The sequence below is a fragment of the Schistosoma haematobium genome, chromosome 2 (genome assembly GCF_000699445.3).
Source record: "Schistosoma haematobium chromosome 2, whole genome shotgun sequence".
Lineage (NCBI taxonomy): Eukaryota > Metazoa > Platyhelminthes > Trematoda > Strigeidida > Schistosomatidae > Schistosoma > Schistosoma haematobium.
Window position 1 is genome coordinate 9,287,885 of NC_067197.1, and position 72,089 is coordinate 9,359,973.

The window sequence follows — 72,089 nt, forward strand, 5'->3', positions numbered from 1 at the left end:
GGTCATTAGCTTAGGTGACTCGACATTGCGTGCTGTCGTACTGTTAAATCTATCGAAGCGTCTAATTCACAAAATTGAGATACGCGGGAAATCGGAGTTCACAAAACAACGATTTGTTTAAAAAACTATTCTTTATTGAGTAATATACATAAATCAGATACAAACTTCAACTTGTGAGGTATGTGTAGTTCCTTGTAACTCTAAAATAAAAAAGTCTTCCTGCAATAATAACATAAGAAATAATTATGACATATGATAATGTGACAGCTAATAGTTGTGTCTAATCTTGATAACATTTTATCAACAAGCTAAAAACGGAATCAAGAGCAAACAATATGGAAACCGTTGCGTTGAAACAAGGATTAAACGACTATACAAAATTGAGAATAACTGCTAAAAGGATTGAAAGTGACTATCATGATAAATACAATAAATGTTATAAGCGTATGTAAATATTTTGGAATAATACACGATAAACTCGCGTTACAACAGACGCGTAGAAATTGCTAGGAAAACAGCTGTTTACTGAATATAGTATAAAGCAATACACAAGAGTCGAAGGGAAGTGAATAAGAATGGAGAAAATAAAACAGACATAATATCTACTTTCCTGTATAATGGTTTTACGTAACCAAAGATTAATTAATGTTTTAAAATACCATTCTACATTAACATAAAAGAAATAATTTCACTAATGCAAGTAAGCATTTTTACCTAGAAAAGTTGTTCGCAATTCAAAGTTAAATTTCACATGTTCATGTGAGCTACATAAAAAAATGTAAGTTGGGGACATCTTCAAAAAGGAAGGCCATGAACGTTATGATATAAAAATTCCATGTTTTTTCTTCCTTAGATCTCTGGGAGAATGAGCAAGCGATCATTTTAGTCTTAGAATTTATGTTTAGTTGGTAGATAGTTTGGATCATAGACTGCTAGTGAAAACTAGAGGACACTGGTCAGCTGTTTTATCCTAGCAATGTACACCCATGACTCTTATACCTATTTTGTGGTCATTGATTTTGAATGGCTATCTAGCTAAAATCAATCAGTTTGTGATGTAAACGATCTCCAATCCTCTTATCTCAATTATTCAGAAAATTTGTGAATATGATACTGTAGCCGATATGTTGTGCGAACAGTTTTGGTGGGCGGAGCGTTGAAATTATTCAAACTGCTGTAGTTATTTGGAACATTATGTTTACATATGGTATCTTTTACATACTTGGTTCCCGATTCCTGTCAAACTGAGAGTTCTAATTGTGATGAATGTTCATATATAAGCATAAGTTATTGTTATAAGGGAAGAATTACTGTATGATTTATGTAAGAATATGAATGTCCAAAGAACTATCTGAAATGATCTGAAGTTTATTTATAGGACAATTAATCCCAAGATTTCAACTGTTAACCTAAGGACTTTAGTTGACCAAACCTTTGATTGTTGAATTGAGCCATGTTGACAAGTGTAAACTATTTGGTTGAGGTCCTTGTGATAACCTAACTGGTAGTTGAAGGCATTGAGTGATATGTCTCAGAATCGATTACAATGGCAAAGATGTATTCACTTTTTATCTTCTAGACCATGGGTTGTAAACTCAAAATGTACTTTTTATCCTAAGAGTGTATTTTTCTCTCGAATTATATTGTTTATGCCTCATTTTGTCCTACTATCACTGGTACTATTACTATTTGTATTTGTATCATTCGTCATGATAATTTTTTGTCGTTGTCCTAACATTGCATTTCAACGTGTATTATTTAGTAAATGTGCTACGTTTAATATTACTTATCAGTAACACCTGCATAAATGGCTTATTTCTGAATTCATGCTTCCGTTATTGAAAATAAAAATTATAATTTATAACAATTTTTTGAGAGATTTGAACTAGATTTTCGTTGCGACCCGTTCGATGATTAAAAAAAACACAAACTCAGCTTTTATTGGAAAATCATGACAAACTAAATTCATGACTCCTTCAAATTGAGGTCAAAAATCAGTTTGTTTTAACAATACGTATAGATTTCTGGCGGCCTGCTTAAATATCTGGGCTACCTATTCCTGCCATCCAAATATTTCAACAACCGATTCAGACGCGTTTTTGAAAAGTTCATGACTTTTCACTGTACAAGTCACGAAAGAGCCCAATCAGAGACATCGTGATTCCTAGCAATATGCATTGAAAAGAGTGAACATTATTCAGATATCGACTCCTGAACTGTTAACATTTGACTGGTGATCACTTAATATTTGTCGCAACGATCGATCAAGAAATAAGAAACGGAAACTTGTTGAAATACTTTATGCTGAGAATTCTATATTGTACCAAAAATATAATAATGAATAAAACAATTATTATTATTATCAATATATATCACCACAGTAGTACCGAATAGTTAAATATCTTTCAATGAATAAATCAACATGACAAACAAAATATGTATACAAGATGACTAGAAATTAACCAGATACAATTAAAGAGATATAAAGACAGATATTCCAATCACAGAAGATATTCTGAAATCTGAATAATCATATCTTCTTTTAATTAATCCTTATAACTAAAATGATACCTAATATAGTAAAAGAGCATTTGAAAAAAAAAAAAGAAATATTAACAGAATCTAAGTATAGATGAAAAAATGATGACAGTTTAAAAAAATGTATCTCTAGTTGATGATCTAACCGTTATCCTTTTCATCATCATAATATTGATAAATCATAACAAACGCATAATCATGTTTATTTTTGATAGATGAATACGGAAATATCATTTTATCATAAATATTGAAGTAGGATATTCAATGGAAGTTATTGAACAGTACACGTTATATATATTCTAACTCAAATAATCTAGAACTACCTTTTTTTCTTTTCAACAACGATAAAAACAGTAAAAAGAAAAATCGGAGATAAATAAAATCGGTAGGGTGATTGTGGCATTTGAACAATAATGACAGGAAATGAAAGAAAAACAACAAAATAAATGGAGAATCAACTCTACAATACATAAATAAATCAAAGAATATAGTCAATTATTAAAAACATAGCTGCGATGACATTTTTATCTTGAATAAAAAGAAAGTTTACGGGTTGTTTTTCTTCGAAAAAATAAACAGCGAAACTAACGAATGACAACACTAGTTAAAAAAACCCCAGATAATGTGAGTGTATGTATGTGTGAGAGAGGGAGGACAGAGTGAGGGAATAGAACAGTAAAATGAAGTAGAACAAAATAAAAAAACAATCAATAGTTTTTATAGGGAAAAAGACTAAATATTTATATAAACATATATCTGAATATATTTAGTTTGCTAAAAGAAAAGTAAACATTAATTATGTGTTGAAACAGTAAAAATTATGATGGATGAAATGAATATTTTGCTATTTCTATTTGATGCATCTGAGAGAAAAAATATAGCGTTTCAAAATCCTAAGATAGCGTTTAATGTACTAACACAAACCTTATGTATATGTATATAAAGAGAGAGAGTACATGTGTGTGGGAGAGACGGGAGAGTGAGAGGCATCAGGAAGATCTACCGTTTAGGAATGTAAACATACATGATATATATATATATAATTCGATGTAAAAGTAATTAAGTAGTTTATCTATTTTATTTTCATAAGAAATGAGAAGTGACAAATAAAAATACAAATATAATCACATAGCAATATAAGTAAGAGAAATCAATTCACTGAAAGCATATTATTTTAATTCTAATGCAACAAGATTTGTTTCACATAATGCTTGATATAAATCATTTAATAAATTTTCATAATCACTTTTATCGAGCGCAGCAATAATAATCATTTGTTCCGGTTGTAAATTGCTATTGTTAAAACTACCAGGAATAGATTGATGATGTGATGTTCTTGTCTCGGGAAATTTCCATAATTCTATTCCATAACGATACACTATGATATCATCAAAAAATGTAAATTTTGTAGTCATTAGGAGTAAATATATATACATATTGGGCAAAATGTTGATATGTAAGAAAAAAATGAGGATAGTACACATGGTTTTATGTAATACAATAATTTCTACTAATGATCTTAAATTGTTGAATAAGTAGACTTAGACAGAGAACTTATCTTTATAAGCAGAGACAGATAGTGGATAGCAGTGGGATCGAGGACGCGCGTTTCGTCCTATCTGGAGCTCGTCAGCCAGTTGTACCTGCATCCGAGAGTTGATGTTCACCCCTAGACTCAGACCCGGTACCGTTTGCTTCAAACATCATCGCGTTATCTACTTAGATACTGAGTCTAGATAACCACTAGCTTGTGCAATGGGGTGGAGTTAAATTCATTTTTGCATTGTTTAATTGAATCTTCCCATTGATGTTTAAGACTGCGATTGGCCACGAACGGTACTTGGCTCAAGTGCTGGAGTGAACATCAACTCTGAGATGCAGGTACATCTAGCTGATCAGTCCTAAATAGGACGAAACGGGCGTCTTGGATTCCGCTACTATCCACCAACCATCTCTGCTTATAATGATTGAAGGCAATATCAAGGCAATCCACACAGGATGGAAATATGCCAATAAGAGACTGATTAATTGAAATCCTAAACATCAATGGGAAGATTAAAACAACCAATAGAAAAATGAATTAAACTTATTTTTAGATTAGTTTAGTGGATATATAGATAAAAAAATCCCAAGGTTAGACTATGAATCATTTGTAAAATTTTAAACATTATATATATATATATATATATATATATATATATATATATAATGTGTTTGTATCTTGTACATTGGTGAAGGAAACAAATTGTTTGGCTGGGTTATATAATTGATAGAGATGAAACTTTCAGGATAATTTTACAGAGAATTGTTGTTCATAGTTTTTGGTGTCAATATTAAGTACTTAGCTTATGGTAATTTTATAATAGTTTTATTGTCAGATCTCATTTTATTTATTAATTGTTGTCGTACGCTTTACTTTATCTAAATTGCCGTTAATCAAATATGGACTTAGTGTACAGATTTTATATCAAATATAACTCATAATAAATATATTTTTGTTATATCCCAATATGTAGAAATATTGTATTTCTGACATTTCGAGGTACTAATTAAATTTATTTTTTTGGTTGAGATCATGAATTAATTGATGTTAGACCACCGTTGGAAACCTGGAAGCACTGGACGGCCGTTTCGTCCTAGTATGGGACTCCTCAGCAGTGCGCATCCACGATCCCGCACCCCACGGGATTCGAACCCAGGACTTACTGGCTTTGCGGTTATTTATTTACTCTGAAGAAGTGAAGTACATTAGGTCACGAAGAGTCAAACATACAACTTTTCTACTCATTGGGATATAAAAAAATATATTTATTATTAACTATTTATTCGATGCTCAATTTAGTTGAAATCAAATATAACTCAGTTCTGTACAAGTTGTAATTACTTATTTGTGGTTATATAATGGATATATATAAAACTGGATTTTTGAATAAGGAGGACAAACACAGTACAATAATATAAGGTTAAATCCACTTGCTATCTTGAAATTCATTAGCTCCACGGCAATTTTTTTTAAAAACCCCCCACCCACCCTTTTTAAAAATGTTTTTTCAACCCAAAATTGCAATATTTTTCATCCCGTTTCGTCCAATGAAATGGCTAGTTTTAAAGTTCGTTTTTAATTTGTTAGTTATGTTTTGTCGGATTGTTATAAAACATCAGTACTTGTCGACGAAGTACATTTTAATCATCATTATGGAGGAGAGTAACGTGCCTAGTACAAACGCTGTTGTTTCTCACGTAACAGAAATGGAGGAAGTCTTTTTGACAACCTTGTCTCTTGTTGCGTTCCCATCGGTTGAAGCGTTGAAGTCCGCTATCACAAATTATGAAAGATCAACTTACTGTCATTATGTAGTTCGAGATTCGCATTTGTGCAGGAATGAAAACTCGTACATTAAATTTGTGTGCTGGAGACATGGCCGTATAACATCTAGCGGTTCGTCACAGCGGATCAGACGGAGGAGGTAATTTTATAAATGTTATTAACATTTTTTGTCATGAAGGGCTTCCATGAACACTCAATGTCCGGCCTTCATGTATTGTAAGATTATCGACGGCTACTGGACTGTTGTACGTGGGAATGTGCATCACAATCACGAGTGCAATTCCCTAAGGTACCAAGGAAATTCATGGGTGCGCAGGTTAACAGAGGCCCAGTTTGAAAATGTGCGACCGCTGCTAATATCTGGTACTGCTTCATTCCACATTAAGAATTATGCTTACCATGTGTTACTAAAAGAACTTATGCACACACTTCGGTAATAATTTGTTTACTAATTAGGTATTCAGCATTAGACAACCGACCGAATTCAGTAATCACTATTATCAAATATTCAAACCGAGTTTCAGTTCCTTTTTCACTCAACTTTCTTTTAATGTGATATATATAAGTACTCGTGACATTAAATCACTTGATCGGAAATCAAAAATTTATCCCAATACACATTCACTAACAGTAGGATTGCACTTAAGTTGGTGTTTTTTTCTTAAAATGTCTAAATTTCTTACAAGACTAAGATTGCACAAAAAGATTTATTCACTATCGTTTAATTTCAAATGTAAAAATCAAAATCCTGACATCCAATCACAGCACTTGATGCGACTTCGATTTCAACTAATCAGATCACAAAGATGAACAGTTTACGACCAATTACAAAATGATTAAAGGTGACAAAATGTTCATTCATTATCACTTGAGCACACACTTGCAAAACGAGTACACCAATCACCGATCGCTAAATTTTTCTTTCACACCATACAATTTTTTAGAAATGGGTGGTAGGGAATCTTAATTGCCGTGGGCTTAATGTCAACCTGCTATTTTTGTCTCCAGATTTGACATTGAAAGGATGAAAAAAGCTCGTGGACTAACAGGGATTGAAATTCATGATAATTGTATATTGATCAAAATGAGGATTGTTATTCTGACAGGTATGAAGCTCACTAGTAATTAATGGACAATCATAAGGAAGCTAAAATTTTCAACACTAATTTTAGTATTTTACTTTGATCACGTCAATAAACTTCATTGAAATAATCAAATTTCTTGGAAAATTGTCTACAAACACCATTAAACATGTTTCATAAAATGAGAAATCCCACTCATTCAAGCAGTGATTTTTTCATTGCAAAAAAAAGGAAATTGAAACAAAATATCACTGTTAATTAGCAAATGAATATCTTGAGATGCCTTAAATTTTCATATTGCAGATTAAAAACTTTTTGCTGACCACTTTTTTTTAAATCAACTGACATACATTACTGGTTAACTCAATGATTCTACAATTTTATCAATGAACTGTGTTCTAAAGAGACGAGTTTAATGAAGTTAGAACACTTGGAGCTATTATTCAGATTGATATTTTTATTACATAGTAGATAACTGTTTTATTGTATTTCTACATTCTGCTTAATGTTAGCTTCCTTCGAACCTACTATTCCCTAATTATTGTCAAGTAATTATGCACTGTTTACTTTGTTTTCTGCCACTTATGGCATGATTATGTTTAAAGTATGATGTTCTATTTGTTGTGCTGTGCGGCCTGCTAATTGGTGTATACAACCTGATGGATGTTCGAGATAGTGGCTGGCTGATTGAGATGTTATAATGGAAACTCTGCTGCTAACGTTTCTTTGAATATGAGGCTGTGATAGAGAAAGGCTTGTGTATAGACGGACTAATAGGGATGTAGCGTGTATTGGCTGAAGGTTGGCTTTGGAGGCCAGAACATATAACTGGTCAAGTCTAGTACGCCAATTTATAGACGGAATAGTAGATGTGAAATGGAGAAAGCATGAGTATAGTGCTGTGAACTTTTATTGAGATCACGAATCGATTAGTGTAAGACCACCATTGAAAACCTGACAGGCTAAGGGTTGGCGCGCGAGACTGAAGGTTCCTAGTTTGAACCTCACATATAGGACCGTCGGTGCGTACTGCTGAAAAGTCCCATACCCTGACAAAACAGCCGTCTAGTGCTTCCAGGTCCTCAATGGCGGTCTAACATTGATCGATCCATGATCTCATAGAAACATTATAATCGGAGTTTTGATTGATGGTTTCGGCACGTGCTATTGATTTGTTTCTGAAGGCATAACAAACTGTTTCATCATAACACTACTCGATTATGGGATAAAACTCAAGTAATACTGTAAATTTCAAAAGATGAAGTCGAACTATTAACGCTTATGTATGAATTTTTTACTTACCATCAGTTTTAAAAGGACGAATTTTACATCTATATAATGAAAAAACATATAAAGCAGTAAGACGTGTATAGGAATGTGAAGTAGGATTAGCTGCCTTTCGACTATAAAGTTCATTTTTTGATCTGCTTCTTCTTCCTCTTCCGCCTCCTACTCTATGAGGTACACAACCAACATTTGGTTGCATACAGTTAAGTGTATTCGATTCAGCATTCATTATTTTAAACTTTTTATCACAATCGGTATATAATAAATCTAATGGTGGACGAAGAAAACCATCACAGTGATCTGGTGATAATTTCTTATAATTTATTTTTGATTGATTTCTCCTTGACTTGTCGAAAACTAATCTTCTACCAGAAGTACGTTTTGAAGAGGTATCTTTTGCAATAATAATTAGGTCATTAAAAACAAACAAATGTCGTAGAATACTGGTTTCTTTATGAGGAGGTTGATTTTGATTAATCTTTAAATGAGAAAAAAACAACAGAAACAATAAGAAAAACAAATGGTGGGTGTTAGCGATTATCGATTATTGTGTTACTTTAGTTATTGATCCATAGTGAAACATTTATTATATAACAAATTATATTTTTGTTGGGATATTCACGAAAATATCCCAAAAATTATCCTGTTATGACTAATGCTATCCTTGGACATGAAATGGTATCATCTTATTGGTCAATATTTAGTTAACGTGTTATTTTCCTGTTGGCCATTATTGTACAATGTTATTTTCTATTTTATGGTACGTTGCGGTCTGCTTGACTGGTATATAAACAAAGTATGTTTGAAATATAATGATTCATATATCCGAGGCTGTGACTTGTGTTCTGGACTCAACTGGCTGGGCTAGACAGGGGAGCGAGACCAATCAGAACCCTAGGTCGTTCTACGTGTTTGCGCGTCTTTGGTCCGATCAATAATTCGCTACCCTTAATCCGCAGCAAATATTTTTCACGTTGTAACAATTTTTTCCGTAATAGAGGGCTTATGGAGAATGTTGAATTTTGTGGATTACAATACAGATTAATTTTGGCTAGACAACCATCGAAAACTAGGTTGAGGTGAAGCGCTTACCACGAGGCATGGAAATTGTAGTTTAATTCCTGGAGGGGTTGTGTATGCATACTGTTGATGAGGCATATTAGGACGAAATGACTATCCAATGCTTCCTAGACTTCAACGGTTGTCTAGCTTCAGTAAGTCTGCGGTTTTATCTTCCGATGATTGTTTGGTTGAAATTTACGAGTTATTTTCATAATTAATTAATTTAATTATCCATTTCTACTATTCAAATCAAACAGATTTTCACAAAAGAAAAAATTAGATTCCATTTAGAAAATCACACAAAATTTAATTCGATCAGGTGTGAATGCTAACTCACACTTGAAAAACGATAGCGGTTTAGTGGAAATCAGGTATGTAATCTATGTAAGTAAAACATTCCAAGCAGTGACATTACCACTGAAAAAGTAATGTAATTCAATGTTATATTTCTCGTATCAATCGTTTTTGTTAATTTACACGGTATTCTATGTGATTGTAGCTGTTATCTTGAAAATATAGACAAATTTCCGTGTCGTGGTAACTCAGGTGAGATATATTGTTTAAAAATCATATCTCTTGAGAGGAAGCCAGAATAGACATAAATCTAGACGTATTCATCTCCCGTTTCTTTCTAAAAATAGACGAAAACAGCGAAAACGTCAAGCTTTATTGTTATTTTCATCTGCATCTTATTGTTTGGAACATTGCAATGGATTGTGAACATTTCACAAAACCACGCAAGCATATTTTTCAGTCCACATACATAATTAATTCAGTAAAACAAATCTAAGATCTAAAAAATCATTTCAGTATTTGCATACTTCTAAAATAGATTAGGTTAAAAGGTTGAACGAATCTCATAAATGGTATATTCCAATTAATTGTAGTTGATTTGATAATTCAATACAATCTTGGTTATTCCATGTAAGCATAATTTGTAGTTCATCAAATCTGTACAACTGTGCACCATTAAAATGTTAACATTTTTTGTAATCTACCAGAGTGACATCTTATGATTTGGCTATTCGAAGCAAATATGTGAATTCTATTAACACTATTATATTCCATCTTATGATGAAGATGACGACAAATGAGTGATTATTTATCTATAATATGAACTAAAAATTTATGTTAAGCTTAACTAACCAAAAATGGTAACACAAGGTAAGAACGAAACTTACATATCTTAAATCGATAGAAGAAAAGATGAATTAAATCATACAATAAAAATATTACCAGTTGATTTGGAAGTAGCATAAGACTCTGAGAATTAATAATGCCGATAAGTATTCATGGTTGAAGTGAATTATACTGACAAGTACGAATAACTAAATAGCCAGTCAGAAAATAGTGTTTGGTTAAAAAGCAATTTATCATTCAATGAATAAAGTTTTGAAATGATTAATGAATATTTACATGTTGAATTATTCATTATAGAAAAGAAGAAAAAGGTTGAGGTAAGTAGTTGGAGTTAGAATGGGAGAATGCTTTTTATTTATAATGAAGGATAACCATGTAGATAGCTCTTGAAATTTGAATTCCAAGAACTTTTAAGCTGCATGCAAAAAGTCATAGATCATGTAAAAGTGTTATGGATATTTCAATTTTTCCTGTTTTCTATTATTTGACACTGAAGATACTGACAACTTTCTCGTTATCATGTGAGAAATCATTTTGATTCTTTAGTTTTTTGAAGTAATATTCATAACTCTTTTAGCAGGAATGGGTATCAACTAAGTTCATCAATAAACTTATGAATGAGATAAAAATAAGATCAAAGGTAACAACTGTTTCGAAGAAGTTACTGTCCTTGAAGTCACAGTTCCTAAATGACTCTACCGAGGAAATAATAACGCAGAGGTTAGAAAAAGCAATTCAGAAAACATTTAATGCAGCCAAGCCGAATACAGTCTTCCGATTATGAAAACCCCTAATAAAAATAAACTGAGTTCACCACATTTATGTATGTCTGTCAATTCAACTGCTCTTGTGGAGCCAGTTACTTGAGATGTATCGTTCGCTAAGTCCATCATCATATAGCAGAACACCATTCGTCTCATTCATGTGAAGAACAGGTAAGATGGATTAAGAGTTCTGATGTCTTTCAATCGGCTGGTACCGAACATCATGTTGACTTGAATAAAGCTCTTGAAATTATTCACCATATTCCATCAGATTTAAAGTATGTTTTAAGTCATTATCTTTTGCATACTGCTGAAGCTATCAGAATAGATATTACCAAGCCTAATATTTTCAATCAAAAGAATTTTAAACAACATCTCTATCTGTATTGGCGATAGATATGCCAGTGTGTTCAAGCTGGACACACACTAATTAACCGTATTCTTTCAAAAAGAAACATATTCAAACAGTTTTCTAATTTTCATAGTTGAAATTTTTACAAATCCCCCCATATTATTCATTTCCTAATTCCTTTCATTGTTTAATTTATATCTTTTTTTCAATCTTTACAAACAATTACTTTGATGATGATAAACTTTTTTTTCTTGCAATTATCCAATTAATCATTTGATAGTATTTTTGTAAACACTGTAAAATTATATAATTCGATCTGTTACCCCACTATTCGATTAGTATTATTTTATTTTTCCGTACATAGGTTGTGAAGATTGTTAAGTTTTAGTCGAGATCTTGAACCGTTCAACGTTAGACCACTATTGTTAATCACATATATATTAATATATATTCGTGTAGAACCTTAATGGATAACTAACTCAAGGGGGCATTTCTTTACACTATTTAACTTTTCATTAACCTATAAATGAAGATTTTCACTATAATGATTTTGCGAATGATTAAAAGTATGTAAATATGTATATACTTGTATTCATTTGTAGTAGATTAATTGAAAATATGAGAATAATGATAAAATCAAAACAAATGAATGGGAAAAATTAATGTGAGAAAATGGCTGATAACGTAATTAATCTTAATGAAAATTAATTCTTTAATGAAAGTCCACGTAATATATTTATCGAATCGTATGAAAGATGAATAAATGCCAAGTAAACATTTTATTATATTTATGGAAAATTAATAATAATAATAACAACGAAAAGAAAAAGAAAAAAAAGAGAGAATATGTACATTTGTCAAACTAGTACAACCTATGGACGAAATCATTATTAAATTAATGGGTTTTCGGATTCGATCAAGTTAGAATAAATGAATGAATATACTTGGTTTGAATAAACTGTTTATTACATGGAAAAGCAATCTAGTATTACATGCACACATAAAGATAATATTATGTTGTGATTGATATGCAAAACTTTCAACAGTTGAGTGATGATAAAATAATATAAGACTTGATAAGATCTCTGATATAATTTAATTCAAAGTTTAAGGGAAAATTCTCTTTGCGTTAATTTCAGAAACCTACTGGTTTTAATTTCAGTTCCAAGTTTAACTTTTGATATACCCCGGTGATTGATCATTTTCATATAAATGTATTGATTATGCCATCTATACAATTGAATTTAATTTGCTAAAAAAATTGTTACTATCGTATACACAGTTCATTATTTAATAATTGGTCGTGATTTGCTTAAGCCAAGTAAAAGTATAATTTATTTTTCTTAAATTGTATCACTAAAAGTAGATACCAAATTGTGTTTGAAATGGGACATCTTTGTTTTTTTTTTTTAAAAACAACTAAAAATATACAGCTTTTCATAAAAGCAATTCTGGCATTTATTACAGCAAACTTGATATAAAGTCGTTAAAACTTTCTTAGTTCTTTTACTATTCCTAATCTGTCCTATAATCTGACGTTTTCATGACTTTCAGTTTGTCTAATCTGTCAACTCTGATGAAGCAATACATGACGCTATTGTTGCATGTCAAGCTCAAAGAGAGTTTTATAGCACGTGTACACACTCTGTCTTGTTATTGTTTCCGATATAGAAGATGAGTTTCTTCCAGTAAACAGATTTGGTATGTGTCTAAAGTGTACTGGTAATGATTTACGTACTGTATGTTTGTATGGATGACAAAATGTGTTATTCTTCACTATCGTACACACTGATTTATAATAAACTGTATAATAAATAAAAAGCCAAAAAAAATTATAACCTACATGAATCACCGTACAATAACAAACCAATCGACGATGTGGTTCCACTAATTCAAATGGATTATTCGTGAATAAGAATTCATTATCAATGTCATCAGTGTTTAAAATTTTAACTTCTTGCAAATTTCTTATTGCATTAGATATATGTCGAACGATTGTTGTTTGATCTGTACCTGGTTCCAATGGTTTAACTTTAATACGATGAAATATTTCAGTTAATGTACGATTTGAGAATACATGTTTTATATCAAGAGATTTGTTATTATTAATATTCTTTTCATTGTCCAGAATGGATTCAGTATTAGTATTACCACTTCCATCAACCATATCGTTTTGATTAACATTTGAAATCTTTGACTTTGATTTAGCCGTGAAAGAAGATAGTGAAGATGATGATGAAGATGGTTGATTTAATAAAAGATCTAGAGAAAGCAGGAAAAAGAGACAAAACAAGAAGATCATTGAAGGTAACAAGGAAAATCAAAGATATAAATAAATCGAGAATACAGTTTGTCGAACAACATAAATTCATTATATTTTAAGGCTTTTTATCAGATATGAATGGCCCATAGTTACAACTAATTATGCCAAAGTAAACTAAGTATTACATAATGTAATTAATGAAATTCAGTTGGTAACAACGGAAATAAGAAGAAATAACATATTTTACATAGTTGAAATTGGTTATTACTTTTGATATGTTGAAAATAAAATCATGCAAGGAGTTGGCAGAAGCTATAGATGATAATAAAGAAACAAGAAACAAAAACAAATGAGTGATAATCAAGGCATCTAGATGATGTAAATTTAAAGTTAACGACGTGAGAGAATGTTAGTGGAATTATTTAAAGTTTATGTTGCATGTTTTTAAGTAATCTAAGTACATGTGAAAAAAGTTATATTGATATGTAAAACTTTACAACTTCGTACATAAAGAAATCTGGGGTTTGATCGATAGGTTCTTGAAGATCACAGGTACGTTATGCTGAAAAGGACCAACTTACAAGACACTTAGGTAGGACAGCGATTTTCAATGATTACCTTCAGTTAACTAAGATAAAATCTGTTTAATGTAGTGTAATAAATTACAACAGTTAATATATTGTATCTTAAATGCAGTATAAAAAGAATAAATCCCATTGTAGAACCAGTGATCTGTCACTGCGCGCTAGACAAATCATCCATCAAGCTGAATCGTTCCTTCGCTAGACAATAGATCAGGGAAGCTTGAATAGCTTGCCGAATATCTTTAAGGTCACAGATGACTAATGCAGACTAATCAATCGCATATCATAGACTAGTGAATGTAATGATGGCTCTACTATATAATTCTTTAGTCTTCTCCTATAATATATTCCTTTAATAAGGTTATGTTTGTTTTATTCAATCATCAGAGTAGTTACAGTAACTATTACAACGAAAGAGTAATTCAGGCTAGGTATTAACCTCGAAGTCTGACTTCGACATAAGCCAGGAGGTCACATCATTTCCATTCAACTCGAGTGCACCGACAATCAACACAGATCACTTAAATTATCACTAGGTAGATGAAACCAACGACTGACGTTATCTGAAACGTTTACAGTGTTCAGTAGGTGTGTTATATCCAAACGTTTTAGCTATTTGTAGTTTGTTTAATCAGTGACTGCTGTATACTGGAATGAACATTTCGCAAAAAATTTCACTTTGGGCGTCTTGAGTCATTCGTGACTGTGAGCTATCAATAAATGTGTAGACTTGATTAACGTGCTGGATGAAAAATATAAATATAATCAACTGTTGGGGTTTGAATTGAAATCTTGAATAAAAAATACTCTAATTTTCAGTCTTCATTCACTAAAAAGAGCAAAAAATGGATAAAATTCCTGGACACAACAAAGTTACTGGACAATGAAAATGTTGTCACTGACCTCAGTCGAGCTAACTTACAAATGTCATTTCTCAGCAATACCGAGTTATATGTGCTGACCGGTGATATATTTATCAAATTTACATTTTAGGAAATTTAGATAGACTCTTTTCATGCATTGTTAAAATAATTAAGTAGTATTCATACTCTGTTTGAATAGAACGATATGACAATTGGATGCACATAATAAGTTTATCGCTATCATAGACATTAGGTTGAAGACTAGACTAAAATAACATCGCTTATTACTTAGTAATCAAATTTGATTATACAGGAGGTCGGTCACTATCTAAATAACTCAATGGTAACGTATCAAACAGTAAAAATGTGTAACGTGGTTTCAGATAAAACAGGAAGCATCAGTTACCTTACAGATGACAGATACCTCTACTTGACGAGTGGTAATTATTAAGAAATCTAGGCTCAAAGTTTCCTTTTGAACAAACCTCTAGAATACAAATCAATAAAACTAGTTAAATAAATAAATAAATGATCCTGGTAAATAGTTCCATTTACAATCATGAATAATAGAATAAAAAAGAGAAGCCATATCTTCAAACAAATCTCAATATATCTTATTATGATAATTGCTTGTCCATTATTAAGTAAATACCGATTAGTTATTGATCTACAAAGAAATACATTAGCTGAATACAACTTAATCTATGGAAATAATAAAAAGAAAACATTAAGCTTGAACAATAAACTTAATTGCCAAAACATTTTTCTACGTTTCTTGCTAAAATTAATTACTTCCCATATAAAAAAAGTGATGGTTATAAATTTTTTCATACAATAAACGTTAGAAAACGTTTTGGAAAGTCCATTATTCTTACAATAAATTTGTAGGTGATTTGTTTCGGATGCAAATAAAATAATAACCGATGACAAGGCAGTGGAATGAACTAAATTTCATTTCGTGTAGAAATACTGATATAATTCTGTTTTCTATATACATGTTTTCAAAGCAATCAACTTTTTTAGTTTTACACCACGGATTGACTCAATCATGTATCTGATGAAAACTAGAAAGTTTTCGACAGATGGGTCGTTCTGATATTGGACGTCTTAGAATAGGTGTCTAAAACAATACTGGTATTTAAACGTAGGACCTTCAAGTCTCACGCAGAGCGCTTGACTTTGAAACTACGGAGTTAAAATAGCCCTTTCTTCTCAAAACATTCTCGAAGTTGAGCATTTATCACTGTAACGTCTACCACGATTCATCTGTTTAACTTAATCTCGTTGTGCTAACGTAGAACGACAAATTTAGCTGACGTAAATTTATGTCTGAGTACACTCAGAGGTTCGTCGGAGAGAATCTATCGTAAGAACACTTTCTTTTCGGTAAACTCATTTACTTAAGCTGTAAGTTCGTATTGAGATTTTTTTGGTAAATATATGAGTCCAAAGGAGAATAGGAAGAGATTGCGTCATAAAGTGACCCGAGATGTGATATTATCAAAATAAGGTTGCGTAATGATCGAGAAGATGAAGAGTAGGGGTATGGAAAAAGTTTATGGGTTAGAAATGTGGGAGGTAACTATTCACCTAATAAATCAGAAGAAAAAAAGATTAATGTTAAGGTTATAAAAATCATAAAAGACTGTTAGAGGATACTAATAACTGACAGCTTTTCGCAAAGATACATAAATCTACAGATAAATTATACTTACCATATACATTTTTTATAAATTGAGTGACAGTCTGTTTGCCTAAACTTGATTTTGCTGCATTTACATTATGAAGGCTGGTTTGTAGTAAAAGAATAGCATAAAATATTAATGATAACTGATCCAAAGTGATAGGAGGAGCTGGTAAAGACTTCAATTGATGGTCATTAGTACTGGAAAAAATATCTGATGAATTAACAGATGTTGAACACCATCGAACTGTATGATAATATTCAGTGATACATTGTAATAATCTGTCTATTTCTTGAGATTCCACCTATACAAGATTGGTAAAGGAAGACAATTAATTATTTTAGTTTCATATTTTTATTGATGTTCTCTATGAGAAAACTTAAGTTATGCGAGGATTAAAACAAACAAGGAAGTTACATAACAAGATCTGCAAATATTTTCTATTGTAATTGTAAGAATTGTTATGTTCTTTAAATAATACAAAATACGACTAATTTGAAAGTAAATACTTGACAAAAATGTGTTGAGCAGTTAACGTTTTAATGATTGCGAATTAGGGTATTCAAATGTTAAAAACGTAATGAGCAGAATGTTCATGTAAAAAGCCAACAATGGTGCTACATTGCATATTTAACTGTTTACTTCAAATGATAAATAGTTGCCAAAATTTGATTGTGATAAATGATTAAACCAATGGGATATAACTACTGACCAAAATAAAGTGTGTGAAATCTAGATAATATATCGGCTAATAAATTGGAAATGTACTTGACTAATCATGAAGTGTAATTAACATATATATATATATATATATATATATATATGGGGAGAGAGAGAGGTCACAAGTCAATAAGTACTTGAAGTTGAAAAAAAATTATGAAAACTCCAGATTTTTGACTAACAAAATATGATGCATTCAAACGTTAAATACATTTCCAACCAGCTAATACTTCAGTTTCTTTAAAAACAATACAAGTGACGTGTGACAAATAGTCATGATCAACAGTTATATATTTTCACAATTAAACCCACGAGTTGATATAAGCTAGACCACCATTGAAAGCCTGGATGCACTGGACGTCTGTTTCGCCTCAGTATGTAACTCCTCAGCAGTGCGCATCCACGGTCTCGGGAGAGAGACTTGAACCAAGGACCCTCAGTTTCGCGCGTGAAAGCTTAGCCTCTAGATCATTGACACGGTATCCAACAGAGTTAATGCCTAACTTTAATCAGTTCATGATCTTGCGCAACCGATCATCCATTGTCTGAGGTGGGTAACTGTCTCACAGATGAAACAGATAGTACTCCACTGGTCCAGGCTTTTCGCTTGAACTCCTGCAGTTACATCTTGAAGCTAGTCATTGGTGAACACATGATTGTTATCAGTACGGGGGTTTGTGGGGATTGCAGTATTTTAAAAGTTTTATATTTATTAAAATATACGATTAAGATCCTTTTTAATATGAAGAATGAAAGGAAGCGTTTTTGCTTGACAGTAACTGTATACATAATTGGTCAACACAGTCATAACGTAATGACTTTCAATAGAGAAAATTCTTGAGAGTCAGTTACAGTTAGATAATTAACTTTACAATTGGTTTATTATTGTGTAGAGGATCAATATCAAGCATGTCTAATCCTTTAGTGGTAATGAAATCATGTCAATGAAGCTATGTGATCACAATGTTTAGATGCTATGTAGTATCGCAAGGGTTTGGATCTTACTGAGAGCATGCGTTACCAAAAGATTCCAGGTAGGGCATATTGACAAGTGCCGACAATTATCTTCAAACACCTGACACAATTAAATACACTGTAGTTTCATACTTCTAATTTCTAAATAAAAGAAATAAACCTATAAAAAAGCACCCTATAGATGAGATAAAGAGTTCAGTAAAACTTTTTTTCCAATAAATTTCATACTGTTTTAATTACTTAATAATTAATTGTAGCTTTTGTGAATAATTAAACAAACCATGATACTCTGGAAATTACAAATGATCAAAAGAAAAACCAAAATAAAGGAACATTAGAAAAAACAGATTAAAAGAAATGGTGATATGGATGAGAGTAAATATATTCAGTAACTATGATTCACTAAGATAATATAATTACAAATTACTGTACATTATAGATAATAAAGATTAAAATTTTTTTCAGAAATATCATTTATTGTTCACAAACTTAATTGGATAACTAAAAATACCAAGTCCCACAATTTCGATTCATTATCATGATGAAACTTGTACTTAGATTAATTTAATGACGATAGTTACATTATGATAATATATATTTACATTAGTTTGTAGAGTTAGTGAGTAACAATTTACATGAAATAAATTTAAGTTGTTTTGTTAATAAAATTACTGTTCCTGGTTATCACAAAACTCTAATATCATATTTAAAAGCATAAATATCGCCGAAAACACGGATTTCGACGCAAATATGAGTAGTATTACCTAAATGTAATACCACATTGAACACGGTAAACATATTTACATTATATATATTACAAGCAACTAGAATCATTCATCCAAACAGATTACTACTGACATTATTCATTTATCTTTCGTGTGAATATAAGCCAGTAAATACTAGTGACGTTTGAATGTATATACCATTTGGTTGTAACCTTTCTGGTTATCGTTTTTTTAGAAAAGCTTTATTCTATAGGATGTGGTAGCTCACCCCATGTCTAACGATTATTCTTTATCCAGGCATGGGGCTGGCAGTAATCCTGGAAGGGGTCCAAGTGAAGTTGGTTGTAGCTATTAGTTTGTGAATAATATAACAATAAAAATCATACTTTCTTAGTATACCAGTAAATTATAAATATAAATAAGTAGGTAAATTATAAGTAAGCACTGATGCGTGATTTGGGTTTACTTCCGAATATTTCTACTTTCATTTTATCATTAGGCTGAATAATCCTCCAGTATATTTCCGATCGGTGTCTAGTGTCATTGAACTGATCATGGGTCATACGAAGACTTTCATTTCATAATGACAGTCAAAATACGTTTACTTTAAAATGATATGATTATTGATGGATTAGAACAACTAATTTACATGCTCTTCGACGTTATGCAAGCTAATTGCTTATACTAGATGTCGCTTATATGTCGTCTCGGTGCATCGCTAACAGACTCATAGGAGGATATCGATTTAAACAGGAATGAATTCAGTAAATAATAAATACAAGTTTTATGAGTTCAAGAACTAGGAAAAAAACTTAAGAATAACAGAAACGTTTATCGTTGAATACAAGTTATTGAACCCAACATTTCTTCTTCTGTGGTATTAATGAGGCCTTCTCTCCTACTAGGCAAACCATACATAATACCTTCATGACTTTAATCGATAGTAAATAATTTGCAGCTGAGCCAGATGAATGACGCAGTGGACGCCCAACTTCGAGATCAACACGCCGGATTCCACAAGGACTAGTCGTGCAAGACTAAATTGTGACACTACGGATCATCGTCGAACAGTTAGTCGAATGGAACTCGTCACTATACACCAAATTAATTGACTACAAGAAGGCATTTGACAGTGTAGACAGGAGAACATTATGGAAAATTCTTCGACACTATGGAGTTCCTGAGAAGATTGCCAACATTATCCAGAACTGATATGACAAACTACAGTGCAAAGTGGTGCATGGAGGACAGCTGACAGACTCATTCCAAGTAAGGACTGGAGTCAAACAAGGCTTCTCACTCTCCCCCTCCCTCTTTCTTCTGGTGATCGACTGGATTATGAAGACCTCGACATCTGAGGAAAAGCACGGAATACAATGAAGAGCTCAGAATCATTTAGATTTGAACTTCGCAGATGACCTGGCCTTTCTATCCCATACACACAAACAAATGCAGATAAAGACAACTAATGTAGCAGGAGCCTCTGCATCAGTAGGCCTCGACATACATAACGGAAAAGCAAGATCCTCAAATGCAACACAGATAACACCAACCCAATCACATTTGACGGAGAAACTCTGGGAGATATGGAATCTTTCACGTACCTGAGCATCATCATCGACGAACGTGGAGGATCCGATGCAGACGTAAAGGTGAGGGCTGGTAAAGCAATGGCAACATTCCTACAGTTGAAAAAAATTGGAACTCAAAACAACTGTCAACCGATTTCAATGTTAAAATCTTCAATATGAACGTCAAGACAGTTCCGCTGTATGGAGCTGAAACTTCGCGAATTAACACCATCATCAAAAAGGTATAAATATTTAAAAACAATTGTCTACAGAAGATACTGAATTTCCGTTGGCCGGATACCATCAGCAACAGCCTACTGTGGGAGAGAACAAATTAACTTCCAGCTGAGGAGGAAATTAGGAAAAGACTTTAGAAGTGGGTAGGACACATATTGAGGAAGTCATCAAACTGTATCACGAAGTAAGCGCTAACTTGGGATCCTGAAGGGGAACGTAAAAGAGGGAGTCCAAAGAACACATTGCGCCGAGAATTAGAAGCAGACATGTAAAGAGTAAACATCAACTGGAAAAGATTGTCCAGGACAGAGTTGGATTGAGAATTCTGGTGGATAGTCTACGCTCCTCTATGAGGGGTAACAGGAGTAATTAAGTTCTAGAGTGAGTGTCGTTCTCAACTCCCGATAAAGGATGAGAGTTGGGCATGGGGTTAGTAACTGCATCTCGTGGAAAAACTCTTGCTAAGAAAACGTTAGCCAGGAACAAAGTCTAAAAGGTAGTGAGAAATATCAGTTTTAATTTTTCCTAATTTTTCGCTGGCCTATTGCTCACCCTCACCTCAGTTATACATGGAAAACAATAAACAAAATGAATCAAATACAAACTATGTCCTCGGTTTTTTTATTTCAACACTATTTACTGCTATCTGAATGAACTAGAATTTATTATTGCAATGAGTTGTGTGGATTGTTCAAATCCATTTGAATTATGAACCGATCTAAGTTTGACCACCGTTAAAATTCCTCATCAGTGCGCATCCACGACCAAACAAAAATTGACCAGTGGAACTAATCTATTTCATGTGTGAGGAAATTACCTGCCAAAGACAATGGAAAATGGTCGCGCTGTCATAGGCTGATTGAGATTAGACCTTAGCACCGTTGGATGCCTAATTAGAGGTTCAGAAGTTAAGCGTTCGCATGCGAGACCAAAGGACCTGGGTTCGAATCCAGTGTGAGAGGTTGTGGGTGCTCACTGCTGAGGGACCCATACTCAAGAGGAATGACTGTCCAGTGCATCCAAGTTTCCAATGGATACCAAGCTTAGATCGGTTCGTAATTGTAATCAAATCTATTGATTGGCTAGCTAGCGATTTATCATCTCATATTTATCATACAAAGAGGAAATGATATTGATAAAACCATTACAAGGTTAACAATAATCATTTTCTTGTTTACCGTTTGAATAAATTCAATTCACACACAAGAATATCATAAACAATATGATAACCATTGAGCAGAAAAAAACTGATGGATCAAAGGTAAACAATCATGAGTTTAATGAAACAAGACAGTTTATTCGTAAAATTTAACAAGTTTACTGCATGGTCAACATATCTGCTTCTATACACACACACATAGATATAAATTTGCATTTTCATTAAAAAGTTGAGGAAGGGGTTGGGATGGAATATGAATCATCAACCTAATCTTTTCATACACAATACTGAGTTATAAATCAGGGAAAAAACGATTGATTGTTAACAGTAAAATGAGCGAGAACTAAATAATAACAGAAAAAAACTATGTACATATTGACAGTAGGATGAGTAAGTATTTGGGAGAAATTTTTTTCAGGTTATATAGTTCTTCCTCGAAATAATAACGTGATGAACGAATTATTCTTTTTTAAAATATTCATTTGGTATATAGCAAAACTAATGTAGAGAATTAGAAGATTACTTGTAAGTAGATGAAATAGATTAGAAATTAGGTCAAGAGAAAAAAGAGATTAACTCTTTTTTTTCTACATATATAATACAGTATTTTTATTTAATGAAGAAATTCTGAAAATGAAAAGCTTATTGGGTGATCTATGTCATTATTTAGATTTTGTAAAAAAATAATACATGGACGTTGAATAAGTTGATGAGATATAAACCAATGACTGATTTGATTGGTGATTTAGCGCTCTACAATTAAACGTATAGGAAAAGGATTTTTGTTGTTAATTTACTCGCCAATGAATGAATGAAACTAAATCCCGCGAGAGGGACCGTGGATGCGCACTGTTGAGGAGTCTCGCAATAGGAAGAAACGGCCGTTCAGTGCTTCCAGGTTTTCAATAGTGGTCCAACATCATTCGGTTCAAGATCTTAATCAAAAACTTAATCTCCACAACCCTATACTGTTAGTTCTTTATATTATCATCCTAATCCAGTAGAACTGAAAATACCAAGTAACTGTTCGCTGTCAGTTAAAGGATGGCGACTTAAAGATATTACAAAAATAATCTCAGATACTGAGAGAACTTGAAGGTTATCACTCATTCAAGATGATAAATTACTATTTCACATAAGAAAATTAATTTTTGCTGTTGAATTTTTCGACTTGGATGATGTAATTGTCAAACTGTCATTGTCTTTCAAGACATCATCACTGCCTACATTACGTTGACTTCTACAAACTGAGTAGCAAATCTTCTGCAGGATTTCACAATCAATAATTTATCATAACCTACAGTCTAGACACTTTGAAAGTAATGTTTAAGCTTGAAGCAAATTTTCACGTTTTAGTAAGACTTCAAGTTAAATTTAAATGAGATAAACTTGGTTGAAAAATTAAATAAATGATGGTCATGTTGTATAAGTGGGTTGAGTTAAAGTTTAGATGTCGACAAAAAAGCTAGTTAAATCACCGTCTACTTTTACAGAATTATTTATAGTCTTGAAATAAGTATAATGAGTTCAAGACATAAATCGAGAATATTTGGTATGAAATTTTATGAAACAGTGAAAAGGTTTATATTTATTAAATCCTATTAGTCATAAGGCTTTTAACTTTTTACATTCGTCCCTTAGTTAAAATTACACAGAACAAAGAAATGAACGTTAGCCAAACTGAAGAATTTTGGCGTTTCCTTCAAACATTATTTGAAGAATACTTTTTTCTTTAGTCAATTGAGAGTAATAATATCGTCTGGGAGGGTTATTTTAGAACAATTTTTCTCATAAAATACATTTAATTGGTATTTAAAGAAATATTTAAAAAAAATTAAAAGCTAAATTTAATTTTCTGCTAATAATCAACTTACAGGCATCCCATATCGGTGAACAACCAATCGCAAAGCTTCATCTACTTCCAAACCAGAAATGTTTAAAGATTTCAGAAGAATCCTATATTCAAAATAAGTACGAAATAAATCTTTTAAAGTAAATTTTAGTTAAGATTATTAGTTATAAATAATGATCTTCAGAGTTGAAGATTATGAAGATTCGAGACAAGCAGAATGATTATTGAAGCCCTACTACTAATCAGGTTACACTTTAAACTGAATCTCAGATTGAAAGAATGATCATAGTGCAATAGATGTACAGTTGACAACAGGTCAAAAACGTGAGACCAAGTATCCGAAACACTCCAAAGTCTAATTTTACTGTAAATTATGGTGTTTTTTATCAGTCAAATCAGTTCAACAGTGTACTTCATTATATCAGTGAGATATATAACCCCACAGCAATTACTCTTTAAGTGCACATGCATGTTACCAAATATAGGAAAGAACTTGAATCACTTCTAAAATAAAGTTATATGCATTAATCAGTTATTGAAGGGTAATCAACATCAATTGTTTAGTCTTTAGTATACGTCTAATTGTAGCTATTTCACAGACTTGAAATTAGGTTTCAGATCTCATCATATTAATCGTATAACAATGCTTAGTAACGTGGTCAATTTGTCTGTTAGTAACTTGCCTTTTGGATTTATATCATAAATAAGGGATCGACACGATAATAATAGTTGCTATCCACATTTATGAATGTTAAGCGTCAGTTCTGCTAAAATTATAGCTACCATCCTTATTGATAAGTGTTAATTAAAGCCACATTTAGACTGATAATTTTCAACTGAGTACCTTTAATTTACAACTTGTAATAAATGTGTAATTGTTATGCTCTGTTAAAAGCCTAAACTGTAAGTTTTCGACAAAGTATTGAAGTATGATAAATAAAAAATGAATAATACCAGGTTAACACAATATATTAAGTACATTTTATGCATATTGTACATCTATGATGTCATTGACACATTTCAACAATGATTAAAGGAAAGCGAATCGGTGGTCAGTTATCTTAAACTAGCCTCTTTGCCGAAACTATTTTTACTCGTTCATCTAAATGAGGATTATTGATAGTATTGAATCTTGTGTAGTATATGTATATATATTCTAGGAATACTTATAAGTATGATAAATCATATCGTGATAATATTTGTTTTTTTACTAACTTTTACGGGAAAAAGGGTGATGATCGAAAAAAAACAAGTTAAAGAGGCAAAAGAGAAGAAAGATTGTGAAGGAAAACAATTCGAAAACATATTTATCTATCATATTTCTGTTTCTAATATCTTTATGTCTTAAAACCAGTCCAAATGAGAAGCAATCAATTCTGTTTTATTTTGAGAAAAAGAAGCAAAATGATAGTCTACTACTAATACTATTAATTTTTTTCCCGAATAACTTATACTCATAATATTGAATAAGTAGAAAAATACGAAATAATGTAGTTAGTCAGTCGATCGTAATCAATGTAGAACCTGGTACAAATATGCATTGGCTTAAGTTGCTATATTACTCATTAAAGCAAGACGATATAATATTAATCGGGTGAATAACAAAGGAATAGGAATAATATAACAATAATGATAACAAGAAAGATCAAAAGATGAAAATATGGCTTAACAACAAGAAATGGAATGGTATATATGAACGAGTATTGGAAATCAACATCTGAAGTAAAATAAAGAATGAATACACCTGTTCCACTGTGACCGATTCTACCCAATGTTACCATTCAACTCCTCTAACTATTAACGTTGGTTATTGCCCTGTCCTTAACCAGGTAGTTTGCCTCTAGCGACATGGCTAAGACCCACAGTAAATGAAAAACGTCCATTTCTCTAAGATTTTAATTCAAAAAATACAATGATATGCAGTGTATTATTCTTGAGAAGTAAAATAAAACAATAGAACTCAGAGTTTGTTCTCTTTCTACAGTCATCGTGAAATTGTGTTATCCTCACCGGGACTGTAATCTGTCGTCAACTGTTTTAACAGATTACAAAGCTTTTAATTAAGTCATTGAACTATTGTGAGGTTGAGCGATACCGTGAATTAATTGGAGTCAAAAATGTACATTACTAGGTACCTGCTCAGTAGCCCAGAGGTTAAGCATTCGCAAGCCAGATAGAATTTTCTGAGTCTGGTTTACTAAAGCGAACTTGTTGATGCGCACTATTGAGAAGTCATACACCAGGGAAAAGCACTCGTTCACTACTCTATGATTTTTGACGGCAGTCCGGCTAAGATCAGTTCGTGATCAAAGCTATGGAAATTCTACGATCTACACAAATCCCTTGACACTCATAATTAAATTTTGTCAGTATAATCACTTATTGCAAAACATATAGACATATTCAACTGTCATTTCGTAAATGAAATGAAAAACACGTTCAGAATCCAATAATTAATCACAGTCTACTTACGTATTGCTGATCATTTCCAAACAAAACAAAAAAACCATTAACAGGATGAAAATGTTTTATGGAATGACAGCCTAAAATTTTTGAAATTTATGCTGTAGCTACACCAAAAAAAATACAGGAAGTTGTTATACAGATATACATATGAGCTCTTAGCATTTTACTGTTGACTAAGCCAATACATACACATACTACATTTTATAAGAAATCAGTGTAGTTAAGTAATCCGACGTGAATTATGAAATTAATTATACACTCTGTTGGATGTATACTTTAAAGAAAAATCAATGTAAAACTAGAAATGAAATAGAGAAAATTAATCACAGAAACTGTAGAACTAAACTAAATAATCACATGTATGCAATAATCAACATAAAAGAATGTTAGTTCATTTTTCACTAGTAAAACCAAATAATAAGCATATATTATGAAACATTTTTATATTTAAATGTTGGTATACATTAGAAGAAAAAACAAACCCAGATTGCTCAGCATGATATTGAACATTTTTAGTCTTTCAAAGTGTATGTTTTAAACAGTTGCTGACAAACTAATAGAAAGTTAATGTGATGTATCATATTTTTAGTTAAAAGATAGAACATTAACTAGTATTTAAACAAGTTACAAATAATGTTAATTAAATTGAAAACATAAAGAAAAATAATTATTTTAAATTATGTAACAGATTACATTTGTTATATTATTACTGAAGACTAAATGAATGGTAACTTTCAGCAGTAATTTATGGACTATTATCATTTTTTGGCTTGCACGTGCATAATTAGAATTTCTTTACTTCACGATGTGATATAGTTTGTACTCCTTGTATGTATGATTGGAATATAAGATTCGTTGGGGTAAATTATTGACTTCTGGACTCTAAGGCAGGTCAGAGAGAGAAGCTACAGTATCGTGAACCAGTAAAAACTTATCACTTGACTCAAGCTTACTAGTGCTGGTCGGACGTGTAATTGGTCAACTTTATTTATTTATTAATTAAACATAGACATGGGTACAAGGAGGCACAGAATATTTATGCGCCACACTTCGTCATTCGATTTGTGTGAGAGCTGGGATGCTGCCGGGGTGCCAAAACCAAAGCAGGTGGTTTTCTTAGGGGGGCCACACCTCGAGCCTTTGGCTTAGAAACCACAACAATGGAGCAACGTTAAAAGATTCAGGCCTATGGTAACCAGTGATCAACATTAGCTTCATAAGCCAACTTTCCACTCAGTAGCCTGGAGCTCATATGCACCATTGGTTTGGAATCACGGTTTTCTAACTCTTTTGGGTGGATCATCTATATCCACCAACCTTTCCGTCCTCTCAACTTCGTAAACAATACCCCGGCGCAGGAGGTCGGTGAGTAGAACTTCCTTGTCAGTGGCTGTATACGCGTGACCATGTGAGAGAATTTCGAGAGGGAAAGCCAATTCGCTCTACCCTCGGCTGTACCAGGGCATTTGGGGGCAAAGATATTAATTCATATCAATCGAGATTTTGATTAGTGGTTTTGTCAAGATATTAATCAGCCGCCATAACATATACCACATTTCTCACCGACCAATTATATATATATATATATATATATATATATATATATATATATATATATATATATATATGCACAATGAGTGTTGGATTTACTGTACCAGATAGAATATTTGGTGTTTAATCAAAACATTGAAAAGAACAATACACATGTATATAGGGTGTTGATAATTTAATTTTACACCAAATAACATAATAAAATTATTGCATAAAATTCTCTCGTATCAATAAAATTGTAGTTAAGAGAAACATCAGTGTTTGAAATGGTTATGTAGTATAAACTTCTAACAAATTAAATGTTTTTTAGCTAACTCTAAAGTCCCAATCAATCAGTCAGTCAGCCATATAAATAGTATGGGACACGGGACAAATGTACAGTAGTTTAAGTTATCACAGCTAATATCAATACAATAGAAGAGAAAATTAACAAAATGTAAAGCATGTGAATGTTGGTAATAAGACGCTTTAAGAGAAAGAATGAATTCAGAAAAAAATATGGAATAATACTAAAACTTATAATTTAGGAAAGAGTAAAGGGTAAAGAGAGGGTGGATCGGAAAAATGATCACTTTATGAGAAATATCTTTTAAGGTCTCCAACCATTGGTTACAGTTAGATTGAAAACTGTAATATGAAAATCTAAATTTCCTGATATTCCATTAACAGAAAACATTGATGTCTTTGTCTTTCAGCCCTTGACGTTCCCTCAATCTATTTGTATGCTTTTAGCTTGTTTAACACATTGTTTTTCATTACTGTAAGGGTGCTTCACAGATGGTTAAATATTATAGTATAATTTACGAACTGATCCTAAATATAAAACTATTTAAAAAGGGGAAACATACGACAGCTACTTTAATCTAGTATGGGACTCAGTAGTGCGCATTCAACGCCAAATTAGTGGCCTAGAGATGAGCAGCACGCTGAAAGATCTTAATGTCTTAGGTTCGATCCCTCGTCGGGTTGTGGATGTTCACTCCTAAAGAGCACTGTACTAAAATAAAATAGCTGCCCAATGCTTCTTGATTTTCAATGGTTATCTGGCTAATATTACTTCATGATGTGAACTATAACACATATTTTGAGTCTAAACATTACTTTCAGTCTTTGGAAGATGGAGTTCACTATGTACAAACAAATATAAAGCTTATTTATTCATAGATTTTAATATACAAATGTGTCCATCTACCTAGTACATTTTATTTGCTTTCCTTATTAAGGAAGTAATATAGGCGTATTCAGTAGTGGAAAGAGTTGTTGGATTAAGAAATAAGCATTCAGTTAGTAAGATAGCGTTTATGTCATGATTACATTTGTGATAGAGTTCCAAGTAACGAAATAATTGAAAAAAATATGAATGAACAAGTAATAAGGTAATTGATGGTAACCAAACTATTGATGAGATTCATGGAAGTAAATCATAAAAATCAATTTATCAATATCAATATTCTGCCAACTTTTCTATTGTAGTTACTTTGTAAAAAAATAATCTCAAGCCGACATCCGTAATCTTTGACATCAGATTTAAAAACAAAAGTGAACAAGTTAAATGAATATCACATTAGATACTATACTATATAATCAACATTTAGATAACGAATACTAATATGTCAACGTCTTCATACCATTTTGATCGATTATGACAATTAATAAGATAAATATTAAATATGAATGAATTTAAGGGATGTTATCCTGTATGAATGTATATTTTATATTCAAATATATTCACTGCCTGCATTATTGGCATACAAGGCAACTAAGGGACTCAATGAATTTTTTTCGAAGCGAGTGATAACTGACAGACAAGACGAAGAGATAAGCAAAACTTATTACTGAAAACACTGAACACTGGTCATGTTATGTCGTGAATTAACTAAACATCGGAGTTATAACCTAATCGCCAGTAGTATATTCAATGATTCTGGATTCAACTCCATATGGATGTTTTGGCACGCACTGTTGAGTATAGTTGTGCATACAGTGGGATTTAATTTCTTTAGCGGTTTTACCAGCTAATAGCAGCCATGATAAAACCTATCATTAAAAAATGAAAAGTCACCCTAAATCGTATTCTTGATGACATTAAATAAAAATTCAATTCAAAAGTTTGTTACAAATAGCATTATCAAAGATGAAAGATGATTTTGACTAACCATAATGGAATATAAAAGTAAGGAAGTTACCGGATTCTTTGAACTAAGCATCATTCTAGAAAAATTTAACATATTAATCTATCAAAAAGGTGAAAATATTCTATCCAAACTAGTGGTGTCAAATACAAGATTAAAATGTTTTTGTGAGTTTTCAAAAATACAACTCTGTTTTTTTCGGGGGGGGGATGAAGGGGAAGGAGAGCGAGGAGAGGAAAAAGTAGTATTCCTAAACGACTGTGAAACACTGAAAAATTATGTAAAATTGAAATTCATACCAACTAAATACATTTAAAAATCTTTAGAAGGAAAAACATACAAAAAAGCAATAAATATAGTTGACTATGGATTTTATCCATTTAACCTAGATGTAAGACATGAATTATTAGTTAACAGATATTATGTAATTATTGTATAAGATCATTAATAATTATTCATAAATCATATATGTCAAACAATATTTACTTAGTTAACACATTTTAAACAACTAATTGACAGTAAACATAGTGAATCTGGGTATTATTTTTGGCAACCAAAATAGTATTTTTTTGCATACAGACTAAGAAATGTTTCCCAAATTTCAATTTACCTCTGTTCGAAAATGTATATATTTACTTTTACCTGAAGTTTGTGTTAATGATTTTGTTCAGAAGAACAATGAAAGTTCCATGATAAAACCATCTAGTTGTTGTACTGTTCCTTCAAGAATAAAATCAACCCATGTTTAGTTTAGTTAAATTAAGATTAGTATATACCAGGAAAAACATGATAACAGTTTGATTGACGGAAAATATTGATTATTTCTTACTTTATTTAACAATGATCTTTTAAGGTTAGAAGAAGGATGTAATTGTAAATATTTCTTATGAAATTCTACATATATGTGGAAATGAACTTGGATAATACATAAAAAATATATGTTAACCAATAATGTAAAACGTCGAACGTTGTATTTATTTAAAATGTGAAATAAATATTAGTTCAAACAAAGATGAAAAAATATGGGGATAACTATCTTTTTTAAACGTTCAATTAAAGTACAATATAAAGCATTTCTTTGTTCATTTATTGTCATTGTTGTATATAAAAGTGTATTTTTTTACACTGAGGATATCATTTTAGTCATATAAAGCTATTCACATATGCTATCTGGGGACATACTACTGTAGTGTATATTAACTCGTCAGATGAAAGAAAAAAAAGCAAATAAATTGAAAGTTAGGGTTTGAAATGAGATCCTCACTGAAAATTATATTCTGTTATGCAGCATTCACTCATTAATTGAATAGAAAAAAAAATGCTAGAAATTGTACACGAATTAAAAATTCTGAAACAACAACGCTATAAATTCACCAACACGTACATAATTCCTATTCTATCCCGACAAGAATTATGAATGGTAACTTTTGAAAACTATTTATGGACCAATACTATGCGTATATTTTTATCGTATAATTGTTAAGTAACTAAACTATACATATTCATGTCCATCTTATTATGAGCCTTATTTTGACTCATAGACTATTGTTATACGATTTGCTGTTCTTGAGTTATGCCCAGTCTATTAACTACAGTCTCCCACATTCACAGCCACTTCCGGCTAGATCTTGTACAAATGTTGTTTTCTGTTTTATGGTACGATGTGGTCTGTTTGGTTTTTATATAAACCCAGTATGTTTGAAATACATGGTTCATATCACGGAGGCTGAGATTGGTGTTCTCGACTTAACTGACTGGGCTAGACAGGAAGAAGGACCGATAAAGACTCTAGGCTGTTCGTACGAGTTTATGAGTCATTGGTCCGGTCGATAACTCACTGTTCTTTAATTGGCAGTTTTATTACGTTATGTATCAGTAGGACAAAAGATCGCAAGTAATAACAATTCCTTAAAAAATAGTTAAAATTATAGTTTGTGTTTAATAGTAAATTTTTTGTGTTTTGTTTATTACTAAGCTATTTCTATTAATTAACTTTACATTCGAAATTGAGATAAATTTTATTTGTGGTTTTTGACGGAGCCATGGGAAAAGACTTTGAATCAGGATTTTCATCAATGTCATGTTAGTCTGTTTATTTTCTGTTTAACGTCAATCTTACGTATAAAACAATGTGTGGACAAAAACTTTCATGATGTAAATATCAAGTAACATGGCTTTACATATTCTTTTAACTAATATGAAAGCTTTAAAGTCCCAGTTGACAACTTTCGTGATTTATTGTTGCCTATTTCTAGTGTGTTCTTAATAAAAGACATCTTAGGAAATAAAACCTTTTAAATATATTACAGATTATAGATGGATAGGAATTTCATTTCTAAAAAGGCTTTCTATCATGGAAATAATACGAAGAAAAGTGTTCTCTTAATAATAATAATAATAAGAGAATAAGGAAATTTTAACATATATTGACACAGATAATCTAGCTAATCAAAATCAGATAGCTGTTTGATGTTGCTTACTTTTCGCTAACTCTTCCAGTTATGCTAACCTATATTGAAAATTACTTTCATATTATAGACAATTTAAAGAAACAAATGCTAATTGAATTCCATATAATATTGATAAAGTTCTAATGAAAATTCATCATTTATGAAATCAATTAATTTCAAGTGGGGCAATAACTTGTCGATTAAATCGCATAAGAATTATGCGTTTTTTACGAAATAATTAGGATTAAAAATACCGAATAAATGGTTTAAGTGTATCATGTTAACCGTAAAATTGTTGCTGCCCAATCAATTTATTTCGATACATAAAAACATCCTTGTTTAAATTTTGTCCTGTAGGTAGACTGTATACGCCGGAAACACTGACAAACATTCTCTGTAAATATGTAACTAATTATTCTATGAAAATTCAGTTTGATGACGAGAAACAACAAAATCGGGTTGTGGATTTTGTAACTGAAGTACAACTATTGAGAAGCTAAGAAGTCCTATATAATAATATTGATTATTCTAAGGGTAGATTAGTTTTAACATTATGCAAGTAAAATCACTTTGATATTCTACTTACCAAGTAGAAATTCCCACTAATGAAATTGTTAAAATATTTATTCACGGTACTGAAGAGCACTACACACTAATGATTAAAATAAGTGATCACATTCTAGTAACATTGGACATTAGTTATAATTTATCTTACTATGACCCATCTACTCTTATTGCTTAGTATTCTTAGACACTAATTCACTTGAGAAGTCCCCAAATCAAACACGATTGGACAGGAACGTCACTATATTCCAAATAAAATGGTAGGATGAAAGTAGAAATCACAATAAGAGAAACGTTAGTATGTTTATAGTTTTTACATAAGTAGATTCTAGAGTCATCCTCAAGTATCCATTAGCGCTGATTGGATAAAAATAGCCAACCAGCATGCCCAGTCCATAAAGTCATCCATATTGGTAGATGCAAACTACTTGATTGGGGTCTGTGCGACTATCTTAAACAATGGTTGGAGACTCGGGGTGACATGGCTTAAAATCGATCACAATGGCGTAAGTGTACACATTCTTTGTTTTCCCCTAAACTGTGAGATTAAAATTACTTTGTATCTTTATTTCTACGAACTAACTCTTTCTCCCTGCATCATATCCTAATATGAAATGTTTTTTTACTACGATGGAAGTAACTATTTCTATGAATTTGTTGTGCATCGTGTTGTGCTAATGAGGTATGGAAACTTGGACTGATGCATAAATGTGCCAGGTTCTAAGTTGCAGCTGACTGAATCAACGTGCTCTAACACAATCCTGCACGGAACATGCCTTAATCCCATCTACATCCCGATAACAACACTAATAATCACTAGCAGTATAAATTTAGTCTTGGGACTAGATAATAACACTGACTATTTATTAAAATTTCAATTGTCAAATTACCTGAACTAATTCGCATTGGTCAATTTGTAATGATCAAATTATTTAGCATATTCCGGTTCCTTTAAAACGGTTTTTCATACACAGACTGCCTATGTGAAAGCTGGTTATATTACATGTGAATAAATACCACTTCAAAAACCATTTGCTGTTCTCAGATTATTCATTATTTCATTTATTGACCAACAAACCTAAAGTGAATGCAATAGAATCAAAGAACTCAGCTAATATCCCTTATATACTAACAGACAAAAATGTTTTGATATTTGGGTTTGTTGAAATTCCTCAGATGAAAATAGTGATGAGATTAAATGCGATTTTCCTCCCATAATTACAGAAAACGAAAGACAATTTAAAAGACAACAATTAAGGAATCATTAAATACAATTCTAGAAAAAGGTATGCAGGATTTACGCATTTTCATTGTATAACAACCTTACATGATGCTCAAAATTAAAGAAGTCCCTTAGAAAAGAAAAAAATAGAGATAAAAATGTCCCATCCATCAAAAACAACAAAATCATTCAATGCAACATAAACACTACATATTGAAAAGTAACAATTCCACTATGAGTAATAAACAAATGATAAAAATGGGGTAAAATAAGATAGTCAATGGATATTAGTGTATTACTCTTTGTTTTTCTTACCTATGAGAATTAATTAGTTGGGTCGGTAGTGTCCTTAAAATTGTATGGTTTCTGTTATATATATATATATATATATATATATATATATATATATATATATATATATATAAACACATTCAACTCAGTTTAAACTGACTTAAACGTTACTATTATTTTAGAGGTAAATAAAGGATGGAATCAAAAAGAGAATCAGTCGCCAACATTAAACGTTATCTTTTCAACAACAAAGAAAACCCAACTAGTAGTCCGACCAACCCCTAGCCTTCTATTCATTATACAGTATATATATATATATACATAAAGGTCAATAGGATACTTTGTGCTTTAGAAAATGAGAAAGAGAACAAAGAGGAGTAAGCGTAGAGAATTTTGTGATTAAAATTAAATAACCTAAGGATGAAAATGATAAAATAATCTCGATAGAACAATGAGAAGACGGAGTTTATATGAAAAATGTGGTGTATTTGCGCTATGCATTTCGAACGATCTGGTCACACATATACTTGTCAGATAAAATAATCAATAGTTGATTAAATCGACTAATTAAAAGAGCACACACATGGAATAAGCTTCCAAATGCCATGGTACGGCTAAGAGTAAAGAGATTCCGCTTTCCTTCTCGAAATACTTTTGTATAGCGATATACCCATTGCTTTTGCAAGGGAAGTCCTATTCAACGTATTTACGTGTCAAGTTGTATATAAAAATGAGAGGAAAAAAAATGAGAACCTGGCACTTAAAGCAGGTTGATAGATACGAGGAGTCCCTTTGACGAGGTTGGTAAGCTCTGATTTCAAACTAATGGTGTGAATGATGTCCGAAATCCTGAGAGACCGAATGGCACATGAATTCATCTCGATCACCGGGTACCACATGACAGCATCCACGAACATTGCTCTACTGTCTTGTAGATCAGAACTCAAGGTCGATGACTCTGGAAATGGCCCTTAAGAAAATAACTTTTTTCAGTTCGAGGGCTCAAATATTTATCCCAGCTAACATGCAAATATTTTTCCTGTGGCTCATACTATCTTTTGTTCCAGGTTTTATGTGAATTAAATATTAATAATTTTTCCCAATTATACTCGAAGATTTGAAATTGGCGTTCAAAAGGTAGTTACAAAATGATATTGCCAACAAAATTCTAGACAATTCTAGACGTATAATTTCGAGTAATCTATAAAGCTTAATAGAAGCAATGAACCAAATCAGACGGTCAGATGAATAGTTTGATTTAATACTTTCCGTTTTAGTAATATAACTGCGATTTAATCGAAACTGTAATTGCTGTTTACAGATTACTGATAATAAATCAGAAGTTTCGGTTATTATGTTTTTTGAGTGCCGTTAATTAATCATTATTAGATTGCACAGTAAAGTTTAGCTTAATATTTATACGCCAAAGGTAGTAGATGCTGATAAATGAACATTATAACACATCGTTTCTTACAGTCAATAACTATAACATATTGAAGTCAGTACTTAAAAGTTAAATTATACTTGAACAATATTGAGTATACTATAAATACCTTATTTTTGGATATGAAGGGTAATAAGACGTAAATATTAACAGATGTTGAGATGGTGGAGAAGATTTGTAGCTCAGGTGGATGATTTTGGTGTTTATTCAACTACAAAGTTTCAAGTGGATCACAAGTGTAAGTGTTAAATATCACTTCATGATACAACAATACAAGTGGATGGATTGAGAAAAGGATAATCTGTTAAACTGAGGTGTATAAAAATTTGCCAGCTACATTTTGATCATACTAACATGTAACTTGACAAACATACTCCTGTCTTTAAGAAAATACATATTATTAAATTCTAAGTCCTATACAACATCTATCAGTTTCTTAGTACAGATATATTATTCTTACATTACCAACTAAGATAACTACCCCGTACTTATAAAACTAATGACTATTACGGTGTATACTATGATAACAATTAAAAGTTTACTAATCATAAAATTTCATTTACAGTTCACTTACTTACTTACTTACTTACGCCTGTTACTCCTCGTGAAGGAGCATAGGCCGCTCACCAGCATTCTCCATCCAACCCTGTCCTGGGCAATCCTTTCTAGCTCCTTCCAGTTGTAATTCATCCTTTTCATATCTGCTTCTATTATCCGACGCAATGTGTTCTTTGGCCTTCCTCTTTTCCGCTTCCCTTCAGGATTCCAAGTTAGGGCTTGCCTCGTGATGCAGTTTGACGATTTGCGTAATGTATGTCCTATCCATTTCCATCGTCTTTTCCTAATTTCTTCTTCAGCTGGAAGTTGGTTTGTTCTCTCCCACAGAAGGCTGTTGCTGATGGTATCCGGCCAATGGATGTTGAGTATCTTGCGAAGACAGCTATTTATAAATACTTGTACTTTCTTGATTGTGGTTGTTGTAGTTCTCCAAGTTTCAGCTCCATACAGTAGAACTGCCTTGACGTTCGTATTGAAGATTCTCACTTTGATATTGGTTGAAAGTTGTTTTGAGTTCCATATGTTCTTCAATTGTAGGAATGCGACCCTTGCTTTGCCGATCCTCGCCTTTACGTCTGCATCGGATCCTCCTTGTTTATCGATGATGCTTCCCAGGTATGTGAAGGACTCTACATCTTCCAGAGTTTCGCCATCAAGTGTGATTGGATTGCTGTTTTCCGCTTTGAATTTGAGGACCTTAGTTTTCCCTTTGTGTATGCTGAGGCCTACTGATGCAGAGACTGCTGCTACACTGGCTGTCTTCATCTGCATCTGTTCATGTGTACGTGATAGGAGGGCTAGGTCATCTGCGAAGTCCAAATCGTCTAATTGGTTCTGAGCTGTCCATTGTATTCCGTGTTCACTTACTTTAAAAAAATATTTTTATTGCTTTTCTAATCATACAAGTAAGCTGGTCCTTATTATATAATTATTTTCAGAATATATATATATATATATATATATATATATATATATATATATCAACTGACACATATCCACGTAGTAGATAATTTGAAAAGAATCCAGAAGTGTTTTTAAAATTTGGGACGAATTTTTATCAAATTACTCGAAGACGAAAGGTGTCAACTGCCAAAGGTTCTATAAGCTATTGATCATATCTGTGTTAATGCCTGGTAAATAGGTTATTTATTACTCAGTTAAGTTGATTGAAATTACGTAATAAACCTATCAGTTATATCTAGTTTTGTTTTGTCGAAACACTGTCTACCTAAGCTACAGTTTAGCTACCTGATTACAATCTAACACCAAAAATCAATAAAACTATCAGGAGTTCAGGAGACTTGTAAAACCAATTCTACAAATTTACTTCAAAAAGTATCAACTAATGAGGGATACGAATCCGATCACTTGTTTGGCATTCAAAAAATAAAACAAAAGGCTAATAGTAATAACGAAATGTTCGTCTATTTAATCAATCAGTCAGTCATAAGCAACGTGAAATCATATATCAGCATAGTTGGATGAATGCATCGAGAAGAATGTTACAGTGATGTAAGTATTAACGCTGTCAATAGTAGTAGAATAGACAAAGTATAGATTCTATGAATCGAGAAGAAAGAATGAATCCATGAGAAATAAAGTAAGACATGATTTTAAGGCTCAGTATCTAAAGGAAGTCAAATAGTAAGTACCAGTACAGTACCAGCCATGTCACTCCAATTATAAGTTGCGATAATTGCACTACAGCCATTATATTCAATAGTGACAAAATACCGTGTTTAGTAGAACACTACAAATGCATTCTCCCTTACTAGTTTTTAACTTCTAGTACATAAGCTGACTAGTCAAGGTCATTCTAATTAAATTTTCTTGAATAAAACTGACCAAGAATTTATTGGTAAATAAGAGTTGTTAATGAAGTGCTAATTTTTGATTAAATTATTTAACCACTAGCTCTTTTAATGTTTGAGTACAATAAAAACTTGGCATCAAAATTTGAAGAACTTACATTGTAACTTCCGTTGGGTTGATCTCATCTGTAGGAGGTAGACCAAGAAATGCTCCAATTTTCGAACGACATAAGTCAGCATTATTTTGAATAAATTTGGAAATTTGTTTACTAGAAGACAAGTTTAAGAAATTATGTCTTGCCAAATATTTTAGACCTCTCAGTGGATTTCTACAGAAAGAAATAACATGCATATATATAACGTGAAATTAATCTGTGAAACAGTTTGGAAAAGACTCTCTAAATTTAGAACAAAAAACATTATAATTTCACGACTTAAATAATTCATTGTTTGCAACCAAACATTAACACAACTACATTTGAGAGGTATAAATGAATGATTAACGATCAAGACTGCAGAAAAGTCAATGTTGAAGTCAGCCAAAAAACAAAATAGCCTGAGTTCATATTATGTACGTCGAAAGAGACCATAACAAAAACCGATAAGCGATACGTCTATCAAAGTTAACACCTTTCCTTGCAGACACAAAATCTATGCTCTTTGGCACGACGCCTTACGTAGATATGAGTGGAAGATATACTATAATCTTACGCTAGAAGGCTTCTAGAGTAGTCAAATATTTATCAGAGACCAGTAAAACAGTTTAGCACCGATGTAATCAACCGATGAAGGGCTCAAATAGTCGAAAAATAATTTAATGAAAGAACTATGAAACGGAAACCGAGTTTAAATCGTTTGGATTTTAATGATTAGATAACTGATTTTTAAAATTGTTATACTTAAGAGTAGATGACCAACCTTCAATGAGTTAAACGAGTTAGTCATTATTTGGTAAGTAATGTCTGCTGTTTTAAATTTTATTTGAATTACAGAAGTCCACAGCAACTCAAGTGCATATTATTGTAAACGAGGCGTATAATCATATGTCAGTGAAAAATAGATTTACGTTTTGGAGGAAATTTCAAACAGCTTATTTTTTAATAAGGCTAAATGACATGTTTATGACAGTAATGGTAACGAAAACGATATGGAACATTTTTTACAAATTATCTCAAAAGTATGATGGCTTATCATACGGATGCAATATAAGTAAATTACACCAACCATTCCCTTTACCAGATGTTTTGATAGATTACTAATGAATTAGATTTTTATACACAATCAAGCCCCCGAATGTCCTGGTACGGCCGAGAGTGGGGAGAGTTCTCTCTCCCTCTCGGAATGCCCTCACATGACCACGCGTATATAGCCTCTGCCAGGTAAGTCCTACTCACTGCCTTCTCGTGGCGGGGGTGTTGTTTACAAAAATGAGAGGACGAAAAGCGAATGTCCGGCGCTTTAACCGGATTCCAAACTGATGGTCCACATGGGCTCCAGTATCCTGAAGGAACAAATGGCGTATGAACCTATTGTTAGTCACCAGCTACCATGGGACTGCATCTCCTTACGATGCCCCACTGCCTTGTGGATCAGGCTTTCAGGTCGAAGGCTCGAGGAGTGGCCCCCTAAGAAAAACACCTGCTTCGGTTTGGGCACCCGGGCAGTATCACAGCCCTCACACATATCGAATGAGATTTGTGTGGCGCATATATATTTGGTGCCTCCTTGTGCCAATATCTATGTGTTAAAATAAATAAATAAATAATAACACAATCAAGCATCTATTCATCCCTTTGGAAAAAAACATTTACGAAGAAAACTGCACTATCGATTAATTGAAATAGTAATATGATGTTTTACAGAGCATATCAATTGTGACCAGAGTGGAAGTCTAAGACGCCTGATTTGTCCTATATAGGGCTCGTTAGTTAGATATACCTGCCTTTTAATGTTGACATCTTTGTTGGTGTAGGCACATCCAATGAGGAGGATAACGTATAGGTATCTGAAATTTAAGATCGTGAGTTAGAGTTACAGTGTGAATATCAACATTGGGATGAACGTAGTTCTAGCTGATGAGTTACAAAGGGAAAAAAACGCGCGCCCTGGATTTTACTTCAAACCAAAATCTATCTATTCTGTTAAACTTGTAACAAAATGGTTCTACTGAGGTAATTCGCACAGCATAAGCATAAGTCAACAAAGACTAATCAAATTTCAGTCTTTGATATCAGCTGCCATCTAATTCCAATCCTTACTACTAATAATATCAGTATGACGAATGAAACAGAAGGTTCAGAATTCTAATGAATGCTAATCAACTGCACATCCAAATTAAAAGTTTCTTGTCTCTACAATCATTGACAAATTCAGAATTTTGTTTCCATCTGGATTGAAATTAAAATTATTGGAACACAGTTTGTTAATGAGTTTGTACCAAATTATTATTCTTATGAACTTACCTATTAAATAAATTTACGCCTACAGCATAAATATGTTTACGACAATTGAAACAACTATCAGGTTTAAACAACTGAATAATAGAATTTAGAAAACAATCATGTTTCACAAAATACCAAGAATTATTCACATCATGATAACATTTAACCATATCATCTATAAATGTATAACAACAAGGCTGGGATAAATAAAATTGCCAATTTAGTGTACAGGCCGTACAAATATCTTGTTGTTTAATTGAATCATTTAAAAGTAGACAGGAATTTAGTACTCTGTCATGATTATTATCATTCTTGGTAGTAGTAGTAGTAGTAGTAGTAGTATTTTCATATTGATCTTTATTAATTAAATGTTTTCCTTTTCTCCCTACTTCATCATCATCTTTTTCTTCTCTTTTGCTACAACCACCTTCTTTGGATTTAGTTATTTGGATTGATTTTGAATAGTTTTGTTCTTCAACGAGGTGAATTTTATCCTTAATCATTGATTGTAATGTATTCGATTTACGTTTCCATATAGGTGATAAAGATGAATTAGGATTTTGTTTAATCTGTTTATTTTCACTTGGGAAATATGACTAAAATATTTAAAGGAAGAAAATAATAATAAAAATGGTTACTTATTAGTTTTACTTATCCCCATTTATTTATGTTATCGAAAATAGGTTTTAAAGTTCAATGCAGTTTTCCTCGAAAAAAATGATATCATTAGTTAGAGCATGATTTAAAATTAGCTGTTGAATGGGAATATTTGTAAGTGCTTCATTACCGTTTTCATTGAGTATACTTAGTAAACTTCCTTTTTTAGTTACATATGATACATCGATTTTATTAAAAGCTTATATTATGAGTACAACTAAATCTGTCGAATCGAACACTCTGTGAATTAGTCAAGCATATATTTGATGAAAAACTTGACTAATTTTTGTTGTTTTTCCTTTCTTTGTGTTTTTATTTTCCTTCTTTAGCTGTAGATTATTATAAGTATCACGAAAAACAAAGCACAGAGCCGTCTTCGCTACATCATTCATATGTAAACAGGATTTGTCTGCTCTCCTATCAAGAAAATACTCGTTCTTAACCGCTGCATCCTACACAATATTTATAATTTCAAGACGCAAATGACATTGTAATTATGCCATTTACCTAATGCGCTTATGTCAATCTTACACTACTTACTAAAGATAACTCTGAACTTAAAAAACTGATAATTATTACTGGAGTTCTGATAACAACTCAGTACTCAAAAATTTTATCATCTATGATCATGTATTCCTTCTGCTTTACATGATTAAAATGTTTGAGACAAATGTTCAATTGAAATAAAATATGAATCACGCTTTTTCAAATAGTGTATCCTTGTTTTTTGGCATTACATTCTTTTTCGTATTGATTTAATCATGCCTGGGAATAGGTGTGAATTTTGTAACTATTTTTAAAGTGTATAATAATTACCGTTACTATTATCAATAAATTTTTATCATGTTCGTTTTGAATATTTTGTAGATACTACTAATATTACTATTTATACTACTCTAGAGTTTATCGTGATAATTTCAACTTATTATACTGATTTATTCATGGCAATATGAACTGATGCATGTGTATACTGTATGTACATGTGACTGATTGAATGACTAAATGAAATCATAATCTAGTCTGAAATCGAATACAAATATACTAGACCAATGATGGAAAATTAAGATTTCGCAGGTCTAATAATGATTGGAACTCTCTTCCTGTTATGACCTTGAAGTTGAGGGTTCAAAACTTTTCTCCACCCCGTCGCCAATTGTTATGACCTTGGATGTCTGACTTTTCGATCACACGACTTATCTACCAATCCGAATACGACTTATACGAATCTTCACACTAGGCCAACCAATGACGTTCAACCGGTGTGGGCAGTTTAGCGTCCTTATTGGTCCTATGTCCTACGAGCCCTTCCACTTGAGTCCAGAACACAATACCAGCTTCCGAATCAGAGCAGATCAGACCAGATCATTTATTTCAGACATACTTGGTTTATATATCAATCAGACAAACCGCAACGTACCATAAAATAGGAAATAATATTGTACACAAATAAGCCCAAAAAGTGGCTGTGAATGAGGGAGGCAGTAGTTAATAAACTGAACATAACTTAAGGACCGTAAATCGTACAATAATAAATTATAGATCAAAATAAAGCTTATTATAAAAGGAATATAAATATCCATAGTGTAATTGTTGAGTAGTTATACAATAAGAATATTTATAGAATATTAGTCCATGAATAGTCCTTGGAATTTACCTGTAGTTTAATCTTCACCGGATATAACACCTCCCCTTTTTTTTTTTGAAAATTCCAACTTTAGATTCTGATTAAAAAAAAGAATCATATGTGACTTTAAATTCCTCAACATTCTCCTCCTCCTCGAAATAATGTTGGGTCCTTATGGCTCCAAAATACAACTAGTAGGACTTTATTTAAACCATGTTTCTCGTATTGACTGGAGAAGCCACTAAAAATGACTAGATGATGATGAACGACCTTTGACCTGAGTTCATTATTTTCAAATTCATTATGAATCTCGTTAGCAGATAACGAGTCATTAAGAAAGTCAACGTCTAACAGAATTAAATTAGATTTTTGGCCATCATTCGACTCAGCTGACATATTTCCCTCATTGTTATAAGAAGTTTCATCAAAATCATATGCATTATTCTGAGAATCAATATCTGGCACACTGTCATTAGAAATGGGATAGGTTGACTCAATATAAAATTCTGTCTTCCGGTGATTTTGAGTAACATCTGGTACAATTTGGTTCATCGTGTTGCTCCAGTTATTTTCTGAATACGAGTCACCATAGCTTTCTCGACTAATAGCACGTGGACCACAATTTTGTTCTAGCTGGAGTTTATTTTCAGAGCTGGACAGAACCAGTAGCGTTTCATTTAATTCTGGACTCTGGGCTTCATCTACAGGATCTGGCTCCTGATCACCTGGTATTTCCACAACTTCATGTGCATTTAGCACAATATTTTCTTGCTCTGAGCTGGACACGTTACCAATATTACGTTTTGATTCAGGTATAAAAGGATTTGAATCCTCCGCAGGATATGCTTCTGAAATGTCCATTACTGCACCATTATCTGCATCATGAATAGATTTCTTATTTTCTGCTTGAATGCAAAGTCTGCCCAAAACTGTTTCAAATAGCTGTTGTTGGAAGGCCAACATCTTCTGCTGGTGCTGTAATATTAACCGCAACTCTTCGAAAGAAATCGACATTTTTTTTTTTTTGCCAATAATATTAGCTCCAGAAATCACCGGCAATTATACAGCTAATTTATTTCCAAAATCTGAGTCACCACTTGTATTATTATTATTTATTTGTTGCCAAAATCCCCGTCGCCAATTGTTATGACCTTGCGTCTCCCAATTATTTTGTTTTTGCCAAAATCCCCGTCGCCAATTGTTATGACCTTGAAGTTGAGGGTTCAAAACTTTTCTCCACCCCGTCGCCAATTGTTATGACCTTGGATGTCTGACTTTTCGATCACACGACTTATCTACCAATCCGAATACGACTTATACGAATCTTCACACTAGGCCAACCAATGACGTTCAACCGGTGTGGGCAGTTTAGCGTCCTTATTGGTCCTATGTCCTACGAGCCCTTCCACTTGAGTCCAGAACACAATACCAGCTTCCGAATCAGAGCAGATCAGACCAGATCATTTATTTCAGACATACTTGGTTTATATATCAATCAGACAAACCGCAACGTACCATAAAATAGGAAATAATATTGTACACAAATAAGCCCAAAAAGTGGCTGTGAATGAGGGAGGCAGTAGTTAATAAACTGAACATAACTTAAGGACCGTAAATCGTACAATAATAAATTATAGATCAAAATAAAGCTTATTATAAAAGGAATATAAATATCCATAGTGTAATTGTTGAGTAGTTATACAATAAGAATATTTATAGAATATTAGTCCATGAATAGTCCTTGGAATTTACCTGTAGTTTAATCTTCACCGGATATAACACTTCCTAATCAGAAATATTATTAAGCGTAGATTTCAATATCAAAAACATGTCAAGTAATCTGTAACCAATTCCTAAAATTAAAGTCTACGCATATTTAGCAAGAATGATATTGACTAATTTCTCGTTAGACTAAGTTACAAAAATCCTGGGAGTAAAGTATGAAAACATTGACCTAACTATCACTATGTTCATAAATTAGAGGTCACTGAACATATACTCAATGTATGAGGAAAACAACTGTTTTAATCCAAAGATTGTTTCTATCGTTAGCTAAATTTTATCGAATGTCTACAAAAAACTGAGCATAGTTGGTTTGCAAACCAACACTTTATTGTTGCTCCTGTTACTAATAGCAATCTATTGATTACCATAAGGCAAGTCTTATCAAATGTACCGTAAGAGAATTACAGTAAATTGATGTGAGGATAATATAGAGCCGTAATGAAATAGATTGATGCTCAGTTAAAGACAATGTGTATCACGTTTATGTACTTACCTTTAAGAGAGTTTTAGATTCTCCCGTATATGAATGCAATCGGATAGTTGTTCCACGAATTCTTCCTTCTACCATTTTACTGCTTGAACTTTTGGAGCATGTACACTTTGTAAGGTCAGTTTCACAACGTACTAAATTGGTTGTATTTAAAATATCTTGAATGTAACAAATTTATTCATTAAAAAATTAATACAAAACAAAACATGTATTAAAAAGGTGATATTTTCAAACAGAGAGCAAAATGGTATAATGCAACTAGTGATTTCAAAATATTAAGTGTGATGTTAGTTGAACATTAACGTCGTTATCAGTCAGTTCTGAAGTTACGCGTTTCTTACCTATTCTATCTTTGATCAGTTATGTTTAAATTATTGGTTAAGTGTACAACAGAACATATGACATTTAGAGAACTATGGAAATGTTTCATCTCTATTCATTAGTGAGTTGTAGCTAAGAGTAAATACGAATTGCAACTCTTTAGCAAAGAAAACGTATTAAGTCAGTATAAAAATAAGATGCTAAAAAACTGACTATTGGTAACAAAAATGAAATAAGTTATGAACAAATTAATTAACTTATTAAGTACTTGGGGATTACCCGCACTCTTAGTGTAAGGGCTAATGATATAACTCGGTTGCTCAAACCCAAGTAGGTGGAACAAGATTGAAACCTGAATTTTAGTGGCTGAATGACGAATACCGTAAGCACTAGGCCACCGCTCCGTGTGGTAACATATAACTATGAAAGGGTTTCATTTCGTAGGCCGAAAAGTATTTACACAATTTCTAAATCATAGGAATTCTTAACCTGCTATCAGCCAATACAGCATTGTGCTTCTTATCAACACATCGACAATACAGTACAGCTCATGTTAACAGTTATAAGAGATTTTTGATTAAGTTAAAGTAATAAAAAGTAAGAGTTCTTCAGCGTACTTTATTTAACTAAAAATCATAAATGCTATACAGGAAAACAAACTAAATATCTCGAGGTCTTGAAAAAACTACTTCAGAGAATATTGGGAATGGTAATACAGAAGTTCTGAGGTTGCTTGAGTGATTCACACCCTTATTAAAATGAGTCAACGGGATAAGGATAGAGTTTTTCTACCACCTTAACTTCCCTGATAAACTGCTGAACTATATCGCTAATGGATATTAGACCCATATCATTGTTGTGCAGCATTTAATGGAATAAAAATGAATATGGGTATGATACAGCAGTTGTCAAAATGATTCAAACACTTATTTCCAACTTCATTTACTGCCATTTTTCTGATTACTTGATTCTCAATCAATCAATTCGTGAAAGTTTAATGGTTTTTTAATAGCTAATCAGAGTTTGATTTATTCAAATATCCCAAACGGTTGACGAAAACTCTTCAGAATCATTTCATATATGATGCAAATACTCGGAATATACTATAATGAGTTCGTTCCAAACAAAGATATTATGATATTCACTTGGTATTGTTTACTTGAATCTTCCCATTGATGTTTAGGACTGAAATTGATCAGTCTGTTGTTGGCATATGAACATACTATGCTTATTACCTCGATATTTTCTTAATTCACAACCATTATAAGCAAAGATGGATAGTGGCTAGCAAGTAAGCAAGTAGCTATTAGGACTCAGTAGCTAAGTGGATAAAGCGATGGCGTTTGAGGTGAACGGTACTGGGTTTGAGTCCCAGAGTGAATATCAACTCTGAGATGCAGGTATATCCGGCTGACGAGTCTCAAATAGGACGGAACGAGCGCCCTGGATCCCACTGCTAGCCTCTATCCATCTTTCCTTATAAAGATATTGTGAAAGATGAAAAAAATAAGTAAAACCCACTTCATTTTTTATTAAACGAAATTAGATATCTTACTATTTCCGTTCCTTTGTGTAAGTGCAATCATAGTTTGTGATTGAGGGGCGTGACTTGGAACTGGTGGAGGTGTCGAAGAGAGACTAGTTTTACACTCAGGAACCAATCCTTTATGAGGGAGCAGAAGATAGTTAGGGGAATAATTTACAGAATTGCTTGAATGTGAACTTAAGCCAGAATCTCTCGCGGATGCACCGATTTGCCCGAAATGCAGAGAATTTAAGTGGTGCTTGTTAGATTCATCAGAGAATGGCTCTAAGCGTTTATCCGGCTGAATATATTCCTCCTCGTTACCAATCACAGCCGTATAAGAAAGACTACTGGTACCGCTACTGCCGCTTACTTCTAAATCACGATCAAGATGGATTGCTGGAAGAGATTTTCTTGAAGCGTTCAAAAATGTTTTTGATATTTTTGATCCAGAGACATCAAACTCAGTGTTGAAATCATATAAAATGTTATTTGTTGCAATTATTCTGTTTTCATTTAATGTAGCTGGATGCAAGGTTTGGGTATGAAGTCGATTTACATTTATGAGAGCCATCGCTGGAGGGACTGAGTCGGAATCATCGCTATACCAGACTGACGAACTTGATTTAAACGACTGGTTTCCTTTGCGCTTGAATTTGTTACCCTTAAAGAGTAAAAAGAAAAGACTATGGAACATTGCAACGATGTGAATTATAATTTTTAAGCCAATTCATTCACAAGATGAACCAAAACTTTGTATTATAGTAACTAGTAACCATAACCCATCTAATAATTTTCATGACTAGCTTTTTCTCAGTATACAAAGACGCAGTAGTCGTAACTGTTTATCACTAAACTGTGCGTTTCCCTTCTTTTCGTAAAATGTTTTGTTTAAAATACCTAATTCACCAACCAAATTATGTAAAACATTCGTATCAAATAACATTACTTAAAGTAATTTTATGCTGTTTGTATCTCATGAGAAATCTTGAAGGACAATGAATTAATTTAAGCTCATCAATCTTATGGTTTTTGTCTTGTTTAAAGTTATAAACGGAAGCAGATGTAAGAAGCAATTCTGTTGAAACCAGTTGCTGACTATATATATAATATTCCAAGTCCGGTTACAAAATACTCCTGCAAGGCTCGTCTTTTTGTTTGATATTTTACCTGAAGTCTAGAGAACATCACATTTTCTGGACGCTAAAACTAAGACATCCGGCCAGATGCATATAAGTGAGGCACGATAAGTGTGAAAAATATCATCGACAATTTATATTCTATCTAATGCCTACCTGTTGGAAGTCCTTTTGAGTGACATTCAAATCGTCTTTTTCTTCGGAGTACATACTTGATCGTAGTTTATCATCAGAAGAACAAGGAACACAACCAGGACACATTTTGTTAGATAATTTGTCCAATTTTAAATAATTGATTACGGAATGAGATAGATAAAAGGGATGCTCCGATTTACAGTTTTTCTCTTCAGACCGACTTCGTAGTCTAGATGTAACATAAAGATCACGCGAATAAGATGTGCTCTCTGAAGTAGTAGAAAAAGAACTTGGAGTACTTGTGTAGCATTTGCATTGATCCAACATAGAGTCTGGGTTTTCCAAAGATTCATCACACCATAGGCTAGTTGGATCCCCAGCCTTGTTATACTGACCAAATAAACTGGTTTGGATAACACTGGAGTCCGCAGAGTGTAAAGTGGAATTCATAGCATCTTTATGTTCTGAATAAGACTATGGGTAATTAATGACAAACATCTATAACAGAAAAAATATTAAATATTCAAAAGACATTCTCTATGTTAAAAAAGACCAGAAATGACTACACAATTTATAAGGGTGGCTTATTACTATTAAAGATCATATGAATAGTACTATAATAAGTGCATATCTAAATCCCGAGATGAACATTGGTTTAATTTTATGTCGTTCATCTGAAAATCATCCTATATCAAATATGATCACGAAATGCTCCGGAAAGTCCCCGAACTTTTTATGAACTTTTGTCATGCATACCATCGCTATGAAGATGATAAGTCAGCTAGTAAATAATTAAGCTTTCCCTGATATTGTTGCTTTTAACCTTATCCAAATTATCAAGGTTAATCAGTACCATTAGAAGCCATATAAACTGGTGATAAAGTTGTTTGCATATGGCACAAGTTTTTTTCGATTATTACCATTTTTCACAAAATGTGTCACTAGAGATTAATCCAATCCCGGAAATTTTAAATCGAAAATTAAAGTTTACCATATTCGTATAACAACCAATAATAATTTTTCGGCTAAACGCACCGTGGCCCCTTGGTGAAATAAGTGTAATATCCAGCTATAAGTGAGACGATCAACACATGGCCTACATTTGAAATTTAGTACTTTGAAATTTTTTTTGACGATTTCATATCGCTGTGTTCATGCAGTATGACAACTTGAACTGATGTACACGCGCACCACGTCCTAAGTTGCATTTGACTGACTGAATGAACCAACTTTTCGCCACTTTTTCTGAACCCTGTTACATGACTCGACTAAATCAAAAAACCAACGTGAGTCTGGAGATTATCAGTATGAAAACTGCAAAAAAACTATGCACTTCCTAATAAACCAGTATCATAATAATAAAATCACTGCCATTGTGGATTATTTCCATAGTTAAGCATTTGTTTTAGTCCACATATAAATTGATTTATCTTATTTACTTTATGATAATAGCTTCTAGACCTTTTTCTACGTTTCCATGAAGCGTTATTTCTTTAGAGGATTAACTAGTCTGTCATGTTCTAGCGAACACGGTTTATCTGTTAAGAGGAATATCAACTGAAAAGTCGTTGTATTTATGGTGTTGAATAATAAAAGATGAAGAGTGATCATATCGTCAACCTTTAGGTTCATAGTTATTGGCTGTCTCGACTTATGTTTGTATGAAGTGAAACCATCCTTCGTAAATTAATAAATTAATTCCCTTTCTCAAGACAAAGTTTCAAAAAACAGACATTCGATTGCGAAGCAAAACTACGAAAACAGTGAGTTTAGAAGGGAAACGCGTAATACATATGTATTATCCCGAAAAAAGTCATAGTAATCCAGATAGGGCGACAACTTAAAAATTATTGAAACGGAACGCTCTGACTTTGATGTTCAATGTCTGATTATTCGGAATACCAACCGAGCAACTTATTTTATATTAGTGTCTCAGTGTAATTTGAAAGTTTAAGATTTATGCGAAAATCGAGTAAAGCTTATTCAACTGCTTGTTTACAATGTTCGCCGAATATTCTGAGGAGATTTTTAAATTATGATTAATGTTTTCCCAGAAGATCCAGACTGCTGGGACGCTGCTGTTATTTGTTTCTCATTGGAATAAAAACCCAAAAGATAGAAAATGATAAAGTTTTCTATTAATAAAATAACTAATCTTTTGGTGATTTGTCCAGTTTTCAAAATGATTTTTAGCAGTTTACGTGTTTATACCCATTTGTTTAACTTTCTCTTACTAGTATATTCCGGACGCTTAGTAATCACTGAGACGTACTTCGAAGGCTCTCGGAGAGGACTGTGGAGCCACCATGGCGTATCTACTCATCCACCGATAATTCTAAATTCGTTTTCTCTTGGGTTAGAGAAGTTCACTTACGAGATCGATAATTTATGGGTTAGGGAAGTCTTGCAGTAGTAATTGCACTGCTGAGTAACTTAAGGAGGTACGTCATTGATGTTATTGAACCCTATGACACCTTGGAATCGGCCATCCTCAAACGGAGAAACGTGACCGATCGACAGATGTTAGAAGAGCTCTTCAGCAACTTCGAATTACATCACGCCTCAGAAATGGAAATGTTGCTACAAACGCAAACTTTCTATGTGAGCCTTTTCAGATAACCGTCCTTACCTAGGCCTCCCCAACAGGTGCTAGCGATTCTCAACTCATTTCGGAACAATTATGTCGGCGAACTGGCTGTATCTATCAACTCGATTCTGGAGATTACCAGAACACCAGCACCAAGGCTTATTCTGTCAGAGAAAATCTTCAAGCGATACAAATAACATCACACATCTCCATAACACTCTTCTTCGGTACTTTAGTGATCATCATAATCGTGGTGCCTTACAACTACTCAAAGAAGCCTGTCATCAAAATGGATCTACCTTTAGACCATGAGAGAGCTAGCTCTAAATAATGTCGGTATCGAAACACTCATGGCCAGTCTTCTAGAAATGGAATAAAACCATGTAGTCTCTAAAACTTCAAATCTTCCACCACGATAAAACCTTTGAGGAAACTTTCTTGCTGGCACGCGTCAACGACAACTGCAGCCGGTGAAAATAGTTGACCGATATGCGTCACTGACGTGACGACGAAAGTTCGCTATCTCGTTGACTCTAGAGCAGAAGTAGGAGTTCTTCATGAGGACAGAAATGACCGTCTTCAAACTTATCGCCACGATCGGTGAAATGCATGTTTGTCTTAACGTGGGTTTGTAACACCTTCCAAACCTTGCACTATCAACTTGTTGCTTCGGTTATTATATTATTTAAATCCCACTCTCGTATCATTTCTGAAGGTTGACATTTGCTTTCGTTTATAAAAGTAAGTATGTAGAATTATGGTGTTCTTCTCTATTAGTATTGCTCTAATAACAGAACTGATCCTAAAAAAGCAGATTTCCCATGATTTGACTACTTAATCTATGAGATCTCACGTGTAAGTCACAGCATTGTCTACACTGACTCGTCCCATCGTAATCACCAATATATGGCGGGGGACACATTTAGGATGGCGATAGAATAATAAATTCAATATGAATAAAGGAGGTACGTTACACAGAAATGACCATGCTTGCAAGGCCGAGCCATGCTATCCGGTGATATGAACTAATTCTTCCCGCTGTCTCCTTCGTTCGGCCTTTCTCCGCGTTAAATGTCGAATATCTGTTTTCCCAGTTGTTTTGCGCTCACCTTTGAGGATTGTGTGATTAGGTCCCATTGCCATTACAAGTACATTCTAGGTGCTCACTGAGTGATCGACTGATTGTTTCACTTGTTCTTTTCCCTTCCAGATAATTTCACTTACTGCCACTGACACACTTTAGCACAAAAAGTACATTCAAGCTAGAGACAAACCTATCAAAGGTTGAACATTACAAGTTTAGGCGAACTCATTCACCGGATTTTTGTTGTTGCAGACGTGTCAGTCCCAATAATTGGCAAACATACTGCAAGACCCAAATCTACTCATTGACCCTATTGAACGGAGGTCAGTAGACGTCAATACAGAGTTATCTAATCGTGGAGTTTCTTTTTCTGGTAGTCACGACTATAAATATGATCGGTTCATACTTTCTCCAGACTCTCGATAAGTACTCTGAACTTTACGAGACGCGAACGAAACCACCATGTGTAACCACCAATGTCACTCATCGCATCGCTAACCTGTACTTTCTAGAGGTCATCGACTAGCTTCATAAAGACAAGGTTGGTCAAAAACGACTCACAGCGTAAAATAAAATTTAAACTTTCCTGGCCATACATTAGCCCATGGGCATCACCTTTGCACATAGTACTTTAAAAGGACGGTGACAATTAGGTTCCAAACGGCGATTATCGGAGACTTCATACAAAATTCAAACCGGATTGTTACTGTTTGCCACACATCTACGACCTGACAACCGCCTTCAAAGGTACAACTGTTTTCCGGGTAACCAATTTGGTTAAAGCATATAACTAAATTCTTATAGCTGCAGACAACATGCCTTAAGCTGCTATTATCCCACCCTTTGAATTCTACGAATTTTGCGCGTGCCTTTAGGTTTAATGGATGCTGCACAAACTTGTCAGACATTCATCAATGACTCATTAAGAGGAATCAACTACGTGCATGCGTATATAGATGACGGGTTGACAACACGTCCGGACGGAGAATTGCATTTCCAGCATCTTGACATTATTTTAAAACGAATCGTACAGCATGGCATTACTGTGAACATTCAGAAACACCAGACCAGATAGTGTTTCCTCTATTTTCTCACCGGTATTACTGACGTTCAAGGTATCCAACCTCTGCAAAGCGAAGTTGTGTTTCATTCTGAGTGATACAGAATGGTCCTAAATCAAGCAAATATGCGCGTGCAATGGTTTGACAAATACGTAGTGGCTTAGCTCTGTTATTCCATCGTCTTGATAACCGGTATTGTTAGATCCAAACTAAGATCTGGACTGAAGACCGTCTAGGTGGGTTAGATACGCGCCCTTGTCCGGTTGAAATCAAAACAAAGTGATTGGGTAAAATGACGGTTTCAAAATTCATTATAAATTCAAATATACATTGCTCCCTAAAAAAATTACCACCCAGCTATTCAACCAATAATTGTCAAATTAATCAAATCTAAATTACAATAAATAAGGAAGTTGATAAAGGATGAGAGAAAATTACCAGTCGCAACAAATAAATGTTATTTTATCCTGTCTGGATAGACCACACACAGATTCGCTAAAAAGATAATATTTGGTTGCTTTATAACATAGAGTGTTTCCAATTCTGGAAGAGTGCTTCAATTCACAATCAAAAATGCACAACTCCAGTCAATACAAGCAACACAATCAAAAGGAGGAACAAACCAATATGGCTGCCGCTAGGACTAAGTATCAAGTAAAACAACGCAAATGCAGTTCAGGAAGAAACATGGAAACTTACTGAAGGCGTGAAAAAATAAAAAAGCATGATAAAGTACAGATATTACCAACTCAAATGGAATCAAAATACTAACAAAATGTACAACTAAGGGAATCAATAGGAACAAACTACAAGTGTGTACTTGGAGGGATTTTCACACACAAAACATTAAAAATAGACCTTACAGGTATTATATAAATCCCAACATTGTGTGAGATCAAAAGGCAACAAGAAGCGGCGACTACAGTTTATTACTAGGTTTCACAGATCACTGAGTTACACGTACATCGAGCTGTGGTGGACCAGACAAATATGAACGCGAAAAAGTGCTAACCAAGTTATAAAGAGTAAATAATAATGACATAAAAATATTGACTTTACTTAAATTCACCGAGTGTTGCGTGTTCTGATTGGGTCTGGTATTGTAAATCCACAATTATAAATATTCGATAATTCCGTACAGGTTGTTGAACTCTCCAATAGTGTAATATTCGATTTAAGATGCAATTAGCTCAATAACGAGTGAGAGTAGGACAAGGAGTGTGTGTGTAGCAGTGTATTTGAGAACAACCACAAGTGTATCATGCTATGTAGTTACACAACGGAAAGTGAGTTCAAGGTCATTTACTAAAACAACAGTTACAGTCCTCAGTCTTCAGTCTTCAGTAATAAGGATAGTATGTTGGTGAACCTGTACTAATCCTGACACATTGCTTTCCAGTGAAGGTCAAGCTTCTACTTGAAAGTATTCACTGATGAGGCTGATACCACTTGTTCGGGTAAGGCGTTACAATCATTGACTGCTCGATGAGAAAAACAGGACCCCACTTTAAGTTTATTAGATCGTGGTTTGTGAACATTCTTGCTATGACCTCGGAGATTATTAGTGCTGAAGGGAGTAAAAAGATAAGACATATTAACACCCAAATCATAATTAAAGATACGAATTGCCAGTATAAGGTCATCTCGTGTCCTACGGTACGACAAGGGGAAAAGATTTAGGCGTTTTAAACCCTCATCGTAAGGGAGTTTAGAGAGACCCTTCACTAATTTCGTTCCCACAAGCTGGACACGCTCAAAGGAGTTAGTATCCTTTACCAGACACGGGCTAGCTGCTTGGATACAGTACTCTAAATGTGGTCTTACATAAGTGAGATATAAAATTCGAAACGTTTCCTCGTCAACAGATTTGAACGCTCGGTGAAGTGACCATAATGCACGAAAACCTTTGACAGCGACTGCTTTGCAATGCGTAGTTGTTTTTAAATCATGACTTAATACTACTCCCAAGTCTTTATGCTCTTGAGCCCATGGAAGAGGTTTACCCTCAATAGTGTAACGGTAACTATTACCGTGACCGATGTGCATTAGCACACTCTTCCTAGCATTGATTTCTAAGCCACACTCTCGAGCCCATCTAACTAAATCATCTAAGTCAGCTTGAAGATCCAGATGATCAGCCGCACTTTTTATTGTTCTCCAGATTTTTACATCATCCGCAAACAATAATGTCGACGACCTAAGCAACAGCGGTAACTCATTAACGTAGAGAAGGAAGAGCAGAGGGCCTAAGATGGTGCCTTGTGGTACACCACTTTTGACCGGCTTCCAATTGGATAGCGTTCCGTTGACCCTCACTCTCTGTCTGCGGTCACATAAGTTTCCTATCCACTCATGTACAGTACCTATTATTCCGAAGCTCGTGAGCTTGTGCATAAGACCTACGTGTGAAACGTTGCCAAATGCTTTGCTAAAATCTATGAATATCACATCGACAGGCAGACCGTTATCTAGGGCTGATGTCCAATCCTCTCTCGCAATAAGTTAGTCAAGCCTGAACGCTTGTTACGAAATCCGTGTTGCTCAGGAGCTAACAGATTGTGTAAATCTATGTGGCTTGGCAGCCTAACCCGAATTATCTTTTCAAGTAACTTAACGACTATGCTAGTTAGACTAACAGGCCGGTAGTTAGATACTATTTGTCTCTGACCGTCCTTAAATATAGGACTGATTATGGCGGCCTTCCAATCTCTAGGGTGTTGAGCGAGCGAAAGGGACGTGTTGAGGAGCGTCTCGAGCGGTTTTGAAATAATGTCCGCAAGAAATGACAGCAACCGTGGATGTAACCCGTCAGGGCCCGGTATCTTACCAGGCTTGAGGTTAGTTATCAATGGAAGGACAGTTTCCTCAGTTCCCTGTACAGATTCAATGGTTGGTATCTCGGTGTGAGTGGGACAAGTATTTGTTACAATAAACGTAGAGAAGACTTCGCTAAAATAGTTTGAAAAAGTCTCAGCTTTTGCTCGATCTGATTCAGCTAGTAATTCTGAATTTTCGTGTAACAGTAACGGGGGAATACCATCACTACGTTCCATTCGCTGTTTAACATACGAAAACAATCGTTTCGGACAAGTATGGCTATCACATACTAACTGTCGTTCGTAAGTGGTACGGGATTTGGCTATGGTTTTCTTACAGATATTACTGAATTTTCGGTACTCACTCTTAAATGGTTCATGACCTGTCAACAAGAATAAGTCCCAGAAATGTTTCCTACGCTTTAACAGCTTCCGGATTTCCTTATTAATCCATGGAGGGCAATGTGATAGCTTACGTGCTGACCATGAGATAAACGGCGACGTTACGCACTCGAATGTAGCGTTAAGCTTATTCCATTCATCTTCGATCAATCTATCCGCGTCGACCGACCAATCAGTCTAGATACCACAGTTTCTGATCGCCGGAATATTGGCTCGCCAGATATTGGGACGGGGTGGAGCAGATACGAATTGTATACCATGTGTCCTAAACTTAAAGTGAATTACAACGTGATCACTGTTCACTAGTGGGGGAAGGTGCTGAATATCAAAGACATCCTCACAGTGGTGGGTGAGGGTGAGGTCCAGCAGTGACGCATCATGATTGAAATCAATATGTGTCGGTTTTGCGATACATTGTACCAGCGCACACCGAATAACGGTAGATAAAAGGTCGCTATCGAAACCAATACCTGGAGCTGTAAGCTCTATCCAGTTGATATGCGGTGCGTTAAAGTCCCCAATGATGAGACAACATTCTGTCATACTCCAAGAACAGATGTGTCTCAGGATAAAGTCGTCAGCAAGACAAAACGGACTACGGTATATTCCCCCTATATTCACTAACCCATTTCTAGATTTAATCTTACAACATGCGACATCACATGTGCCACTGATATGAGCCTCCGATATTGTTGATTGTATACGAAAGTGATCCCTAACGTATAATATTATACCTCCCCTTTGCGACTTGAAACTCTATCACTTCTAACACAGATATAGCCTGAAATGAAAGAAGAACAATCTGTATCTACGGTGAACCAAGTTTCTGTAACAACGATTATATCGGGACATAATTCTTCCACCATCAGACTTAGCTCGGACGTTTTATTTCTAAGACTACGAGGGTTCGTGTAGCACACACTTAAGGTGATTTGGCAATCAATCGTTCTAACCATACAGGCCTCGAAAGCATTGGCTTCCAAGACCTGACTACCCGAAAACCCTTAATGGTAAGGTTGTTTTCGCCGTTTAATTTGTGAGTCCTCAACTCCGTAAGAGCATTCTTCCACTTGATTTGATCCTCAAGCGGCCAATCTGGTCGAACAGGGATATTTGAGTCACGAGTTTTTGGTGCGTTTTTCAATTATATGTCTCTTCGAAATTGCCGAGAACCAGCTTCAGGAGTTTCTTGGTTGGGTCTCGCCTCCAAGCCATTTACCAAGTTGTATTACTTTTGTAATATGTACCCCTAAAACCTCTTCAGGTAGTACATTTCTTACCACAGACTCCACTAACTGCAGGTCATGTGCATGTCTTCTATCAGGGTCGTTATCTTTCGACTCCTCTAGATTCCAAATAATTAAACTAGGAAGGGGTTTAGCTTCCTTTGAAATTGTGTTAACAGCTTTCGACCGTAACGATAGATCCTGTATATTAACTAATGGTATCTTACGATTAGTTTTTATTGTAACAGAGTCCTGTGAGTCGAGCGAGTGACTCGCAACAGTGTTAAACGAAGCTTTACTCTGGAGCTTTGAGGGATTGGCCTGAGAGTCCACCAAGGACTTATCAAGTAAACAGTCATTAGTTTTAGCTGTCTTTCCTACTCTTCTGCGTTTTCGCGTGATCCATTTTCCATCAGTCGACACATCTACATTGGAACAACTCGGGACATTAATTGTCTTATCTGGATCACTAGTCGCACCTCTGGCAATATGGCCACCAATGTCTAATGAGGTGTCACTCACTGATCGTTTCGGGGGAGAACGTTTAACTGCGGGTTGCACAGGCAGATGTCCAGCTTGCACCGTGACAGCACTTACGACACTAACGCAATCTTCGTCATCAGTACCAATGTTACCAGTACGGCCCTCATCAACCTTCTTATTAGCCAACATCAGGAGGCTAATTGCTTCCTGGGTGAGCAATGTTTTGCTCGAGCAAGAAAAACTACAAAGCCAGTGGGAGTTGGGCTTTGAGCACCTTTTATATGCAGTGGGGCTTAATTGGGTGCACGTCTTATGGAACCACTTATTACACTGATCACATTGCATCCCTTCCTCCACGGGAAATAGGCAATATGGTTGTCCACATTTATGTGCAGATCTAGCCATCTTGAAAATCAACTGGAACGGTGACAAAAACAGGATATGTAAAAGGATTCTCAAACCTTAACTAAATAAATCAAGCAAAAGTCGACCAAGTATGCTTCGATGCAATAAATAAACAAAAGCGAAATCGAAACACCCAATACAATATCACTTTAACTGTAGTAGATGCAATTAAAGTGTAAACAGTGGTTTTGATGCGTAACTTATGATCAAAACAGTTAATTAACTTAACGAGAAACAATACCACTGTCCTTTTAAATAGAGCGCGCAAAGTCATTTAATGATAAATATACATACAGTGTAAGGTTGACAAAATAAATACAAATAATATTAAAAACTGTTTACAAAATAAGCTTATCAGACCTATCTCCACAGGGCGAACGAATATGTGTGTGGGCAAATACGGGGGTGAATTTATGGCAAAAGCTATTAATAGGTTCCGAGCATATATAAAAATTGGAAAGTGAATGATTCATCGAGCAATATTTAAGCTATCAACATCCAAGCTAGTGACATATATGTGCATAGGCTGTCACGTGATCAAGCGTACACATTTATACAGACAAGATGGTGGTCACAATAGTACAAAGAAATAGACGAGTTGTTACTGCCCAAATAACATTTTCTGTTAAGTTAATAAAATGTCTTAATAAAAATCAATCATAATCAAAACTAAAATATATTTGAGTTGTTGTAGTAGTTTATCGACTGTTCGTAATAAATTGCGCGTCCAACAGGACAACGTCATCCGATTAACTTCGTGGAAATACGAAAACAACCAACTTGGACGACAGCGCGATAAAAGTATTTTCCACAGTTAAGGAAATCATCCCAAAATCAACTATATCCAAACACCAGGAAATCAAGCACCCATTAGTACCGTCGTACATTCACAAGACACAACAATCGGCCATTTGTTCTTCCAGCAGAAACGAGGACGTATTACCTCCAGGCCACTCTACATGTTTCTCTCTGAACCCGTTTTTCTATCTACGTCGTAACAAGTTAACAGTTGTCGAACCACAGCCTTCAGAGTGCTTGAACCAAATGATTTTTTGCCGTCATATTTTAATATACCGGTTATTAGAAAGAGTATCATTGAATCCTGTTGCGTTTTCTCTCTCAACAGCAACTTCTTGGCCAGTGCTATCTCATCGATATCACTCAGGTCATTCAAAATGGGGATCAGAGGTTAAATAGTAGTATTCCATCCAGTGGTCATTATCAAATTTCCGACGCACTCACATATTAAAGGTTGTTTGGTACGTCCCTCACTTGATTACGGCGGAATATGATATACAAATAACGGAACTCAAACATGTAGAACGCCACAGTCGCAAATCAGAAGATGAAAGAAAGTAAATTAAGTGGTTATTTGGTAAGAATTTAAAATGTGCGTAGAAACATGGATATTTATAATGCTTAGCGTTGACAATAACATTATTATAATTCAGCTAATCCTCGATGATACCATATATGCTTTTCTCCAGTCGTAGCATGCCTCGTTGATATTCAGGAAATCCCTATCGGGTTCTGAGAGGATAGAACCTCTTCGGCTCTTTTAGAGCCTATAAAGGTTTTGTCGTGCCTCTTGAAGCAGTCTCAACATTGTTTAACTAAGAGGGCAAATAATATCCTTCGAATAGGGTGAATCACGTTCTCCTAGATTCCGCCTCAGTTACAAGCTGCCGGAGGGTTAAAAAATCGATCTGTTCCGTTCTCGAGCAAGTCAAAATGTGCATACTGCTGTGCCTAATCCTGGAGACGTTCTCTCGATTCTCATTTAGATCTCATCAAATTTGACCTATTATCGCTGTATATCCCTCTTGGATAGCCCTAACTACTGATACGCTACATTATCTTAATGATAAGCTAGTCAGTTATAAAACTATATGCCACGGCCAAATGCACAGCTCCTAATCTTGGACAAGTGAATAGTTCAGACTGGCGTGTCATTTGCTTGACACTAGGACGGGACCATAGGATTCAATATTCTAGATGACGATGTTGTTACGTGATAATTCCCAGGAACATAAACCAATAACAAAATACAACACATCTAGTCGAGATTCCTACTTGGTAGCTTCGGTATCTGGAAAAGAAATGGTACCTTCCAGATGCTTCCACCATCCCGACCACAAACAGCTTTGAGAAGCTCACCTTTGAGCTTATGTTCCTCGCTTCCATAGTTACCTCTGTTTCACACAAATTCCAATTACTCCATAAGTAACCTAATGAAATGGGCAACTAGATTTGGAAATTGATCTTAAACAAGGTTCAAAATGTGATCCTAAAAACTAAATTGAAGAACTTTTATGTTACATTCAGATTTTGTTATGGTCTGTTATTGAATCAGGGTTGATTGATCCATTCGTAACCTACAACCTAACCAACAGGAGAACCAAATTCCAGCTCAGGTACCACAGTCCACACGTAAATCCAAACCAAAAGTGCCCGATATCAAATTTATAAACACTTAAGTTCAAAAGTCGAGAAAAACAAATATATCCAAAAACGCAGTGATAATAATGGTATTCAATGCAACGTTTTTTGATCAGTTAAATAATTTTAGTTCTTCTAACAGCATATTTGTCTTCTTTTTCTAACGTCTTTCTTTATAACGCAAAAATGAGTTTGTAGGGTCAGTGAAATGTCACAGGGCTCTAGCCAAATCATCCAGTAGTTTAGTAACATAATGTCTTCTAGGTCAACCAACACTCGTCAGTCGATCCCACGCCAGGGAGTGGCTTATGCAGCAGCAATTGTAGTCTGTTTCTTGTACCTAATCTTAGCAATATATTCCTGTAGTGACGTTATTTATGTTGTATAGTCGTGGTACCTGGGTACGACGAAGAGGCGATCCACGTTAGGTACTAACCCTGAGGTGTGACTTCGACGTTAGTTGTTTGGTCACACCATTCCCGTCAAACTCTAGAGGGCCTCCAGTCATTCGACAGAGGTCATCTTCGTTAGTGGTCTGAAGGTTTATTTTCACTTGCACTCACATCTTAACGTTTTTCTCCAGGACGACAAGAAAGGATGAAAAACTGATGAAGAATATAATGGATCTAGATCTTAACGGTACATTTCTCATCACTATGTCTTACCGCATTGCTCCTTATATTGGAGGAAGATCACAGAATTCTGCCGGACATTGCGAAGTTTCAGAGGTGTTTACCAGTGGCAAACCAGTTGGGTGTAATATTCTGGCTGGTCGCATCTCAAGGTCTTCGCGACCCCACTAGTAGGGAAGAGTGGGTTGTAGTCATAAATAAACTGACTAGCGGTTGTAGAAGTTGAGCACAGCGTCCACACTCGTGATCTGATGAGGGCGCATGGTCGAGCGCCTTCAGCTAGTTGAGTCCATTAGAACTAATGTGGTTAGCATCAAATGTCAAAGGCTTACAGAGCCATTGATTTTGACGATTTATTTACCGCTACACTGCAAATCCAGCAGTTCATGATCTACGGCTTTGGATTTCTCCATGGGGTTTGTGTTGTAGCAGTAAATAAATCCCTAAAATAAATAGCCCTGTAAGTTTTCGACATTGGATGCTGACCATATGTTTTAGTGGACTCATCTAGCTGAAGGCACTCGGTCAGGCATCCGCACCAGATCACGTGTGATAACGCCGTGCTCAACATCAACCGCAATCGCTAGCCAGATTAGATCAGGGAATTCCGATATTTTGGTTATCGCCAAATACACTCTTCCGATCTCCTCGACTCTGTCTTTTGATTTCTCTGGGTGGTTACGAATTATATTAGGTGTCACTGGTAGAAGCGTTGTCAAACACTGAATACCTGTGTCATATCAGTGGCTTTGTATGAACGCTCTATCGATCTAGAACTGATGGTGTTTAGTCACTATAAGTGAAGGTAATGTTCGTTTTAATAGAATTTCCCTTGAAAGAAAGAAAACTAAAAGTTAAACAGGGAAGGCCTTGAATTACTTATATTTATTATACCTTTTGTAATTAGCCTTGACAATTATGTGCTATTTTGCACTTGATGTCCTTCGTTTACTTTACTCGAATAAAAGTGAAAGCAAAGTATCTAGAAAATTGCACCATAAGATTTTCCGGTTTTTTATTCACCACAATTCGGCTTTATGACTCTCACTTATTGATTTTGGATCAATATTTTTGTTCTACCTTCTATTGACTGGTACATATTTGAAGATTGTCGCTGGACAGGAAGACAGAGTGGAGCATATCAATTACAAGTGAAAGTTCTGATTATTGTTTGCACGGGCTTAAGACTTGTGATAAAGTTGTATTCCCTGGTTCTTCGTTCGTTTAGGTCCCAGGAATTAGCTGACAAACTCAGGGATGCACTCTAAGTGTTGATTGTTGTTCGTCAGTAAAGCATCTACATCATAGCCATTTTATATTTTGACTTATCCATGTTCTTTGATACTGGGGCACTCAAACGCTTTATGAAACTTTTTTCTTTTGTTAGATCCTCTTTTATATCAGTTTAATATTTTCGGAATTAAAGGCTCCGACTATCCACTTGCAGTGTTGTTAGTGTTAACCCGTCAGTAAAACTAACTAAAGACATGCTGAGGGGTTTGACTGAGCTCTTGTAGAGATTAACGTTCCCTCAAAATAAATGACATAGTAAGTATTTGGCACTTATGTTGACTATACTTTTACTGGACTTAAAAGTAGCTTGAATACCGCTCGGGCAGTGAAATATCACTTAGACATAACCAAATCTCAAAACAAGCAGACCGTTTCTACATTAAAGGATTGATCGGTGAAATTTAAACAGTTTACTGGATATGGTCTAAGTCAAGGATGACTATCATGGACAGCTCAGTGTAATACAAGATGTTAGGAAATGCCAGTGATGGTTCCACACGCACTTCTTCATTCTCTTCACATCTGAATAAAATGTCCACGTCATAAGAATCTATTTATTCTGTAGGAATTTCAAAGATTCACTACTATTTGAGCATCACAATAAGGAAACCTAGACTGAATATTTATTGCGCAGTGTGAGTTGATGTAAGTTAGACCATCACAAAATCCCCGTTCAGCTCATTTGAACTTAACATATTATGGTATCTAATACAGACATACTAAATGAATATATTTGTTTCTTCATCTTGGAATATGGTGCCTAACGGAGCATGTGACGGTAAAATGTATGAGTTCACTTCTATTGGTTAACTTGTGCTTAGGATTGCAATTTTTTTAGATGATTTTTACGAGGAACTTCTCAATATTCTCATGTTTTCTATCTATTTGTTTGTCATATTCCATTGCTATATTGATCCATAAATACTTAGGACGTGTTGAATGATTGACACACTGGACGGTTTGAAATCATTTCAATACACTGCGGATTTGATCAGTCTGACTCGGCTCTGGATATATCGCACTACAATGCGGTTGCTAGATATTCTCTTGCCAACGTCACCATAAATCCAATTCCATCACAAATAGGTCATAATCTCGTGTTAATCTAATACTGCCATTACTTCAGTCCAGTTCTGCACAATCAACTTAATTATAGTCTTATTACCTATCACTAATAAATAAGCTGGCGAATTTGCTTACTGGAATATATAGAGGACATACGCAGTACTTGTATACAGTCTTCGATCATCCACCTGCATCTTGGAGTGTGTTCTGCAATTCAAGCTATTTTCTCGATTGGCTTTCAAGCTTTTTGGTTACCTTGTGGTTAGGATTTATTGAAACTCTTCTTTCTGTCTGACGGCTATGACGACTTTGACGCCACACACCGCTACATACTACTTACAAGCAATTTCGAGAGTAGCGTCTACCACAGTAGGAATGAATAATTGTTCTGAATTCAGTAACTCTTATCGTGAAAATAGCCTCGGCGGAGCGGATATATGATAAATCCTCCATCAAAATCTTATTATCAAACCTCTTTATTCCTCCAGTCTGTTAAACTACTAGCAAAAGTATTTACACGCTTTCCTACTTAAAAACTATCTTAACTGCTCCTGATACAAATCGCTAAAAGACTCATAGTCTGTTAGTTTTTGTTCAGTAATTGTTATAATACAATGTCAACTCGTTTCTTTATCTACGTATTTTATCAAACTCGTTGGTGAATATGAAAACTATTAATTCTTATTTAAGAAAACAAGTCCTAGGCTGGATAAATTTGAATCGTATTAGTGGTATACTTTGGTGCACTGATTCAGTGCATGAATAAATAACAAACTTGAATAAATAACTAATGTTTTGATTTATCTAGTAAACAGGGTTTTTCAGTATATTTCTCAAAAAATATATCGTTTCAGACCATAAAAGTAACTTGTCAGAAAACTTTCTGTTTATATTTTATTGTTACTATTATCAAACTTGGGATTGCTTAAAAAGTAACAAGTTAATTTATCGGTCACTGTGATTCACGCACTACTATGTTGCATAGCGTCATTATATTTTCATACTATCCAAATCTATTAAGAAAACCAACTAATACAATTGATAAATGCAAGATATGTGATATTTCGTTGGAATCATAAACTGATCTAAGTTAGGCAACCATTAAAAAACTGGAAGTATTGGAAGGCCGTTTCGTCCTAGTATGGGAATCCTCGGCAGTGGAAACCCACAACTCCGCAAGCGAAACCTCTCACACAAACGTTTAACCTCTAGACCATTGAACCGACATCCGACGATATTAATGTCCAACTCTAGTGAATCCACAACATTGCGCGACCATCTTCCATCGTCTTTGGAGGTAGTTTCCTCACACCTGACACAGATTAGTCTCATTAGCCATGGTTTCTCATGACCGGTTTATTATTTTAAAGAAATTCAAAAATCTCCACAACCCTATACTGAAAATGATATTTACCATTTATATAAAACAAAACTTCATTTTTATAATTTATTATTCAGACATCTTAAATAATGAATAAATAGATGTATGGTAACATTTTTTGTTTGCATATGTGTGTAGACATTCACGTGTTTAAAACTATCTTCGTTTATGAATGAAATCTAGTTGGTGCTGGTAGCCCTAAAATGAACCTTTTATGTTGTCTATGTGATGGTGGTAAACCAAGTAGAAAACGTTTATATTCAACTTTAGGCGGTAGACCAAGTAGAAATCTTTTATCTTCATTGACTAAATCTTCATCAGAATCAATATAATCTGGTCTATAGCCATAGCCATACATTGGACGTCTGTAACGGTTAAATGTATATGAAGATTGGCTTAACCTTTTAGGTGTTGGTAAAGCTAACAGAAAGCGTTTATCTGCACTGATATCTGAAGGATCATCATTAGAGTCCATACAATTAATATAACTGGTTAATATTAGAAATCCAACAATCATACAACAGAAGGGTTGAAACCAATAGTTAATCATATTAGTTGAATATTCTGTAAATAATATCTAAAAAGAAATATAAAAAGGATACATATATTGAAGACTGATATTTGACCAAATATTATGTATTATGTTTTAAGAACAGTTTAAATATGATGTGAAGTTATTAACAACGTATTCATAGAGCCTAAGCCGAAAGTAAGCGATGAATAAGTTTATTAGGTCAGTTCAATCAACATAAGTCAACACAATTAGAAAAAAACCCAGAAAGAACATAATAACTAAATTGGTTTCATCACTTCAGGAAACTTTTCAACTTAACATAAATTTAGTAGACAACTAACCAATTAGGATTTATGTGTAGATAATTTCTATGTTGAAATTCAACAATGAAACAGACATTCCTAGTTGAACAAAACAAACATGTAAAATTTCTTTATTGATCGGTATCTAAAAAATATATATTAGTCAACAAATCTCTAAGAATTTCATAAATTTTGTTTTAATTATACACATATTTCAAGATAAATAAATGTATACTTGGTGTAGTAAGGAAATTATTTTCAGAAAGGGGCTTTGTGGAGATTGTAGTGATTTTTAATAGTTGAATTCATGAGTCAATCGAAGTTAGATCACCATGGAAAACCTGAAAGCACTGGATGGACGTTTCGTTTTAGTATGAGACTCTTCAGCACCATGCATCCATGATCCCACGCCAAAGGGACTCGAACCCAGGACCTTCGGGCTGACGCGCGAACGCCTAACTTCTAAGCCACTGATCCGGCCGGTATCCAACGGTGTTAACACCTAACTTCAATTGTAACATGATTTTGTACAACCTTTCATCCAATTTTACAATGGTGGTCTAGCTTAGATCGAGTCGTGAACTATACATATATATATTTAAACACATAAACATCGGTACAAGGGGACATTAAATATATATGCACCACACAATAACAATGAGACCAGTAGCAGTTATCATTGATATATGTATGAAGGCTATGATACTACCCGGGCGTTCAGATCAAATCAGGAATAGTCTTCAGATGAACAATCTTAAAAATGAGGTATTTATCAAAAAGAATATATGGATTTAAATAACAAAATTCTATATTAAATTAAACAAAGAGCCTCAGGTTATTTTATATGAATAGATGAAATGAATCAAACCATATCAGTCAGTCAGCTACAACATAGGACCAGGCACATATGTGCATCGGTCCAAGTTGCCACACCTCATTAGCACCACAAGATGAACACCGGATTCATAAAAAGTAGTTAATTCAGTGGTGGTAATATATATAAGAAAGATTGCATATAAGGACATAGTACAGGAATAAAGAAAAATATGAATCGTTTTCAATCTTATAGTTTAAGGGAAGACAGATTGTGTATACACTTAAGTCATTATGATCGATTCTGAGCCATTTCACCTAGAGTCTCCAACCACTACTGGTTATGATAGTGGCACAAATCACAACCAAGTAGTCTGAATCTACCAACATGGCTCAGACCAGAAGTTAATGACTTCAAACACTGGTGCGAAGTTTTGTTTTGTCCGCCACTAACTTTCTTCCAATTATCCCTCACACTAATCAGCATTATGCGTCGTGTTAATCGGTGTACAGACATATGTAGCACATGGCCCAACCATTTCAGTCAATGAAGATTCACAGCTTCATCAACTGATCTTATTGAAAAATTAACATTTTAAGTAAATTAAATTCTTCAATTTTAACTGTTAAGAAATGTAAATGAAATAAATAAGACTTTTAACTTACAATTTGATACATCGACTACAACTTAATACATTCGGTTAGTGTAGATAAAATAACTTGTATTTCGTTTTGTTTTTAGTTTATGTAATGAAATTGATACATTCAACATGATATTAACTTAGAAATGAATAATATGAGTAGTATCTATATAGATAATAAAATTAATTTTGGTGTAATGGTATGAATGAAATGATGGTATATTGTTAAAGGTAATAAATATTTTAATCCTAATCATTAAATGAAAAACATTGTACAGATATGTATCCAATGATTTGTCATTGTAAAGAGGCAAAATATAAATACATTTTGTGATTATGTAATTGTCGATCTCAAAAGAAAGATATTCTTTTGGTTTTATGAAAGAAATATTTATGTATTTCAGCTGGACAAAAACAATATTTTAGGCATGAATACCGGTTATACAATGAAATCATTTACTTATGTTGTACATTTGTATTTATAGTTATATGAAAAATATATGTCTATGACTTTTTTTCTTTGATAGGCCTGTTACTCCCAATGGAGCATAAGCCGCCGACCAGCATTCTTCAATCCAATCTACTCTGGGCCTTCCTTTCTAGTTCGATCCAATTGTTGTTCATTTTTCTCATGTCTGTCTCCATTTCTTGGTGTCATGTGTTGTTTGGTCTTCCTCTTTTCTTTTGACCTTGAGGATTCCACGTGGGGGATTGTCCTGTGACGCAGTTGGGTGCTTTCCTCAATTTGTGTGTCCTATCCACTTCCAGCGCATATATGTCTATAGAAGGATAGAAAAGATTACAATGGAGTTTTGTCCTCTGAGCTGGATGGTTTCGTCAGAGAACAAAACTCCATCAAAATTATCCACCTGAGCTACAAATCTTTCCTAGCATCCCAGTAAAGATTGCATCATAAATTGATTCAAGACTCTTATTATCAAATTAGGTTACTCAATAATCAAGGAGTAAAAAAGAAGAATATAAGGATAAAAATGATTTATAGGTCAGAATTATGAAAGATAATTGTTTCATTGACAGATATTGAAGAAAAGTGACAAACATAAAGGTCATAATAAAAACTGAATAATAATTGAGAGAACTTGTTTAAAAGGTAATAATAACGGATGACAGTTTAACATTACAAAATACTAATTTAAAAAATCAATAATAACAAGAAAAATAAAAAATGAAAAAAGACATGAAAAAAAAAATCGAAATATACTATAAAAGGTAATTAGAGCCAAGGATGGATGAGAGGTTACTTACTTACTTACTTACTTACACCTGTTACTCCTCGTGAAGGAGCATAGGTCGCTCACCAGCATTCTCCATCCAACCCTGTCCTGGGCAATCCTTTCTAGCTCCTTCCAGTTGTAATTCATCCTTTTCATATCTGCTTCTATTATCCGACGTAATGTGTTCTTTGGCCTTCCTCTTTTCCGCTTCCCTTCAGGATTCCAAGTTAGAGCTTGCCTCGTGATGCAGTTTGACGATTTGCGTAATGTATGTCCTATCCATTTCCATCGTCTTTTCCTAATTTCTTCTTCAGCTGGAAGTTGGTTTGTTCTCTCCCACAGAAGGCTGTTGCTGATGGTATCCGGCCAATGGATGTTGAGTATCTTGCGAAGACAGCTATTTATAAATACTTGTACTTTCTTGATTGTGGTTGTTGTAGTTCTCCAAGTTTCAGCTCCATACAGTAGAACTGCCTTGACGTTCGTATTGAAGATTCTCACTTTGATATTGGTTGAAAGTTGTTTTGAGTTCCATATGTTCTTCAATTGTAGGAATGCGACCCTTGCTTTGCCGATCCTCGCCTTTACGTCTGCATCGGATCCTCCTTGTTTATCGATGATGCTTCCCAGGTATGTGAAGGACTCTACATCTTCCAGAGTTTCGCCATCAAGTGTGATTGGATTGCTGTTCTCCGCTTTGAATTTGAGGACCTTGGTTTTCCCTTTGTGTATGCTGAGGCCTACTGATGCAGAGACTGCTGCTACATTGGCTGTCTTTATCTGAATCTGTTCACGTGTACGTGATAGGAGGGCTAGGTCATCTGCGAAGTCCAGATCGTCTAATTGGTTCTGAGCTGTCCATTGTATTCCGTGTTTTCCTTCAGATGTCGAGGTCTTCATAATCCAGTCGACCACCAGAAGAAAGAGGAAGGGAGAGAGTAAACAGCCTTGTCTGACTCCGGTCCTTACTTGGAATGCATCTGTCAGCTGTCCTCCATGCACTACTTTGCACTGTAGTCCGTCGTATGAGTTCCGGATAATGTTGACAATCTTCTCAGGAACTCCGTAGTGTCAAAGAAGTTTCCATAACGTTCTCCTATCTACACTGTCGAATGCCTTTTCATAATCAATGAAGTTGATGTATAGTGACGAGTTCCACTCAACTGATTGTTCGACGATGATCCGTAGTGTTGCAATTTGGTCTGTGCACGACCGATCCTTTCGGAATCCAGCTTGTTGATCTCGAAGTTGGGCATCTACTGCATCCTTCATCCGGTTCAGCAACACCCTGTTGAAGACTTTCCCTGGTATTGACAGTAGTGTAATGCCTCTGTAGTTTTCACATTTGCTCAGATCTCCTTTCTTTGGAATCTTGATGAGGTGTCCTTCTTTCCAGTCCATTGGCACTTGTTCCTCCTCCCAAATCTTTTTGAATAGAGGGTAAAGCATGCTTGTGGTTACTTCGACGCCTGATTTCAGTGCTTCAGCTGGTATGTTGTCGGGTCCTGCTGCTTTCCCGTTCTTGATTTGTCTGACGGCCATTCTAATTTCTTCCGTCGTTGGTGGGTTGACGTCTATAGGAAGATCTGTGTGTGCTGCTTCGATGTTCGGTGGATTCATTGGAGCCGGCCTATTCAGGAGTTCCTCGAAGTATTCTACCCATCTGTTTCGCTGTTGTTGAATTTCAGTGATTGGCTTGCCTTCTTTGTCTTTGACCGGCCTCTCTGGTTTACTGTATTTCCCTGATAGTTTCTTCGTTGTATCGTAACGCTGTTTCATATTTCCTTCTCTAGCAGCTTTTTCTGCCGTCGTTGCTAATTCTTCCACGTATTTCTTCCTGTCGGCTCTAATGCTCCTCTTCACTTGCTTGTTTGCTTCTATGTATTCAGCTTGTGCTTGGACTTTCTCTGCTCGTGTTCGGCTGTTGTTAATTGCTGTCTTCTTGTTCTTCCTTTCTTTGATCTTGTCCAGTGTTTCTATAGAGATCCATTCCTTATGATGGTGTTTCTTTAGGCCCAGAACCTCTTGACACGTTGAAGTCAATGTTTCTTTGATGCCTTTCCAGTTGTCCTCCATGGTAGTTTCTTCTTCCTTCAGTAGATCTTGAAAGGCTTGGAATCTGTTGTTGAGAGCTATCTTGAATTCATTGAGTTTGTCAGTATCTCGAAGGAAGGCTGTATTGAACCTTTGTATTGCTGTTTGTCCACTTGTCCAGTTCTTTTTTAGCTTCAGTTTTAAATTGGCTACAACTAGGTGGTGATCTGAAGCTACGTCAGCTCCTCTCCTGGTTCTCACATCTTCCATTGTCCTTCGGAATTTTTTTTTGATGCAAATATGGTCTATCTGGTTCTCTGTAGTGTGGTCCGTTGAGATCCATGTAGCCTTGTGTATACGTTTGTGTGGAAATATTGTGCCTCCTATGACTAATTTGTTGAATGCACACAAATTTGCAAATCTTTCTCCATTTTCGTTCCTCTCTCCCAGTCCATGTCGTCCCATAATATCTTCATATCCAGTGTTGTCTATTCCGACCTTGGCATTTAGATCTCCCATCAGAATGGTGAGGTCCTTTCTTGGACATTTCTCTATCACTGACTGCAGCCGCTCGTAGAATTGATCTTAAATGTCGTCGTTGGTATCATTGGTGGGTGCATAACATTGGATAATATTCATTGTGATCCCCTCCTTCTTTGTTTTGAATGATGCTTTGATGATTCTGGATCCGTGGGATTCCCATCCTACAAGTGCATTTCGTGCTACTTTGGACAGCATTAGAGCAACTCCCTGTGTGTGTGGACCATTTTCCTCTTCGTGACCGGAGTATAGCAGCATCTCTCCCGTAGCTAGCCTTTTCTAACCAGCTTGGGTCCAGTGGGTTTCGCTGATTCCCAGTACTGTCAAGTTGTATCTCCTCATT

The 72,089-nt window shown here is 34.2% G+C and overlaps 2 protein-coding genes across 4 annotated transcripts in view; both read right to left on the minus strand.

The window, feature by feature from the left end:
• Nucleotides 1-937: 937 nt before the first annotated feature.
• IQSEC1_2 (IQ motif and S7 domain-containing protein 1) lies at nucleotides 938-50,657 on the minus strand. Of its 2 annotated transcripts, XM_051214274.1 has the most exons (10): nucleotides 48,815-50,584; nucleotides 47,550-48,183; nucleotides 45,677-45,807; nucleotides 41,139-41,713; nucleotides 38,835-39,005; nucleotides 24,210-24,291; nucleotides 16,979-17,252; nucleotides 13,397-13,815; nucleotides 8,251-8,713; nucleotides 2,284-3,916 (listed from the first exon to the last, which is right to left on the minus strand). In XM_051214274.1, the coding sequence occupies exons 1-10, from the start codon at nucleotides 49,241-49,243 to the stop codon at nucleotides 3,708-3,710; spliced, it is 3,387 nt and encodes a 1,128-aa protein (XP_051067426.1). In that variant the 5' UTR covers nucleotides 49,244-50,584; the 3' UTR covers nucleotides 2,284-3,707. The 2 variants fall into 2 exon arrangements, with proteins under 2 accessions (XP_051067425.1, XP_051067426.1); XM_051214273.1 differs by having other exon boundaries at nucleotides 938-3,916; nucleotides 8,251-13,815; nucleotides 45,677-45,831; nucleotides 48,815-50,657.
• Nucleotides 50,658-65,473: 14,816 nt separating this feature from the next.
• The window catches only part of MS3_00006162 (uncharacterized protein), a 21,842-nt gene continuing 15,226 nt past the window's right edge, over nucleotides 65,474-72,089 (minus strand). Inside the window, exons 2-3 of one of the 2 annotated variants that reach the window (XM_051214277.1) lie at nucleotides 66,069-66,244; nucleotides 65,720-66,032 (exon numbers count right to left, since the gene is read on the minus strand). In XM_051214277.1, coding sequence (XP_051067428.1) covers nucleotides 65,834-66,032; nucleotides 66,069-66,217 — 348 coding nt within the window. In that variant the 5' untranslated portion in view covers nucleotides 66,218-66,244 and the 3' untranslated portion in view covers nucleotides 65,720-65,833. Of the gene's footprint in view, nucleotides 66,245-72,089 lie in introns of both variants that reach the window. The other variant, XM_051214276.1, reaches the window with a different exon arrangement.

Bases quoted from the DNA above. Each gene is read 5' to 3' on its own strand.
- IQSEC1_2 (XM_051214274.1), bottom strand. From the start codon at position 49,243: ATGAATTCCACTTTACACTCTGCGGACTCCAGTGTTATCCAAACCAGT. The intron at 17,253-24,209 runs GTAAGTTGATTA...AATCTTGTATAG, and splicing joins TTCACCGATATGGGATGCCT to GTGGAATCTCAAGAAATAGA. The intron at 13,816-16,978 runs GTAAGTATAATT...TGCTTTCTCTAG, and splicing joins ATTTATAAAAAATGTATATG to ATCTTTTATTAAATCAACCA.